Source organism: Plutella xylostella, chromosome 8 (genome assembly GCF_932276165.1).
Source record: "Plutella xylostella chromosome 8, ilPluXylo3.1, whole genome shotgun sequence".
NCBI classification, from domain to species: domain Eukaryota; kingdom Metazoa; phylum Arthropoda; class Insecta; order Lepidoptera; family Plutellidae; genus Plutella; species Plutella xylostella.
Window position 1 is genome coordinate 8,579,995 of NC_063988.1, and position 72,089 is coordinate 8,652,083.

Genomic DNA, 72,089 nt, shown 5'->3' on the forward strand with positions numbered 1-72,089 from the left:
AATTCGTGCCTCTCCGTTGCTTCTTTAAATTCCGCCATCTTGGATCGCTTTGTGCAAAGGACAGTGGCTACTTTAGGAATAAATTTGCTAGTATTTCTTAAAAAAAATGGTTAAATTTGTTATTTGGTCTGAAAAGGGAACAAAATTCCTTTTCCATTTCTTACCTCAAAAACCACTTATTTTCGGTTTTAACTTCGAATTTAGGTGGTGTCAATTATAGGTAGCACTTTTGGTATATTTTCCTAATATTGACATATTGGGTCAACAATTGGAAGGAATGTTTTTTGTTTTCATTCTAATATTTTAGCTTTTTCCGGTAGTATATCCTATAATGATCACGTTGACACTATTTAATCATTTATCCCACACGAATTTCCAATTCATGACACAGTGTCAATTCAGTGAAATCCAATTATCGACATAGTGTCAGTAATCTATTTCCCTATTATTGACATGTCTATATATAGGCAAAGTGTCAATAATTACGCTCATAAACGATAAATATTTTTATGGGAGCTTACCATAAAAGTGGCAGTGAGAAGTGAAGCAGAAAAAAACTTTTTCTGCTTCACTTCTCACTGCCTTTCTGCAACCTATATGAAGTCGTCTGACTATCAGGTGGCCTGCCAACTGCTCTACGTCCACCTGTCATCATTTTGCCTGGCCAAAAGTGTCCTGCACACTTCCCACTCAGCTGAATCCACCTCGTAATCTGTTTAAACTGGGATTCTGACCCGGCGGGTAAACAATTATCAAGATAGGTGTTAAGATTCACAAAATTTAATGATATCCAGCTGTATCGTTCGTTTCGATTGGGACACTGGACATTACCTTAGTCTTGAACATGTTTATCTACAGGCCAACCCTCAAGGATGCTACGTGTAGTTCTGCGAGCATAAACTGGAGATATCAGAGGCATATTCATGATTCTTCATCAAAATAAAGATGCGACAAAGCTACACCACACTTTTTCTTTGGCCTTTCTCTTCCAGCAAGTACTTACCAGGTCTAAGATCAGCCTCGGTCCTGACGGCCAAAAAGCATGCTATGTCACGCTTGCCTGTTCGTTACCTCCACTCGAGAACTCGATTACTCCAACTGTTTTTCATCTTGGGTGGCTGGCCTATTGGCATCTCACATTGGATCTCTGATGGATTGATTACACCAGTTCAGTCCACATTACGACTTTATATCGGTGGACCTGTTAGCCCAGCTGTGACCACGTTTCTGAACCATATGGCATCAGCAGCAGGACGCACTAGCTGGAACCTTTGAAAAATGCCCAGGAGATCATGAGACGAAGCAGCCTAACTCAGTGGGACTAGTCTGCTAGCATTAGCATTAGATGCAGTATATATGGTATGTCAGACAACTAGCTGATGACTTATGGTATGTGACACTTATGGTGTTTCTATATATCACCGTGATATACCAAATAGAGAACCGGACCCATGGTACCCTCCCAAAGGTTTAATTCCTGTTTAGAACGGTTTTTATTACCTAATATCAAGCATGTCAATAATTGGTACAGGAGGTGTCATAAATTGGAAAACCCGTGTCAATAATTGGGAAATAGGGGTTCTTTCAAATTTATAGCTGATAATAAAAAACTAAGACTATAGGGTCATTGTTTTGTCAAAAATATTATAAATGAATATACACCTGAGACCGCTACGGAAAAAAATACCACAATACTAATATTTTATGCGTATTTATGGCCAGTTTTGCAGACGACTCGTCTTAAAGTGTCGATAATTGGGTAGTTTACCCTATTACTTTTACCAATTCAAAATAACATTTATGTATTACTTCGTGCGTTTGAATGTTCATTTGGGGTCGTAAGTTGTAACAGCTATTTAGTCAATTCGAAAACTTTAGATAGACAAAGAAACTATGAAGGTCAGTTCAATTAAAAGAAAACATAATTAAAAGTAATATTGACATTGAGTGCGATTCAGAAGGCAGCATTCTAAATTTAGTTTATGTCATTTTAAAATTAAGACGTGCTGCCTTCACAATCGATTACACGATTAATTTCTTACCAATTCGTCGAGTACTTCATTCTACGAGGTTGAAATATGCGTCAGCACTGAGAAGATAAATCTGAAGTGGACAAAATGGACTCTGTTATTATTAGTCTACTCCACTGTGTCTAGACGGAGATTGGACGGGACAATCGAGCGAAACTATCAGTTTTGGACCGATATAATAAATCTTCCTGAAATATACACATCACTGCCACTTATCGAGGAGGTAGATACATACATTTTAGTTTTTAGGAATGAGTTTGCTTGTCCTACAAAAAGTGTGATAATTTTGCGTTTTTTCATCTAGCAAAAGCTTGAAACTGATCCGTAGAGCAGGATATTGACTTACTAAGGCCCAGTTTCTCACCATTCGGTTAGGTCATAAGACCTCGGTTTGGTTACATGATGGACTGTTAAGGTTAGTGAGTGTCCCACCATGCTAAATCACAGGGTTAACTCCCCCAGTCAGAATATCGTTAGTCGCTGACTGCCCGGGCGCGCCGGCCATATAGGTACTGTGATGGCTCCTTTGGTTCGTAGATTACCAATTAATAACTTCAATCTTCATGTTAACTAGTCTTTTTCGTACCTACTGAGCTACAAGCCAGCCATTTAATTAACTTTTAATCTTTATTAGCGAACATTTTAAAACATGGCACCGAATTTGAATAACAACTCGCATGAATGATGTGTCTCAGCCAACACCTTATAGGTACTTTCCTATCTTCACTAATTAATCTTGGAAGTACAGGAAAAAATTCACGTAGGTACCAAACTGCCAGGCTTGAGTAAGTGTATGTAGTATGTACAGTAGAGAAACTTAGAGAGACATTATGACCAATAATATAGATACAAGTACATAAGTATAGCCACTTATATTCCTATAAGAATTAAAAAAAAACTATTGTAACAAGACTGCTAACCGTTTTCCCGCGAAAACAAATCGCGCGCCGAAAACGGTTAGCGTCCCACGCCGCCGCGCCGTTTTACTGCGCAGCTCTACTGCGCAGACCGCGTCCCGCGTCCTCCCCTTCACCCGCGCGCACCCCGCGCTCGCGCCACCGGCCGGCCAGCGAAGCCCGCGCAGTCAGTCGGCGCCAAACCGTTTCCCGGCTGGATCACGCTCGCTCTTGTGCCGCTTCGGAAATTTGATTTTACGCAAGACTACCACGCTTACCTAATTTACCTACTAGTTGTGCATAGTGACCTCATAGTGGCGCCCAACTCGCGGAGACGCGTGAATGTAAGTGTGTGCGAAGAAAAAATATGCTGCCGAAAAGGGAAGAGCGAAGCGTCGTGACCTCGAGGAAGACGAAAGCAGCGGCACCGCCGGCGAGACCACGGTAATGCCCCCAGGCGGCGGCGCGCCCGCCGAGCATGCGGCGCGTGGCCCTCCCGCGGCGAGCGGCCTCCATGCCGCGCCCGGCGCGCCCTACGCGCACGAGGAGCACGCGGCGTGCGGGCCCCCTGCGGTGCCCGGCCGCCCCGCCACGCCCGGCGCGTCCTACGAGGACGCCGCGCGCGGTCGCCCCGCCTCGCCTGGCCCGGCTGGCCCGCCCTACGCGTCCTATGAGCACGCGGAGCGCAGCCGCCCCGCCTCGCCCGGCGCGCCCTACGCGCACGAGCACCACGCGGCGCGCGGGCCCCCTGCGGTGCGGCCCCCCCGCAAAGCCCGGCGCGTCTTCCGAGGACCGAGGACACTCGGCGCGCGGCCTTGACGACGATGACGACCGCAGCTGCACCGGCGAGAGGAAGGTGACGACCCGCCCCGGCGCGCCCAGCGTGCCCGCGGCGCGCGCTCCCGCCGCCTCCCCCGCCGCGCCTGATGCGCCCGCCACGCACGACGCGCTATACGAGTACGCGGCGCGCAGCCCCCCCGCTACACTCGACGCGTTCGCCTGCGTGCTGCTGGACACCGTCGCCAAGGCCGCCAAGACCAACCGCGTCTTTATGGAGAGGACGGTGATGACCCGCCCCGGCGCGCCCAGTGTGCCCGCGGCGCGCGCTCCCGCCGCCTCCCCTGCCACGCACGACGCGCCCGCCACGCACGACACGCCCTACGAGTAAGCGGCGTGCAGCCCCCGCGGCGCGCATATTCCGCCGCTTCCGCCGCTATACTCGACGCGTTCGCCTGCGTAACGGCGGCGCAGCTCTCTGTCTTCATGGAGAGGACGGTGATGACCCGCCCCGGCGCGCCCAGCGTGCCCGCGGCGCGCGCTCCCGCCGCCTCCCCTACCAGCACACGGAGCCCGGCCGCCCGCCTCGTCAGGCAGAGCTGGCCCGCCCGGTGCCTTCTGGGAGCACACGGAGCCCGGCCGCCCGCCTCGTCAGGCAGAGCTGGCGCGCCCGGTGCCTTCTACCAGCACATGGAGCCCGGCCGCCCGCCTCGTCAGGCAGAGCTGGCCCGCCCGGTGCCTTCTACCAGCACACGGAGCCCGGCCGCCCGCCTCGTCAGGCAGAGCTGGCCCGCCCGGTGCCTTCTACCAGCACACGGAGCCCGGCCGCCCGCCTCGTCAGGCAGAGCTGGCCCGCCCGGTGCCTTCTGGGAGCACACGGAGCCCGGCCGCCCGCCTCGTCAGGCAGAGCTGGCCCGCCCGGTGCCTTCTACCGGCACACGGAGCCCGGCCGCCCGCCTCGTCAGGCTCGGCTGGCCCGCCCGGTGCCCTTCTACCAGCGCGCGGCGCGCAGTACCCCCGCGCGCGCAGAACCCCTGCGCAGACCACCCCACCGTCAGTGTTCACGAGGACGACGAACAGTTTAGGGGGAGGACCAGGGCTGTCACCATGCTACTCCGAACGCGAGGGCGCTTAGTTCGGACTAGAGGGGGAGGATGTAACAAGACTGCTAACCGTTTTCCCGCGAAAACAAATCGCGCGCCGAAAACGGTTAGCGTCCCACGCCGCCGCGCCGTTTTACTGCGCAGCTCTACTGCGCAGACCGCGTCCCGCGTCCTCCCCTTCACCCGCGCGCACCCCGCGCTCGCGCCACCGGCCAGCGAAGCCCGCGCAGTCAGTCGGCGCCAACCCGTTTCCCGGCTACACGCTCGCTCGCGCTCCTTGCGGACATTAAGTTTATTGCTTTAAGATTACCTCACTTACCTAACCGTGTCTGTAGAACCTGACAATATAGTTTACATTGTGTTTTACCCTGAGATTGTGTTATTCCCTACTACTCCCACGATAGGACCCTTCTCATACTATTGATTTTAATAATTTTAGTTTAAGTAGCGAGAATGGGCATAGTATGTTTTGCAAGTGCCAGACTAGGCCATGACCGTTTAAACATTTAAATACATATTCCCTTTTATCCTAGAATTCCTACAATATCCTCTATAATATTCGGATATTGGATACAATACCATAACAAGTAACAACACAATAAGAAAACAGCACAAAAAATGACTGATAATAATATTTGAAAGAGTAGGTAATTACTAAACCATCTCTTCTATCCGTTGTTCAACTGTAACATGATCGCGAAACTCTCCATTATTATGCAAATTGCAGCCATTAGCCAGAATTCGATATATGAAAATTATAACTCGACAGGTCCGTTTATTGGCCAGTAATTATACTCCACGAGCCCGTCACGTGATCGCAAGTTTAAATTAAATAACAACCGCTGGCAACACTGTAGAAACTGGAGGGCCACTCTCTAAATCGACGAGAATAGACAACATTTAATATTTTTACCCTATATTTTATTAGCTACTAGCTGTTCCCGCGCGCTTCGCTTCGCCTTAAAAAGTTTTCCCGTGGGAATTCCGGGATAAAAAGCCTATGTTCTTTCCCATGGTCTAGACCGTATATGTATACCAAATTTTCTTCAAATCTGTTCAATAGTTTTGGCGTGAAAGAGTAACAGACAGACAGATAGACACAGTTACTTTCGCATTTATAATATTAGTAAGGATTCGGAAAAAATATTTAAAACTAGAGGACCCGTATTTTTTACGTTTTTATATACATTTATTTCTGCATATTATTTTTAACTTTAGGTTAATTATTTTAAATCCGGAAGTGACGTCACATTTTAGGCTCAATTTTGATTTTAGTCAAGTTTTAGTTTTTTGTGGCTTTTAGAGCTAAATCTCGTTATTTTATAGTTATTTATGTCCATTGTCACGCCATTGGCACTCTCGAGTACAACGAGATAGATTCGTGTTTAGCGCTGCCGTTTTGTTGTCGATTTGTCGAGAGTGACCCCTTTAACTTTTAACACAGCATTTTCAATTGTAACAAATTAATAGTTGCCTTTTACCTTTCGTGTTGGTAACACCAAGTTTTGAGAGCTGAAAGTAAGGCAAATTGATTCTTGGTCTGATAAAGTGGCACTTAATTTTACGACACTTTATGGCTGTGTAATTGCTTGCGGTTATAGTCGTAAGAAAGTTACAGGCTATTTAGTTACAAAGCTGTTCGGTTTTATTGTAGTACTGAATTTCCGGGTTTGCGCTGATTTTCAAAGGGTTTTAGGAACTTAGGGATTTATAAATACCTATGTAGGCATAATGTAGCATTATTACGGAAATAATAAGAAAGGAAATATTTGTGTGTTAAAATAAACTTCAATAAAATACTGCATATTTGTAATTAATTATTAAATTAATTACAAATATACAGTATTTTATTGAAGTTTATTTTAACACACAAATATTTCCTTTCTATAGCATATCCTCAAGCATAGTGCACAAAATGCCGATACCAAACAACCCCAATTTTTTTAAACATTTAATTTAAAATTTGATCAAAATATTAACGTTTTTAGTTGGTAATATCCTGATGCTCTATTATATGTACGCCAATGTTGCAGAAGGCGTCATTAACCTAGCCTTTTCCGCTTAGAAACAAATTTGTATTTTTCTCAGTGGAACCTTTTCAGACACTTTGGCAGGTATCGGCACCGCCAACACTTCAGCTAAATATAGATATATCGTAAATCTTACTACATGCTTCATAATATCATATCAAACTAAGTACACTCACGGGCAATGACCGTTTAGGAGGAAAAAATTAAATATAACGAATTGGTTTTCATGCCTTGTAGGTATTCAGTGGCGTCCCTCATCTTCTAATAGATATATCATAGAGTTTACTGATCTTTCAGTAACTTTATTTATGAAGTAGTTGCTAAGGTGCCTTGATGTTCTTAATTGTACCTTTTGCACTGCAAATATGCTGAACTATATGGAATAAAAAGGTACATCAACACATGGAACGACAACGGCAAGTGAAACTTTTACATTGCTCGCGAGTGTAAAATCAAATTTATAATTAAAATATGTAAAGCAGTTGGTGACCAATTAAGATGAAGAAGGATGTTACAGTGTCCGTCCCCCCCCGCCCCTCGCCTTGTCCGAGGTAGCACTATGCTTGAGGACTCTCCAAATGTTCCGGCGCCAAAGATATTAATTATATCAGAGGTAGATTGAACATTTTATAAATAATAAAGTGAAAACCTCGTTTTCTTTGTACTTAAGATAGATACGATTGCGTTCTGTATAAGTTGAATTCATGTTACATGATACTGTATAAAAGTTTCATTTCCGTGAGACAGAAAAAAATTGTGATCAGATTCGTTAGAGACCTAATTATAAACAAAAGCGGACATACAGCCAATAATAAATATACCGGTGCCCTAATCTCCACGCATGGCAGGCGAATTGCATAAAGGACTAACATTTTACAACAAAATGCCTATATTCATTATTCATTACCCAGTCATCAACCCAACAACTCAGCAGACAATACAACACCCTTGCTCTAAAGTGTTACAACTGAGATTTCACTCTCGGACAGCCGGCGGCGATGAAACAAAACATCTACGGAACTCTCGAGCGATTGTAATGGACTTCGCCAACCACAAATGAGGAAGTTTTCGGGCCACTGAAATCTTGCTGAACCCTACTTTTGTATTTCAGGTTGCCAAGGGCTTAAACTGGTTCAAGTGGCCAGTTGGTGAATTAAGTTATTTATTTTGCAGCGAAGCACGATTTAGTTTAAGTGAGACTTTAGAACGAGGGTTAGGCGGGGATCATTCGTAGTTTAAATCTTGCGGTGAAATTCAAAGGTGTTTTCAGAAAATCTGTAGCAAATTTTGGTACTCTATGGTTTTACCTAAACGTTTGACAGTCGATTCCACGTTTCTATAATATGGTATAAAGTTTATAGGTATTGTTTGCATCTGCTCTATCTGCAGTCCCACCTCCTTATGTGACGATGACAGCATAAATGCATAAAATTAAATGGTCGAATCCATAAATACTTGATTAAAAATTTACGTAGGTATTCAAACTCGCCCTTGTCGATGAAATGACACAATGGTACAGCTCAAGTAATGAATCCGACTTTTTCATAGTAACTGCCCAAAAACTTACTCTACTTACTTACTCGCAGTAACTTTTGTATGAGCCTGAAAGGAAACGTCAGCCTGCCATGAAGTTACACAATGCCGCGATGTCTTTCACGAACTTTGGAAACTTTTGTTGGTGTGTTGCGTAGGATGCACCACCACCTATTTTATCCATAAGGAGAGTTATATGTTTGCGTTTTTTGTTGTTGTTTGTCTAATAATAATAACAACGGTACAACGAATATAGTAATAACTAGGCAACTTTAAGACAGTTGCTGCTGAATGATTGTAAAATTCATAATATAGACGCGTTACAGAATTACATATTATCTAGCCGAACTGAAAAAGCGAAACATAGCTAATAAGAGTTATAAAATATTCCCGAAACAACAAAAGGCAACAATAAAGAGGAGCACAGCCAAAATGCAAATGGCGTCTGAAGTATTACACAGCTCATGAATAAGAAGTGGCTGAGATTTCTCAAGACACATCTTATCAGTGCACTGTTGTAGGATAAATAATCATAAACGGAAAATTTTACTTAACAAGTTTATGATTCGTACTTCTGTTGTATTTTTACAGTCTTTTTTTTCAGTTTAAGGGTGACTTGCACCAAATATTTAATCAAACTTAAAATATCGCTGTCTCGCTTTGACAGTATAGTGTCAGTGCAAGCTAGCAATAGATTTAATGTTGGTATGGTATAGTTGAGGACGTATGGCCAAAATATGTTTGTAATCTGACAATGGACCAAGGCAGTGTCGGAGTGGTGGCCAAGGGAGGGACGGCGACCAGTCGGTAGACCGCCGACCCGTTGGTCCGATGACATTAGGAGAGTGACTGGACCAAACTGGATGAGTGTAGCACAGGACCGTGGGACTTGGCATAACATGGAGGAGGCCTATACCCTGCAGTGGGTTGACATAGGCTGATGATGATGATGATGATGAATCTGACAATATCAAATGAAGTTTTTAATTTCTTGTCTTTCTAAACTTAATATTATATACTCTGTGTAAATTTATAAATTGTTAGTACATATATATATATATATATGTACTAACAATATATAATATATATGTCGCAGGCAACTGGTTTAATCTCCTGTTTGATTGAACCACTAGCCCGTTCATTGGATGGCGCTATTCAGTTGTATGACTAAAGGACAACTCGTCAAGTCGTTGATTGTAACGTTCGACGTCTTGACTGAACGTCATTCAGCGAAGTCGTTGAATGGGATATAGTATAGCAACTTTGTAATGTCTGGTTAGGGTGAACATCACCAGACAAGAGTCAACAAAAAGACTATGTTACAAAGCTCTTATCTCACAAATTAACTAAACAATAACAATAAACGTACCTTCATATTGTTGTTCATAATTATCCAGTTTCGCCACTTTTTTTCTTTGAAATTATCCGCCCGCGGCGTAATAATAGGTAAATCCATGTTTTCACACTATTTTAACACAAATAACGCACTTTAAAGCTAATTTATTTGCAAAAAACTAACAATATAGGTGCTTTTTGTGTCAGCTGTTAGCTGTTAGACGCCATATTTGTTTTATTCACCACCTGACTGATTTTAAGTCAGCTAACTAGTTGGACGTTTTGTGACGCTTGTACAATCAACGTTCGGCCTAGTCATACAACTGAACAGCGCCATCCAATGAACGGGCTAGTGGTTCAATCAAACAGGAGATTAAACCAGTTGCCTGCGACATATATATATAATGTATCAGTGTAGTTAGTACATATATATTACACAGTACAATGTGTGTAGTGTAAACTCAAAACACATTAAATTACTTACATTTGTTTGCGGTAACATCTTGGTATTGTTGGAAATTGTACTCTATTCCAACCAAAGTAAATTAAATCATTTATTTATACAGACAGATTCAACACTCGACGTAGTGTATGTGATTAAAGACTAGTTTCTCATTTGAGAAGCCTACCTAAGCATGAACTTAAGTCCTGCTTAATGAAAATTCATCCGACCGCGGCATGTCATCTTGTAGTTTTCAGCAGTAGCTACACGCGCATTCCACCAACCACACGAGTTCGTTATTAATATATCTACGTCGATAACGAACCCGTGTGGCGGCCGCAGTTGTGAAACCGGCGGTAAGTTTTCTATAATCCATAGTTTATTTTAAACAAAGTTTGATTTATCAACCAATACCAGACTCTTGCTCGAATTTAAAATTAAGTATGCATGACACCTAAGTCCTAGTCTAACCTTCCTAAATTATTCTTGAAAATAAATACATATATTATTAATTTGTTTAACATAAAATAATACTCATCCTAAATAAAAAACGCCAATCAAAATAACCATTCCATATTCTTTGTGAAAAATGTATTATGTAAAACAATTGATAATACTTTTGATGTTCCGTCGAAACAACTCCATTGAATTGAGTTTCCTTGTTGCGCTCAAAAGATAATATTAGCCGAGACAGTTTAATGGAAATATCTAATATTCTATTTACATAATTGAAACATTTGGGAGGTCAAATAATGTATGAGAAAGATTTAAGAAACATTGTCATAGTAATATAATTAATGATTAGTTTGGTTGAATAGAAACATGTTTCAATAATTATACCTGTACGTTAGGTACAAGGTTAGGCACCTATATTTTTATATTGCGGAAACATTAAAATATTATTACGGATTTTTATGGTGTTTAAACTTAAAAACCTTAGGATCTAAACCTAAAGATAGGTGCGCCGACGAGCAAAGCGAGGAGGAGCGTGTTAGGTGCACATAGATATCGAAAAACAAAGCGGAGCGTTTCAAATATACAGTAAAAATATTGTTAAATATTGAGATTAAGCAACAACTGGCACGGTCAGCAATTGGATGGGTGACCGATTTCAAGTGGTTCTTTTCTGGACGCTTCCGTGCTTCGGACGGCACGTAAAGCCGTAGGTCCCAGTTGCTGCTTCGGCAGCAGTCGTTAAGCCTAGTCAGAGGCCTTCGGGCGGCTTGAAAACATCTGACAGTCGGGTTGCCCACTTATCCGACAACTTCAGTGCATTGTACTCATAAAAAACGGCGATACGGCTCGCGACCTATCATGTGAGTACAAATGTACAGTGAAAAGCGATATTGTTTGTATACGGATTATGCTGTTAAAAAACACACTATTCCTAATAGATAACTATTTCTTGTTAACTAAGAAACATTCGGGAATTTGTATTTTCGGAATATTAAAACTTCGGGATTCATAATTTTAACAATTCGATATAATAAAAAATCGTACTTTTGAAACATCGAAATAACAATATTCGGAAAATTGACTTTCGTCGTTTTAATAAATGTGTTGTTTGAAATTTCGTTTATAACCTATTCGTGATTTTTGTAATTCGGAAACTTAAAATTTGGAATTTTGAATTATTCGGAACCATGAAATTCGAAATTTTAATAACGTTATTTTCATAATTGTAAAAAAATAATTCGGAATTATGAAGTGTACCGCATTTTTAGACAAAATAATATTTACGATATACCTACGTTGCTAGGTTGCTACTAAATGAGATCATGCCAATGCCATACCATTTTTGGCGCAACGATACTTTGGCCAAACGTTACTATGCAATACGAGATTACGGAAATAAATCTTAGGCCATCAAAGGTAGAGCCGATAATCTACAGTTACAGGACACAAACAATATGCGGAGTAATAGCTAGCTTCGGCTCCGCAGCCCATTGTGCGTGGGGCAAGGGCTGGAAAATTAGGGTTCTATTGAATTTGCCCCCAAACGGTTCCGTACTTGCTCCGGGACAATCTAGTTTGCTAATACGATATTAGGATCAGGCGTGTAACAGGAGTGTATATTTATACTTTATGTAGAACGTGCTATGTACGATTAGTACGCAGTGTGTACATAAAGCGAACAAGTTAATAATAAATAGGTATGTGCCGAACCACCCATATATATATGATATATATAAAGAAGTTCAATATTTCTTGGCTCCTTTACAAAATAACAAATCGTTTTAATACATAGAGTTTTTCTACGTCTTAGTAAACCTATACAGGGTGTTGCAAAAAGGGTATACTAAGCCAAAACTCACATGTGCAGCATGTTATATCTAAGCCCGAAACTGAAATAGAATTTGAAAATTCGCGAAAAAAAAAACATTTTCCATAGAAACTTTGTTGGTCACGTGACTTTTTACTATGGAAAAAAATCTTTTTTTCGCGAATTTCCAAATTCTGATTTTAGTTTCGGGCTTAGATATAACATTCTGCACATGTAGGTTTCGGCTTAGTATACCAATTTTGCAATACTCTGTATAATAAGATTCCGCTTATAAAAACTTTCCCAAAGTTCGCGTCTTAACTTTTAGAACTGTTAAACAATGGTGACAAATGTTGAAAAGTCCCGCACTTAACACTGTCACGTAACGTGTTAAATATTTGATGCCGGTACTTTACTTATGCCGCCAGATGTGTCCAACAACGACCATCATCATTACAATAATACCAAATCTATGTAATAACACCATATAAAGCTACAATCTTATATGGAATTATGTTATCCCATACACACTTTGGAAAATCGTTTCATAACAGGTCCCTACGTCATTAAAAAAACCCTGTACGTTTCAGGAAGATACGTTTAGTAGTTTCGGCTGAGCGTTGATTCTCAGTCAGTCAATCAGACCGAAAGATTTTACGAATTGAAGACAAAATTACGAAGACAAATCAAAAAGTCATAACCACAACGATATCGATACGCAATCTCGAAGGAAAAATAACTCCTGAATTCCACAGCATAGCCCAGGCTGAAATGCACCGCAAATGTCAACACTACGTGCCTCGCATCCCAATCACAGGCAGTGTAGGCCACTGTAGGCCGCTGTAGGCCGCTGTAGGCCGCTGTAGGCCGCTGTAGGCCGCTGTAGGCCTCTCGTCTATTGTGCGCGCGTTGACGCGTATAACACATAGCTCCCTCAGTGCACTCAACGCTATTTTAATCCTTATCAAATTGTTGAAGCGTGCCCGGAAATGTCGATTCGGGGTATTTTTCACGTTTTGAGTGTGTTTTGATTTGAATACGTAGGATTTGTTATTCTGATTTTGACAATGTTTTTTTTGAGATGCACCTATATTTTGATGTTATGATAAAATATATGAGGTATTTTTGATATTATTATAAAAAACCTTCATAAAAACTCGTTTGCTGAAAATAAATATTTAAGCAGGTATGTCGGATATTGTCTGAAAAATGAAGAAGTTCATAACTAATAAGTAATAGCAATTTAATGAAATTGCTTGTTACGTAGCAGTATGTTGGAAGATGATTAAATTATATTTTATGAAAATCTTCAAGAAAGGGTGTAGACTGATGAGTAAAATATTAAACTTCTAAAATTAAACGTAATGAAATAGAAATACTTTCACCTACAGTATAATACCGGATAATAATAAGTATAATAATTATTAAAATAATAATTACAATAAACAAACATGTTATAAAAATTGAACTGCGTAAAAACTGGAGTATTTTTAAAAGTATTTTAAGTATTATAATATAATGTATAAGTTATGATAAGCCGATAGCCTATGTACCAAACAGGTTTACATAGGTAAATAACATTACATTACATACAGGCTACGTTGGCTATTTGATTACTTACCATTCAGCTGGCATGAAAATTTAATAAGTAGAGTTCGATTGAAACCCAATTGGGAAAACAATGGTTACAGGTACAGTCACTGGCATAAATCAAATATTATGTTTTTGTACCAGATGATACAAGGCAAACATTAGATGGATTTATTATTTACTAGCTGTTCCCGCGAGCTTCGGACAGACAGACAGACAGACAGACAGACACAGTTACTTTCGCATTTATAATATTAACGTAAAGCGTCCATATTCCGAGGTAAATCACAACATTTGAAAGTAAGTAAGAAAAATAAGCATTTGTAACCATCAATATTGATGTGAAACATTGTCTTCTGTAAGAGTATACGTTAAATTTTATATTTCTTAACACAGATTCATTGATAACACATTTATTATACTTAAAAAAATATAATTTATTACACATGTCGATTTACCCTAATACCGAGGTAGGATTATGGTTTCTTCCATATACCGAGGTAGCCTGTTCCATATTCCGAGTTAGTCCTGTCAGTGGCTCCATGAGTGTGGCCATGAGCGTAAGGAAATTACAATCGAAAATATTGATACACTTTTTAACCTTAAAGTACTCCAAATAAATTTAATTATTCTAAATAGTAGTTGAAAATAATGAAAAGAATTAAATACTCTCCATTTATATTGGTTTTCGTGATCATTTCTATTATTTTTGTAACATTTTCATAATTCATTATTGCAACTGGTAACATTGGCTAGAAAAAATATTCATAATGCTTCTATGATGTTCTATGGACTTTTCCAAGCGATTAAAAAAAATAGAGTAGAGATGGGGTAAATTGATGAAATAGTGACAGTAATTGAATATAATCGATTATTGAAATCGAATGATTTAAACATTTTTTACTATAGTTTTTACCTAAGTAGGTAAGGTCTAAATTTTTTCCACGATATTTTATGTTCTTACTTAAATGTTTAATAGTTGATGATACGTAATAAAAGTAGGTGTGTCAGGGATGAGGAAAAGTATCGAAAACTTACAAAAGCACAAATACCTTATCAGTACTAATCCGATAAGTACCTAATGTATTTACCATAAACGAATATGATATTAATAAAAGTATCTACCCAGGAATCGATCCAGCATCGATTATTTTTTCATTCAAGCATAGGTCGGAAGCAAGGAACATTGCACTAGGTACATCTCTATGGCGCATGCGCGCTGGACTGGAGGCGCGCCGGCGGCGCGGCGCCATGTTCAATTTTCCGCCGAAAAGTTTGCCGCTATTCTTTGAAAGTATTTTTGTTAAGTCTTTACATTAGAAAACAAACATGTTTTATTAAATTATTATGTTTGTATTTGCAATATGCAATTGGAAAATCGATAAGGTAAGCTTGTGTGCGAATTATTTTAGGAAATTACGTAAAATGTAAATATTTTTATGTTTTTATCAGTAATTTGGCATCAGTTTAGTTACTAACCTAGGTTTTTGTTCTAGCGTTTTCGTTTCTAAACTCTAAAGTTTTGTGAAAATGGGTACCTACTTATAAGGATAAGCTTAATTCTGTCAACTATCCATATAATTTACCTACTTACTTTATTTTTCAGTGACAACAACAAGAAAATGAAATAAATCAACCAGACCCATAAACCAAACATGAAATGCAGTATACCAGGACATTCATTTATCTGGGAATTCTGGAATATTAATATTACAACAGGCCATCAGACCACGAAGTAGAAGGATAATGGAAATAAAATACAGAAATGAAATTAGGCAATTGTGTATATAAGTGTTATAAAAACTCAACCGTCGTGTGTGTTATTTTATTCACCCAAATAAAGTTTTACGTCTACAAATTTCTTTCTTTCTTCTTTTATAAAGAGTAATAAGTAGTACCTAGTAGTAGTTTCGTAAAGTCAGGCATATCTATCCAGACCCCTTTTAAATTTAGAAAGAAAGTCGCTGATTCATCTTGATTTTATGGTTTGATGACGGCATCGGATGACACTGCGAAGGTGTGATGTAGAGGCATGTTCCGATTTCCGAGGTACCTACCTATGTAAAATGTCATACTCCATATTAGGGGTTCAGCAAGTATTTTAATAATCCATATTTCGAGTTATCAAATTATCGATTTAGAAACAACATAGATATGTTACTCAAATCATACATAAAATATTGGTAAAAATATGTATCACTTACGTTAATACCGATAAAATAACACTGTTTTTTATCATTTAAAATATACATACTAAGTTAAGGTTTTCTAGGTAACCATGATTTTTGCGTCAACAATTATCGTGTCATATTAAGATTCCTAGAGGATATTTTGTACCGCCGAATTAGGTTATAAGCTTGTCACGTTCATCATTATTATTATGTAATCAAGCATATACTTCAAATGTTATTATTTGTAAACTTATAAGCTAAAAATCATGACATAGTATTTTTCCTTATACCGAGGGTACCTCGGAGTAAGGAACAACGTATAAAAATCAGGCCCCTATACCGAGGTATTTTGTTTTTGAGTTTAAAGGGGTTAAATTAGTTTAAAAAGAGTTAAAATTTAAATTTGATGTAAGTATAAGAATATAATAAACTAAATATAAACTATTTACAAAGTTGAACGTCGTATAAATATTAAAAAACACAATTATTAAATATGGCTGGCCTTACGTAAGCCGGGTCGCGTTTGTATGAAAAACATGGCGGCGTCGCCCTCACGGCACATTACATGAGTTTTTAGTAATTTTAGGCAATTTTAAACATATTTACTACATCAAGTAGTTTCAGTTAAAGATAATGAACGATTAAATGTAATTTTAGAGTATCCAAAACCTATTAAAATGAGTAATAATCATGAAAATAAATAAAACTCGAAATAAGGACGCCATTTTGAATACCGCGAAATATGGACTCTCTACCTTAGTTAGGATTACACGTATAGTACTTTATTTATTTGTGAGAACAAAACGACTTTTCAACTACATATACCTAATCGATTATCGGTATCCGAAAACAGTTTCGTAGAGTAATTTAATAAGTTATTGGTAACATATTTTTACTTTTAGTGCCCTGACTACTGAGCCGAAGGTCCCGGGTTCGATTTCCGGCTGGGGCATAACATTTGTTTAAAGACAGATATTTGTACTCGGGTCTTGGGTGTTGATATTTATAATTAATATGTATCTATCTATGTATTTGTGAAGATATATCAGCTGTTCGATACCCATAAAACACAGGCTCTGCCTAGCTTGGGGTCGGATGGCCATGTGTGAGATGTCCCCACATATAAAAAAACATATAATATATAAAAAATGTGGACCCAGCCAATGAAAATCCACTACAGAGTCGTTCAGGATTTAAACGTTCTGCATCCCGTCCCGTGATGCCCGTGAATAAGTCATGACTTGTTTCCAATTTAGTGTAAAAGCGTTCTGTCATAAAGCTGGGCCATTCACATAATTAACATTTATACATGTGAGTGACAAGTGTTTGTCCGAACTGCCGCGATGGTAGTTGAATGACCCCTGTTTTGTTGGAGCATTGGTGTTGTGACGTTCGATGTATGAGCTTTATGTTTTTATTTGTTCAATTGAGGACGTAAGTAATAATAAGTATACCATCAATTTAGTATAAATACGTACAGCTTCATAAGTAGCTATACACTTTTGTACCTTTTCGAACTCACATACCGCCTATATTGATTCATTAAAAAAATTATGGTTTTCCACAACATTAGATATTATTGACAAATTACTCTATGCATCAATTTGACGTATCATAGGTTTTACCGCTTTTTGGCGAAAAAGTGGGCAGCAGCATAGACTAGAATATTATATGGGCAGCAGATATTTTTTGCAATAATCGGACGTCTCAATTATTTAAAATTTAGAACTATGATTGACCACATTTTACTTTAATAATAAAGTAATTGGTCTCGCCCACGCAACACCAACTTCTCCAAATTCACAAATTGCTCATTCTTTAACTACACTCACAGGCAATGAAAAGGTTCCCCTGAGAAAAGCAGAAATTACTTCTAAACGGAAAAAGCTAGCTTAATCACGCCTCCTGCAACTTTGAAGTACATTTAACAGAGCTGAGCAGAGCAGGATATTATCAACTAAAAACATAAATATTTTGTCCCAATTATTAATTAAATCTTTGAAAAAATTGGGGTCGTTTGGTGTCGGTATTTTTTTTGAGTGGAACTTTTTCATTGCCCGGCAGTGTATTTTTGGTTATGCTAGTTTAGCTGAGACAAACCATTTACCTGCCAGCCACTGAAGTTTAGCCGAACTTCTAACAGCCAAACAAAAAAGTTAGTCGGCTACTTTGCTAAACAATGTGTCAGCTTCCAGATAAAGAAAGATGTATGTTACTATTTTAGTAACTTTTGTGACATAAACACTTTTTCAGAGTTTGGTAACAAAAGCAACAAATTTTGTTTTGTTTACGAAATATTAACGCAGTTGCTAAGAAGGTATTTTGCTGAAAATGTAGAAGATTGTAATTGGAGAATTAACCCAGCTGATTTGCGAATGCTAGTGAAGTAGGGCTATTTCATGATTATGCTAATTAATGGCGGCTAAGTTAGGAGCTCTATGGTCTAAGTAAATTTTTGTAGACCAAAATTATGATATTCAAAGATTGTTTAGTTAGAATCACAATTACCTGATAGGTAGCTTAACTTTTATTAAGTCTTTTATTAACGTTTATACAGAAAACAGACCATAAAACAAAAGGGGGAATTATAAAACGAGCGAACAAAAAAAATCTTTGCGTCTGATGATGACATACAGTTTTAATAACTTGAGCGGTATGAATTTGAGTAAGCGAAAAATTAACTAAACTGACGACGAATATTGTTTTATAATAAAATCCAGTACGAGCTTACAAAAAGTGGACTGTGACAAATCCATTTCAGATATTAAAAAAATATCCGAGCGACTTAATTACTAAGTGAGCGACTGGAAATACAGAGAGGGCAACTTCAATATTAAGATATATTCGATTTTTCTAAGTGAGGTTATACTTAGCGAACTACTAAAAAGTTCACTTTGAGCAAAGTTTTGTATGCTGCTTTATTAATGATTATTGGTTACTGATATTCTATTTGAGGGCTTATGTTTTTTATTTTGATACGCTTTTTAATGAAAACTACAGATTTTAAATGCACTGGCAAAAAGGATCGTGCGACTGTCCCGAATTTTTCAATAGATATGTATGCAATCACGTTTTGGGGCTAGCAATTCGGCTCAAACTAACAACACCACCACTGGAAGCAAAAATGATACCCATTGGACAAAAAAGAAAACGAGGCCGGCCCAATAAGTCCAAGCCCGCACTTATTTACCAGTGTCGATGAGTAGTAGGGCTCCTCATACCTATCAATGTTTCTTAGTATTTATAAGAAGTTTTTTTTTAGTTGACTGAAGCGTCTTATTTTAATTTTTGTTCATTTTATTGAAATAAATGCATGCATATTACTTTATTTTTATGGAGTACATTGTTTTATTTAATTACCCTTATATTTCAATAATAAAATTTCTCAACTAATAGAATAGTGTTTCTTCAAATAGTTATTTCATATTATTTTTATTTTTTAAATGTGAGCTCATTATACTCTGCTCATTAGTGTATTTTTCAAAGTGGTTATTGTATTCGAGACACTTCATTTAAGATAAAATGCCGCTCAGTATAAAAAATACATTTGCCAAATATTGAAAAAAATGCAGGACGTAACGTTGACACTCAAACAAATATTAGGTCGCTCAAATATTATGAAGCTGCTCATTTTGTATTTTAAGTAACTCAAATTAATGTTTGTAAGTTGCTGTCCTGTTGATTTCTCGTCACTCGCAGTCAGTCGCTCACTTAGTAATTCTATAACCCAAATTAATTAATTTTGACACTTAGAACTGTAATTTACAGTCACTCGTTTTATTGCTACCCAAACAAAAGTAGTATAATTTATAAAATTATGCTTGTTTGTGTCTGATGCAATAAACGGCAGATGCTTCGTTTGCAGACCCGCGCTCGGGTCATTCCGTGCTGTTCCGGCCAGTGACGTCACGTCATGCATTTTATGCAGATCACTCCAGACTGGACGACGTTTGCATAATCATGCCATAGGGCCGTCCCATTGTGAAGGTTCTGCCTGCAATATTTAATCGAAAATAAGTTATGCCAACTTACATAGTCGAGAAAGACACCGTATGAATAAATATAGTTCCTTGGTTTTAACCATTTTGGATGTTTCCAGGAGTTTTTTTTACAGCGTGAATAGAATCATGGAAATACTACGGGCTACGCGCTACGGTTGCTACGACGGCGTAGCGGATGCTACGAGATCATGTGGTGTATTGCTTTGTCCGTATACCTTTATTTATTTTTATGTGTCTTTGACTTAATATTATTTCATTTCAGTTATTCAGTTCATTCATTAAATTAATTAACAAACATAAAGACGAGTATTTATTATAATACCTAATATGTATCATGCGAATCAAGGGCTAGTGGTTCGTTAAATAAATTATACTTTTAGTTGTGACCGTAAAGCCAACCAGTTTGCACATTTCCTGCAACGAGACCTTCCGAAAATATCAGTATCTTTAAATAACCGCACAACCTCTTTTCCCGAAATTCTTTTTAAACTTCGCCAGTCATCGTTTCCGGACACTGGCTGGAAAGATCAGAAACTTATTCTGAGAATTCACCACTGTGGTGCGGTGCCTTTATCTATTCACAATAGATTCAATATGCCTTGCCTCCGCGGTTTAAATACAACGTATTGAGATACTCTTATAACTGTGACTATAAAGGCTATTGTTGGTGTTTGTTTTTCTTGTGATTGCAAGTTTAGGGACGCGTTATAGTTCCCGGGCTGTACATCGGATATGCGGGTAGCATCACAGTTTTCAACTTTTCCGTCACGCTAAATTTATTTTTTAAATTATGCACTAAGTTGAACCGCGAACTGTGACCTTTTTGAACTTATGAATATACTGTATGGTAATATGATGGCGTTCGCTATTAGAGAGTAATACATTTACTTAGATATTGCTAAATAAAACTCAGTGGCAGCAACTTAAATGATATTAACATAGTGAAGTTCTAATATTTTGCTTTGCTAGCTTTATAGAGAGTTTATTTATAACTTTTATATTTTTGGATTGCACCTACTGACACGATGATTTCTGAAAAACCATTCAATTACTTTAGCACAAAGTAGTTAGGTTTGTCTATAAATATAAAAAGTTACAAACCTCTAGAGTCCAAATGCATTCTTCAGGTAACAGTGCCCAAGTTTGGAAACCCTAAATATAAATATCATGAATAGAATCTAGATTCTAGACTAAGTTTTGGGACGTCGTCGATGTCCGGCTAGATACAGGGTGAGTCAGAAACTCAGAACTTAGATCTAACACTTCCGTGTTTGGTTTGCTCTAGAAATGGCCACCGTTTTAACTTGGAGATTTAGTATAATGGTGCTAACATTGTGTAAAGAGGAGCGGTGGAAGCCACCACATAACTTAATTAACCTATAGAATTATAGATGTTTCCATGTTAGTTATAACAAGATATCATCGATGATGCCACACTCTAGATATTGGTATGCAATCACACATTTCCCACTAAACATAGTATGTATACTTAAAACGAAGAACTCCAATTCCTTAGTTTTAGGACCCATTTCAGCATCTTTCAGGAATAGTAGTCGCTAAAGTCGCCATATCACCGGCCGAGCTAAGAGTTGTAAACCGGTTTATGCTGGATCATTCTAGAACTTAACAGTTTACTTATTTACAGTCGACCGCAGTCTTGTAGACTTCATACCGGTTATAAAAGGAACATTGGCCCATGACATAAACTGCAGCTGGTTATTCTTGAAAACATTTTTTAGATCAATAAAGGAGTATTTTGTTTGTATAAATAACACTAATATTATAAAACTAATGAACAGATTTACCGAAATGATGTTGGGCAGTTCTTCTTTTTAACCTACATAACTGTGTCTCCACCAGTTGTGAGGAAAATATCATGAGTTTTACAAATATTTATTTATTTATTTATATTTCAACGTGCATTGTACTAAAAACACAACGGCTGTGAACGTTTAAAAAAATATAAATTTATATTTTTGTATTTAAAATTACGTTACAGAGTGGTAAATCCGCGTGACAGAGGTGTATTACATACGAATCTTGGCTGTCTCCTGCCACTTCATCCTGCGTATATTTCATAATGTTAGAAAAAAAATATATGACGAGATAAAATATAAAATTTTATTTAAACTCCAGAAGATATTACTTATTTAGTAAACCAAAATATATATTTTTAAAATATTTCTGAAATATTAAAAAAAAATTTTGAAAAATTGTCTCTCACTACCCAATGTTTTAGTAGTTACACTCTGTCACGTAGGTTGCCATTTAAAATATTTGTTTGAGCCACTCGTCCTTATTGCCATCGATCAGAATTTAAGATCTCCTTTTCCCCCTTGGTAAGATTTCCCCTTAGAGATCCAGACACCGCGTATCGGCCATCCGCAAAGTGTGACAAGAGGTGCGTGTGTTTATTCGGCGACAGCTTCGTCACGTAGGTAATTGTTAAAATAAAATATATTTAAATTATTATTTTGTTATTTACTCATTGGTAATAACGATTACTTTGCAATCAACATGTGAATAATACATTTTATGTTACTGTTTAAATACTATTCGACTTTGCAATACATTTTACCCCTCTGTCACACGACAAATCTGTCACATTCTTACCAAACACTCCAACCTGAGGATATTCATCAACGAAAAATTGAAGAGAAACTACACGTTTTGGTTAAAGTACGAAGCGAAAGGAACGTCCAATACACTTGCGCTGCAGTAATAAAAAGTTTCGTTAGTGAAAAAGGTGATTTCGTGCTATTGTTCTCAAGAACAGACGATGAATGTGGTAGACTGTTTAATATGGTGGAGATTGATTTATCGGATGTTTGATGATTACATTAAAGTCCTTCCAGCTTCTAAGGTAATTAAAAAAGGAAAAAAATAGTTTTTCAAGTTCTAAGAGCCACTTCTGTACTTTCGAAATATGGCTGATTAAAACTTTAAGAAATTACGTAATTTTTCGTTATATTACTTAAATTTTAGTTTGTCGAAAATATTATTTGTGCAGATAAACATTAATTTATGTAGTTGGAACAAATTTGTCCTTTAAGTTCCTGAAATACGGATATTTCAGTCTCCAGAGAATCTCAAGTGTGATTTTAATTAGTTATACTAATTATAAAGATGTCTCCAGTTAATTCTTTGACTAAATTGAAACCATAATGATTTATATGTAAGTTACTAAATTATTCTTATTAAATAAAACTGTTTAATTCCAAAACCCTGCCTAATATTTAATAGAATAACAACTCTGTCACATCGTTTACCACTTTGTAACGATTGGTGTCTCCTGGTAGTCAACTTATTTTTGGTCGTTTATATGTTATTTTATAAATAGTACAACTTTGGAAAAATCATATTAAATTTAGTCATTGATTTTAACGTCTATGCTGTTAATTTTTTACTGTAATTAGCAGCGAAAAAATATTTATAACAAAAACAAGCTTCATTTTAGCTGAAATTGTGACAGAGTGGTAATAACTACTTAATAAATATTTTGTTATTACTAAAAATCCATTCCTTCATATGTTTTCTAAAATGGTATTTTGTTTATTAGCGTATCAAAAAAGTTTCATTTCAAAAGACGAAGACTATCTCATTAAAAAAAATAAAAGATAATGTGACGAAGGTGTAATTTTTTGTGCCTTATCCACGTATTATGTCCTTAAAATATTGAAAAAATTGGTAAACTACGCGGCCAACCACCTTTTTCGATAGAATAGACATGAAGCTATCATAAAAATGATAAGAGTTCACCAAAAAGCTATAGTTTTTTTTTTCGAATTTGGGATAATTTTTTACTCATTATGTAGGTTAAAAAGAAGAACTGCCCTGTTACAGAAATTCGACTTTAATAATTATTTTAAACGCGAAATTTTGTAAGTATGGAGGGATGTTTATTTAATTAAACATTTAAACTATATTTTTTTTTAATGTTTGTTACTCTTTCACGGCAAAACGGCTGGATAAATTTTGATGAAATTTGCTATGCAGAAAGGGGATACACTGGATAAATATATGCTGCTTTTTATCCCGGTATTCCCACTGGAAAAGCGTTAGGCGAAACGCAGCTCGCAGAAAAAGCTGGACTATCATACGTGTATTTGGACTATTAAATCGAGTCTACTATATTGAAATAAAAAATACCATACTGTATTTACTTAGTAGTAGGTATATTGTTTAGAGAAAACTGACCGCTATCAGTAGCATCGGTACTCAGTGAGAGAGTTAGATTTCTCTACTCTATAATATGGAGTATATATTATGTACTATACGTATATACCTACGTACCGTACCTACATAAAACGGGCGACATAATAAAGCTGCTTTTAACGAACCTGTTTTAGTTTTCAAGAGTCATACTGCCATTAAAAAGAGCATTTAACTTGTCCAAGCATGTCTCTTGTCACCGCTATAAAGTCCATTAAATATAATAGTTTACTAGAAACTAGTACTTCAATGTTTTATTGAAACTGAAATATGACTTAGGTACTACGGATATCACATTAACATCATGGAATATAATAAACAGGTATAGACAGGTATTTTTCATATTTATCATTATATATCATTATATATATATTTTCGTGTCGTTAAGCCAATTCAGTAGAAAAGAAACATGATTAAAAATAAAGTTATTAAAACCATTCCACGAAAAATTGTATTAAAAAAATGCTCACCTCTGTTTATCATGTAAAACATTTCCTTTTTTTAAACGAAAATACATATTTCACACGACACGTCATGCACTCATGAATAAAATAAAAATAGTTTTGAATATTTTAACAGGAAACATTTGTATGAGAAATATTCGTTGGCAGTTTTCGGTATAATGTAAAGTACTCTTTAAAATATTCTTGCTTTGTCTTCGCATAAGATTTCTTGTTTTTTTTTGTATGCCAGTGTTGGTCTTGTTCCAAAAAGCTTCTTTCTGGCATGATTAACACCGCACCCCGTTTGCTTTACTCATATTATTATAAGCTTATCGCATGCGGGGTGCTTAAAAGCAAACATAAAACACATTATAAAATTATATAGAACTAGCAGTTCCCCCGCGCTTCGCTTCGCCTTAAAAAGTTTTCCCGTGGGAATTCCGGGATAAAAAGTAGCCTATGTTCTTTCTCAGGGTCTAGACCATATGTATGCCAAATTTCATTCAAATCCGTTCAGTAGTTTTGGCGTGCAAGAGTAACAGACAGACAGAAAAGGTTACTTTCGCATTTATAATATTAATATAGGTATATAATATATATAGTTAGGATCACTCAGGCCCTGGATTTCATTGCTGTTTAAAATAAGTTATATTGCCTTCTGAAACTACCTACTGCTTTTTTATCTATGAATGCAGTTTTTTGTCACTAAAATCGACAAACAAATCTTTGTTATCACTCAGATTTTCCATACTGGTGTTATACAAGGTGTTCTTTATTTAAAAGTATAACGTGAACTACGGAAACAATTTCCAAAACCAGAACACGAATTGCAAAATGTCCGCCCACTTCCACAAACAATTTCGCGACATTTTCATTGTTTTATAAAAAAAAGTTTACGAACTATGAGAGTGAGCGGCTTTTTTGAGTTCCGGCTAAACGTAAAATCCTGTTCCCGTAAAATGGCAGGTACATGAAATATAAAAACGCTCTAAATTAATTAATGAAGAGTACATAGATAAGAGTTGGGAATGTTATTTTACCTCTACTCACTACTAGTCGGAAGTGGACACGATAACTAAATTCAATTAAATTCAAAACCACCAAACCAGACCAATTCATAAAAAAGTTATAAATAAAGTGATTGTAAATAAAAGGAATGCTTTACTGTATTGTTCATTTGTTGAAAGGTATTTTATCAACAAAATGAAAACAGTTTTGCATCCCGTTACACGCCCTACATACACTGCCTTTAGGGTGAATGTCCACTGTGCCTACCAGAGTGGGCTAGTGGAGCGGTGTGCGAGGCAATACAACATAGAATAGAATATTTCTTTATTGAACAAAAATCAGACATACAAAAAATATACTTATACGGTCTTATTCATAAAAAGTTACGGGAGACCTATAGGCCTGCTATAAGCAAATGTCAAAAAAACTTTATTCATAAACGATCAAAAGCGCTAAAGAACTCTCCAACTGATTCGTAAAACCTTGATATGCTAAAGTTGGCTGGACCCTACTATACACCTCCCGTAAACCTCCTATTGTACAAAAACATGGCGGCCGGTCAACAGTGTAACGTTATTTATTTCTTCCAAATAAATAACTTACATATTAGTAAATAACGTCATAATTTAATTGTAAATTCCCTTTTTAAAAGTATCGACTTTATCGATAACTTAATTCCCATCCCTAGCCAGCGAAGCGGTCTTTTGTTCATGTCCCCACTATCGCGGCAGCCCCACTCAGTGACCACTGGCTCTCGATCATTCGTCCACGGGCTACGGCATCGACTGCGCGTGACCCTACCTCACGGCAGTCCTCTAGGTGCCTAGCCCGCTCTAAAGTGTCGAATGATCTAGACCTTACCAGTGGTACCTTGTGCGTGTCTTCCCCAATATCGGGTAAGTGTGATCAGACTTGCTTAGCTCATTTTAGGAACCTATTTGTAATTTAAACTTGTACTAATCGTATTTAAAAGTGTTAATTTAAATTTGTTTAACGTAGCTTCCTTTCTTGTTTTATTCGCTTGCTTACGCGCTAGCTAACTTAACTTACTGCGCACTTATAACAGCCAAGATGGCGGATATGCAATTACGCATTATCATTTAGATGTTTCATCAACTTTCCTGTTTCTTTTATTTTATATTTCTTTTATTTTAAATACGCTAGCTTGCTTAAATGCATTAAAGTACTTTTTATCCAAATTATGCTGCAGCTAGTCTACCGCTTTCGGCCTTTGTTAATAATTTCTATATTATCTTTAAGTAATTTATGTTAGGTATTCCGTTCTGGTTTCCACTGCCGCCTCAATCAAGCTAGATTAGGTACTCTGCTGTAGGTCTTGATGACGGTATGTGGAACCTAGACGATAACGGTGTACTGATGCGTTGGATTTCCATCTTTTCCAGGGTCCAAGGTCCACGCTACTACTCCAAGGTCCACGCTACTACTCCAAGGTCCACGCTTACGTCCACGGTACGGTTTACCCTTCGACCATTTACAACCCTAGACGGACTCATCTCATACATCGCCTACATAGTAAACAGGCCAATATTTTATTACTTTTTTACGTGACTGTACTGTCATTCCCTTCTGTCATGTCATTGAGTGCATGAAAAAGTGTGGCAACGTAAGTAAAATTCTACTAAGTTGGTAGAAAATTCATAATAATGTGGTGATATTTTTAGGGAAATTTAAATTAGTTAAAATACGTTAATAGTATGATTTATCCGACTCACCCGAGTTACCACCTGAGTTACGCTTTTTACAGCGTATTTATTACAATTATTTGTCGACTGTCAAAATATCATTTCACAAATGCTCGGTCACTGAGGGGAAGAAATGGCAAAATAAACACTCTAGATGGTTTTTCAAATTTCAGCTAAAATCTAATATATTATATTATTTTATTACTATAAAATTAATTATGGTTACCTTACCTTCTTCATGTTATTAATTTCCTTCTCTTTGAATTTGCTTTTTAAATAATTTTCTTTTTGAATTTACATTACTGGTTAAGTTGTCTAATTTACACATGTGATAACATCGTATCATCAAATATTTTTCTGCCACCAATCTTATTATATTTATTTGGTGCAGTGAACCACAAATATGCTCAGTTGTGACAGCAAAGAAGCCTACATTTTTTTTCAATACTGTGTACATTATCTTTGCATGTATTATACTGGTCATTTTGAAATCCTGTACACACATATATTTTCTCAAAACTTCTTCAGTAATTTTGCAAATATCGTACGTATCTTGTGAGGCGTACACCAAACCCTCTTCATCTCTCACACTTACAAATTTGTGAAATACTTTTTTTTCTTTTGCCAGCAGGGATTCAATACACGCAGTACATTTGATTTTTTTTAATAAGCTCCTTGCGACATAACCAGCGATGTATCCTACCACCTGTTCTTTGTACTCCCAAAACTGTGTGTTGTGTAACAATTGTGACGCACGTTCCAGGTTTTCACCTAAAGATTCCTGTTCACTGGTTTCGGCCTCATCATCATCTGGCCGCGTTGAAGCAGCGGTTTCATTTATCGATTTTAGCGCGGAAGAACACATCAAAATAGATATGTGCTCTAAGGGGACACAATTACCCGATTCCGCTGATTTTAGTTCCATGTGACACAGAAGTTTTCTGTAAATGCCTTTGAACTGACGAGCATTTGGGTTGTCGTTGTGTCCGCCATGCATTCGAATTGATCCGAAAAACAGTTCAATATGGTCTTGACTTAATCTATACGTGGTCAAGTACCGCAGCCTGTTGGATTCAATTAGAGTCTCATATAACGATTCCAAACTTTTAATACACACAAGAACTCCAAGAAACCCGGTGAAGCAAGGGGATTTTAGTATAGGTGTACAAGTTTTTAGTGTGATTTTCTTAGAGGTTTGGTGCTCTTTATAAGTTCTTTTTCTAGAAACTTTTATGTTGAGACTCAATATCATATCTTTGGCTTCTTGTAACTCCGCAAAAACTTCATCTTTCATTATTGGAATAATTGGACGTTTAAAGCCATGGGAACTGAAGTTTCGGGAATTGAAAATATCAAAAATGTTGTTCATTATCATAATAAATTTTTCGGTTGCTTCACTATTTTCAAAACCAGGAAGTTTAAGTTCTTGTCGGCAAAACTCAATTGCTTTTGAGACACTTCTACTCAGCAGTTGGGTAGCAAGTTTCACATTCATTATGGAGTTTCTGAAATGTACATGCTTTTTGGTCAATCGGTTTGCCAAATTCAAACCAATTTGCTCTTGCATTTCTTCAAGTTTCTTAATATAGTCCCACTTTATTTCCTTATCTTCATGCATAAAGGTTTCTTTCAATTCGAAATGATTTCGTATAAGCTTTAACATATGACAGAAATCCAAAAAGACAGCCACCTCATAATTAGCGCATGGGTGTTTAAATGAAGTTTTGAGATTTTTAGGGTCATGAAGATTACAACCTAGTACCTTCATTGCTGATACGTTAGTACTGTGTCCATCAAATGTCAAAGACACGACATCAACTCCAACTTCATAGCATCGGCTCAGTATTGTATTAATTATGTTTGCCTTTTGTTCTCCTGTCAATCCGTGAATTAAAAAATAGGCTACTGGTAATTTCCATGACTCATTTAATGATACCAGCATAAACGCATAAGCTTCGGAAGCTTTTACATTAAGGTTCTCATTAGGACCAGTTCCCATATCAACAAGGCCTTCATCTTGCTTAGTTTGTCGGTTAAAGCACCTTTGCTGTCTGATAGCCATTTCATCAGCAATTAATGCACAGGTCATATTAGCATTAGACTGTTTTCTTTTAGCTTCTAATATCTTAAATGCATCATCTGTTAAGCCAGGGGAGCCATCAATATTTGCATACCATTTTGATATTGTCTTTGGATGAGGGAGACAAGTTTCAAATTTATTTCTAATGTATCTATAAGCGTTAGGCGACAAAAAATGGAGGGTCAAGCAAAATTTTCTAAATTCTGGTTTGTATTTTGACGCAGGCTTTTTAGATTTTCCTTGTATTTTTTTCTTCATTTTAGCATACAAGTCTGCAGCAAATACGTTACTACTCAAAACGTCATGAGTGTCATCGTTAATATATCTTTCTGTTTTTAAAGTCTCAAGAATTTGTTTGAACGAGGCTAGTTTTTTTTTGAGTCGCAAATTTTTGCGCCTGAGCGACTGAATTTTAAGTATGTATCTTTTCTTAAGTGCTATTTTTTTTCTTAACTGTTTTCTCAACTTGGCTTTTTTTGGGGTATCAAAAACAGAATCTAAGTCTGAAAAGTCTTCAATTTCCGTCTGTTCTACTTTTGATGTTTTAGGAGTTGAAGGAAAAATTGGTTGGTCATCTGTTTCTGTGGTTTTTTTTTCATATTGATTTGATGTGGAAGGCGTCTAAAAATTTAGATAAAAAAAATCTTGTAGACAAAAAATTATCATGCTACCTATATAATTTAGTAGCTGTTCCCGCGAGCTTTGCTTCGCATTAAAAAGTTTTCTAGTGGGAATTCCGCAATAAAAAGTAGCCTATGTGTCCTGGGTATCAGCTAACTCCATACCAAATTTCATTAAAATTGGTTCAGCCGTTTTGACGTAAATAAGTAACAAACATACACACATACGCTAAAACTTTCGCATTTATAATATTAGTAGGATGTATTAATATTAATGACAGAACTTTATCAATGTAATTAATTGTAGGCCTAACTAACCGGCTGTTTGCTAAATCCTTCACTTATTGCTTCTGCTTCTTCGCCAGAGCTAGCGCTTTCTTCAGACTTAGCTGGTAATACAAATAATGCCTGGAATGTGGAATTTAAATATTGTAGGTAGCTGGTAATAAAAGGTGTTGCAAAAAGGGTATACATTGTTGCATTATTATTTATTTTGAATTCATTGACCAGTTTGACACGACCTCTCGAATGTCTAGGATAAGAATAATGCCTGGGAATCTTACTTTGCTCGGTAACACTCCCTTTTTCAGTCTTCGGAGTCCTGTCTGATTTTTTGTGTAATATAGATCTTTGTGGTGGAAATGATCAGAGCAGATCACTGTGGATTTTGCTGGTTTCCAGTAGTCCTCTCCACGGCTTTTTCTAATTATTTCTACCCATTTGCTTCTTATAATGGGATCATTCGGTATCCTGATAATACATGTATATTAGAATTTAAACTGTAAGTGATAAAATTACCTTTTGTACCTATAATAAAAATTATAATAGCTTTAGTTGTGTAAAAGTTTACGTTTTGTCGAATACCATTTCGCCTCAGCGGAAACTATCACGAATATTTAGACATTATGATCTAGGTATACAGTTGACAAAAGAATAGCGAAACTTTTTCGTTTTCGTAAATCGCAAAACCAACAACCATAGAAACGCAGAAAAAAAATGATTTTAATATATGCGTAGGTTTTGCAAATTCCATCCATTATTAATGAATTCAAGGTAGGTATGTGCCTAATTTCAATTTTGAGAATCCAATCACGAAACTATTTATGGTACACTTGTCATGTCGACCGGGTGTCGATAGGACATTCAAGCGGTTAATATAAATTATACTCACTTTTTGGTATATTTATTTTCAAGAAAAAACTGGCAACACCGAAGAAAATTATATCAATATTTACTTTCTTAAATTATTTATATTAATACATTACTTACAGATGGTAGGTGACCTTGTGTGTCGTTTTTAGTCGACCTTTGTAATTTCTGCACACGTTTAAAGCACATACACGCATTTTAAAAGGACAAAATCGAAATTAATGCCAACTGTCAAATATGTGTAGCACCGGCGATGACACAATAGACACTGTAGAGCGAAATTTGTAACGGGGGCAGTTTGCCCCAGTTTATGTATGGCAGCAATGGCTTCTTCTAAGGGGAATCTAGGGTTGTATATAATCAAAGGGTTTACCTACTGCACGGAATTTCTACCTACTTCTACGGCTCGCCCTCTACGTGCTGGTTCGGCAACCCCCTGCCTTCGTGTTGCTGACCACGCCGCGCAGCCGAGCTACACGCCACGCGCACGCAACGGCCACGTGACCTGCCTGCCTACCTACCTGGGCACTGGAGAAGAGGACTTCCACGCCGGTCGCGTTATCGGGATTCCACGCCGATACTCTTCGACTCAGGGGAGTCCCTATCCGTACCAACTGAAAACTGACTAATCGTGTAGTGTAGGCCTAACCCACACTTGACCTCTTAAATAAATTTGTGTCGAGCTAAACCCTGGCTTTCTCATTTCACCTCTCCCGTTAGCTAGCCATTTTCATAAGCGCGACAACAGCTGTTCTGCTATGGTTCTGCTTTATTGACGATTTGACATTTGTTGTGAGTTAATATTTGCTGAAAATAAGTTGCCATGGTAGCGTAAATTTTTTTTTTTTTGTGGGTTTTGGCTTGGCCACTTCGTCTTTAAGCCAACGTAAACTTTTTTAAGTGCCGCGCCGTGGCTAACATAGATAATAGAGATTGATAAATGAATGAAAGTTTTCGCTGTTTTTGTTTATGGTTTCGTCAGACCCATAGACTTAGTATATACTAGCGTATAGACGAACTGACAGCTCGATAAAACGTGACCAATTTTGATTTTTCAGTGTGTGCATTAGCTAGTGATGTACCTTTCTTTACTTTGGAGGACCATCGATAAGTTATTTAAGTTCGATGTTCGACCCTTGGATAGTTGTTCCATAGACTGTTGTTGTCCAAATTATAATTTTGACATAGTGTAAAAAAATGCATAAATAAAAATAAAAACACTTTTTTCATCGCTCTTTATTTTATTGACTTTTAAACAGAACAATCTTAGATATATCAGCTGTCTGACCCATATTACAGGCTCTGCCTCGGATGGCCGTGTCTGAGATGTTCCCACATATTTGTTTATTTAACTGGTTCATTACAGTTTCGTTTCCTAAATTATGAAGTTTACATTCATTCTTAAGTCGAATTGCTGCAAATGGTAGAGTTCTTCTTTGGATTCCAACCAACGCGTCCAACTTATTTCAACCACTTTCGGCTTATTATAATATCTATAGAGGGAATCTGTTGGACAAATTATAGAAAATAATTAGTTTATGTATTTGTTAAAAGATGTGCCTTGCCCTGACTTATTTTTATAGCTAACATTCAAGATAAAATATCGATAATGATATCGATTAATTTGAATCAATCCCTAGCGTACATGTAAAATAAATTGATGAAAAATATATCCACTAAAATCTTGTAAATTATTAACAAATGGACTTCCACATACACAAAATATGAAAGTAAACAACAGCATTGGCATTATTTTATATTTAATACAGGATAAAAGACAAGTTTTAACCAAAAATATACGCGTCATAGCAGTGATGACGATTTTGGTATTTACCTGTGAAATGTGCAATTTTCAGGATTATTTCTATGATTAACGCCACAATCACTCGCAGAAGATGTTACCATTGTTGAATACAATTAGATTTACTGAAAATAAACCACGATGTACGCAAAAAATCCAAAATACTAAGGTGTTGATTTTCCGCGTGCTGAATTGTGACGCTCTGTCATTCTAAACCAGTCACAGTTTCATTGGATTCGCTATCCTTTTCTATCTTGCCAAATTTCCGTAAGGGATTTTCTTCTCCCTCGCTCGCTTTGTTCGTCTATACGCTAGTATATACTAAGTCTATGGTCAGACCGGCAACTTAATAGGGTAAATGTCAAAATGTTTGGTCTGTGAAATCTATAGAGCCGTTTTCCTTGACAGCTGTCAGTTGAGCTTTTGGGTAAGCCGATAGATGGCGTGAAAACGCAGTGTACCAACTGTCAAAAATTACATAGAAAGCAAAGAGTACTAAACTCAGAATAAGAACTCACTAGTTGTGATTAAATGTCGGGTGGTAGCGCGAGCCATCCTTCCGAGGCTCAGACTGCATGTGGCTTGGGATAGTGCTAAGTATTCTGTGAATAGTTCTACCCGCGCCGTCACGTAGTGTTCTTTTCTCTATGCGCGCCGTTTGAACGGGTGCTGCGTGCGAGAAGCGATTTTCTATTTTTATTTATTGTATGATCCTAAATAAGATCCCAAAGAAATACTAACAAGACAAGATGAGAATGTGTGCCGTCGCAACTTGTAAAAATAAAGGACATCATAAATTTCCAAATGATAGAAAATAATACTACAATTCTACCTACCTACGTCACTTTCACATATCGTTAGCCTCACAGAATAACATATTGTGATCTGAGTGTGTTCTGAGGGTTTGAAAGTTGGTACAACCCCAGACAACGCCATCTATTTCTCCAAAAAGGAACTTTTTTTTTTTTAACAAACGCCTCATTGAAGGTTTACGGAACGATTATGAATAGAGATTTTTATGAAACCTCAAATAGGCTTAAAGTGTTCCGTAGCTATTGAGCTCAGTAAACCTACTTTAAGGTTTTTTTTATGAATAAGACCGATAGACTAGAACTAATGTACAATAGGCGGCCTTATCGCTGAGAGCGATCTCTTACAGGCAACCTTATAATATTGCGGAAACAATGTGACAAATTAGAGGGCGGTGTACAGATACTCTTTCTTACCACCTAAAGTAAAAACTACTTAAAAAACAGTGCAATAAGACGGCTTTAATGCTTGAAGCCATCTTCACCAGACAACCTTTGAATGCAACAGATAATGTCATTGTGATGGATTTGCGGAGTTTTCATCAAATTTCATTTAAATTTCACCTCGCTCTGGTGGACAGGCAGCCTAAGAGTGCGTTCGAAAACAACAAACACTTGACTTTTTTCCCATCCACGGTTCGCGGTGGCTACGGCTGTTCGGAACAATCAAAACTTGCTTTTCATTTAACTTATCGACGGAGCCGTGCGAGTGGCTGCCTGAAAAAAAAGTACGAAGCAAAAATCGGCTTAGCACTTGCACTAGGTAATCTGCAGGGTGTTGCAAAAAGAGTATACTAAGCCGAAACCTACATGTGCAGCATGGTATATATAAGCCCGAAACTAAACTAGTATACCCTTTTTGCAACACCCTGTAGATATGGTTTACGTTACGTTTTGTTCGATTTGAATGTTACTATTTGTTACCACTATCTGAAAGTTTTCTTTTATGTTCTATTTTTACTAACTAGGTCACAAAAGTAACATACGTAGTAAGTAACCTTTACAAAGTTACGATAACAAGGAAATGATCAATAATTGATATTTAATTCAGGCATCAAAGAACCCCATGAATCAACGAAGCCACAAGCGTAAAGTGCTCCTATCTATTCACTTTCCACTCGGCCCCTCAATAGTTTCCGCCAAAAGTATATCTGACTCTTATTGTACTATAATAATGGTTATTTTGAACGGTGATACATTGATGTCAGGGGACTATCTAAAGAGAATAGACCATGTACCGTCCATTTGAGTTCGTCAAAGCGCACAGGTGAATTAAATCAGGCTAGTGTGGTCAGAGGTCGTAGAACCGATATATGGACCTGCTAGGTCCTGCTAGGTATGAAGGAAAAATACTTAGCTTATGATAATTTATTTTATATTAACACATTCGATGTTGATTTGGCTGCACTTTGTAACGTATAATAAGTACTTTCTGTTAAGTACTTTTGATTTCAAAACTGATGATTTATAATTATAGTGATGAATATTAATAATCCTTCATTGGAAGGAGACTTGTGCCCCAGTAGTGGGGACGTGATGGGTCGTGATGATGGTGATGATGACGAATGATAATTCAAGTTAAGTACATAGGCATACAGTGCTGAGATTGGCTGATTTTTATGAAGAAAGACCAGGCTTAAATTTACTCAAATTTACTCAATTCATAACCTGGCATCGATCCTGTCTAAAATAAATAAATAACTATTTGTATACTTTTCAGCAAACAATACGTTGAAGGGTTCGTGTGTAGTTATAAGTTATTCCTTTTGTAAATAAAACAAGTTTGATTGGAACGTACAGGATTTCGCAAATAAAGGGTGCCCTTCGGAGAACTATTTTGGTCAAAGGGTAAATAATAAATTCTATAGAAGGGTTTCCGTACATTCCCAGTAACCGTATTTAACCTATTGAACATAGTTATTGCTAGTTTGGTGGATAGCATTTGTTATAAATAAAACACAATGACACAAGAGAACAATCATTTTCACGTTATGAAAGTATTTATAACTCGATGCTCAAACATGCCATTTTAATAATAATTATGTTTAATTTAAGATCATTTTGTATTTTATAGATCAATTTAGTGTACGAGGTAGCGTGTTTTGAAACTATACAAGGCCAGAACGCACCCATAGTGTACTAGCACTGTATAGTTTCAAGTGAAAAAAAATAATATTTTACTTGAAAATATACACGATTTGTGCGTACTAATCGCGTATACTTTCAAGTTGGGATTTACTGAATCGTACTTGAAAATATACATTGCTATTACGCATATTGCTTGATTGGCGTACTTGTCGAATATAATTTATACCTACATGCTGATTCTAATTTACTTAACTATTTCGGTAAATATAAATGACTACAATTGACTTGTTCTGCCTGTCATACCTATAAAATGATAATAAATGAAGATGAACAAGCTCTAATTTGATTGATAAATTGATATTTATAGCAATCATACTTGCAAGTAAGCATACCTACTAATATCTAATATCTTATTATTTAAATGAATTAAGAGTAATGCCTACTACACTCCTGAACGGATAAGACTAGCTTAATGACGCCGTCGGCAATATTAAACAGCGCATCAAAATATTATTATAACCAACTAAAATAGTAAATTCTGATCAAATTTTAGGGTCATTTGGTGTTGACTTTTTGCTAGGTACTTGGACTTATTCATTGCTCGTGAGTGTAGTAGGTATTACCCTATAGACCTATTATAGACATATTTTTCATCAAGTTTTGAATTCACCGTAATTGTCTTTTATGAATTTTTCTACACCCTCTTATGAGATAATTTTTACTGTTAACAACAGTTCTACAGTTTAATATCAATTTACTTTTTAACTTACGGTGTAAACAAAAAACACGTTACAAAATTAATGCCAAGTGCGGAATGATGATGCAATGTTTAGAAAGCAATAGACTTATTACTATTTCGCATGAAAGAAAGAGAGAGCAACAATTCAAAAGGGCTACCTGGTAACTAATCACGTATAGTTTCAAGTGCTCGCATTGCCGCTTGGCGCTTGAAAATATACACGATTAGTACGCAGTGGTAACTGCTGCAGTATATTTTCAAGCCATAATTTTGGCCCAACTTACTTGAAAATATACGCGATTAGTGCGTAATGGCCTTGTATACTTTCAAGTAAATCATGGCACCATTTTAATTTGAAAATATACGCGAGCAGTCCCAACCTCTGCGTTCTGGCCTTGTATAGTTTCAAAACACGCTACGAGGTAACCTTTGAAAAAACTCCATAAATATTCTTATCATAGTTATGCTTGGAAATGTGCAATCAAAACCCAGCGATTTGGTCGCCGATTTAGTGCCAATTTCTCCATAGTCAGTTAGAGCATAACCAGGTATTAGTAGTTGACTTTTGACACATCTGTCAATAATTTTATATGAAGATGACGTATTGATGAACCACTCCCTGGTCGGTTAGATAACCGACTACGGAGAAATTGGGGCTTAGAGAGTGACCCCCCAGATCTCGAACTTATAGTTCGTTGGAGCTCTCATAATACAGTTAACTGCTGCTAGACATAGCTCCTTCATCATAGACCAGAGGAACCAGGAACCTGCTTCGTGACTTGGGCCCTACTCTTGTAGGCCAGAAGACATCACGCAACATAAACATCTAAGACAAGAGAACAAATATTTAATCCAATTATATACAAAAAATAAATAAATACATCTTTAGAGAATAAACGTGTGTGTCGAAGTGTTTTCCCTGATAGTACAAAGGTACACACTTCCCATGTCATTCTTTACTTAATTGTAGCTTCACGCGATGCTTTTGTTATAAATTTTACAAACAATAATTAAAATGTATTAGGTAGTTTTTATGACTCCCTTTACTACTTCGTATTAATAATAATAATTTATTTATTTAAATAGACAACTTAGGCCCAATGTGTTAGTAACAATGTTCTTATTCTATGTTAGTATCCTAATTCTACACACATTTACAGGTACAACTTATTAATAATTATTACAACTATAACCAGGGTACTGGTAAATGGCTATATGTATTTGACCAATACCCCAGCCAGATGGCACATGATGGGCGAGTCGTACCTCCCGCCTATTGTCCTCAGAATGGAGTTGGGGCTGGCCCGCACCCTGCAGAGCAATGAGGCCGCCCTCTTTCGCATAATGGCATAAAAGTCATCAGTGCGCGCCTCCGCGAACATGCCCGACGCACTGCAGAAGCGGGGCAGCCCCATCAGCATCCTGAAGCCATTATTATATTGGACTCGCAGGGCGCTCATCATCTTCTGCGTGATGCTGATCCAAAGGCTGCTCGTGTAGAATACTTGGCAGTATGCTTTAAAAAGCGAAATTTTGACTTCCCTGCTACAACGAGCAAACCTGCGAGCCAGCATGTTGCATCTGATGGCCAGCGCCCTGCGTTCCCTTTCAACGTCAACATGGTCCTTGAGGTCGTCAGTCACAAGGTGTCCGAGGTACTTGAACTCATGTACCCGCTTTAACTGTGCACCATTGAGGGTAATAGCGGACACACTATCAAGGCAGGTGCTGACGGCTCCAAACACCATGCACTCGCTCTTCTTGGCATTGTATACCAGGCCGTGAGACAGAGCATATGCTTCACACGCACGGAGAAGTTCCCTCAGCGCTCTGACTGTAGGGCTCAGCAGCACCATATCGTCAGCATAGCTGATATTGTTAATTCATTCATTTATTTATTGAATAAGAAATTACACAAAAAAAATACAATATGCCTAATACAAGCAGCAGAAATCCATTAAGGGTTTAAGAGCTACTTAATAGTAAAATATTTTTATATCACATGCATTATTTAACAAGTAGGTATATTAGTAATTAGCTAGTAGTTATCACTTATGGTAGGTATTTAGTTATTAAATATTATAAGTTAAGTTAACATAATTCAATGAGATAGTTAAGAATACAGTACAGATTACAATAATTTTTTTATGAAACATCTCTTCAGTTGTTTTTTATAACCACAATTTAAGTATACACTTTGCATATCTAGGGGCAATTCATTAATGGTTTTGGGCAGTAAGTATCTCCAATGTCTCATCCCAAAGCAATTCCGATATTTAGGCAAGATACATTTTTTTGTTGATGTTAAAATTCGAAGTGCTTTGGGGCGGGATTTATAAACTATTTGGGAAATATGATGATTTTCTTCTTTTAAAATTGACAACTTAATTTTTTCTTCTATTGGTAGGACTTTACAAAACTTAAACAGTTGTGTATAGTTATCTTTAAATTTATTCTTGATGTTTATTGGGACAATGGTTTTTAACATTCTTATCTGTAATTTATATATTTTTTCTATGTAAGTTTTATATGTACGGCCATAACTACCTAGTCCGTAGCTAATGATGGAATCTGCAAGTGCAAGATATAACATACGTAGTGTCCTGTAAGGTATCTTATATTTTAGTAGGTATAGTTTACTTAGGATAGAACGTAATTTATTACAAATATAATTGATGTGTGGTTCCCAGTTAAATTTATGGTCAATAATGAGACCTATATACATATGGTTTTTCACAAATTCAAGTTTAGGGCAGTTGCACACAGGGTTGTTATTAGAGTGGAGACAGTCGTGGAGGTGGGCAGTGATAGTCGGCTCGTAGTCACTTCCTGTTCTTAGGTGAGCAGAATGTATATGCATAGCTTTGGTTTTTTGCGCGTTTATAGTGAGACCTACATCATGTGCCCACCTGCACAGCTGGTCGAAACTTCGTTGTAGTGCGCACTCGGCCTTACGTAAACATGTATTTGAAACAAGTAAACACGTATCATCTGCAAATTGGTATACCGAACCCTCCTCCAGCACATTACTCATATCATTTACATACAGCAGGTACTCAGTCGGGCCCAGTATGGATCCCTGTGCCGTTCCTTGATGTGTAAAAATATGGTTGCTATATGTATCGGATATCTTCACAGTTGTTTTTCTATTTTTATGATAATCTTTAAACCAGTCTAGGAGAGGGCCCTGTACACCATTCTGCGATAACTTTTTATATAAGGTATTATATTGTAGGGTACCAAACGCCTTACTGAAGTCAATGAACACCGCAAGTACATGTTGTCTATTGTGCAGGTGATCATTGACCTCATTAGTGAATTGACACAGTAGTTGGGAGGTACTCCGGCCTCTCTGAAACCCAAATTGTGTGTTATTTATAATATGCTGATTACGTAGGTATTTATTGAGCTCGTCGCCGAAGTATCTCTCAACTATCTTATCTATACATGACAATATAGTTATGGGTCTATAGTTATTATAGTCAGTATGATTACCTTTCTTAAATATAGGCCGTATAATGCCAATCTTTAATTTGTCCGGGTACTGCGATGTAGTAATACAACTATTTATTAAGTGAGTGATGACTGGAGTTATTTCTTTATTTATATACTTTAAATCGGATGCTCTGATCCCATCGTACCCGGGGCTTTTTTTCTCATTTATATGACTTATTATTTTAGTTACAATTTCTTCACTTGCTTTTTTTAGGCGCATAGTAGTACTAGGTGTTATTTCATAGTTTATCGAATTCAAAATAGGCATGTTACAAGAGTTACTGATGTTTGACGCATTGTTTTCGAACTCGTTTGCGAACCTGTTAGCCAAGTCGCATTTATTTTGGTCAAAATATTTTAATAAGATAGTATCAATCGAGTTGCTTAAGTTCCCGCATAAGTTATTTATTATTGTCCAGACCTTTTTCGAATTTTTAAAGTTACTGCATATTTCATTATAGTAGAAGTTGTTTTTAGTCTTGTTAATATATTTATTAGTTTTATTACGGTATTTGTTGTATAGTATTCTATCATTTATATCATTAGTTTTCAACCATATTTTAAGGAGCCTGTCTCTGGTCTGAATCATTTTTTTTATTTGTTTATTAGCCCATTTACAGTTTTGTCTTTTGTTTTGTTCATTTATTTAATAAATAATAATAATACTAACATCGTCAATGCGACAACCGATCCTCTTGCTGCTGAGCCCCACAATCAGATCATTTATGTACAGATTGAAGAGCTTGGGAGAGGTGATCCCCCCCTGCCTCACCCCGCACTCCAACCTGTACGATGAAGAACACTTACCGGCCCATCTCACACTGTTTACCTGATTCAGGTACCAAAATTGAAAGATGCGCAACAGCTCTGCCGGCACCTGCCTCTCCCGGAGTTTAGCCCAAAGCACATCGTAAGACACAAGATCGAAGGCTTTCGAAAGATCTAGAAACGCAGCATATACTGGTGTTTGTCTTTTTGTGTAGTACTGGACCGTGTGCTTCAGGCTAAGGATAGCACTTTCTGTGGAGAGACCAGGTCTAAACCCAAATTGTGCGTCGTGTAGATTTAGATATCCCCCCAGCACAGAGTCCAGCAGGCTGTCGAGCACCTTCGCTACAATAGTCGCCAGTGAGATGGGCCGATAGTTGCCCTTGTCCGCCACGTCCCCTGTTTTATTTTTAACTATGGGAACAACCACCGTTCTCATCAGATCAAGTGGGAGGTGCGAGTGGCCCATACACAGCGACAGAAACATTCCCAAAACACGTGGCAGGTGGACACCCGCGCATTGAAGGTGCTCGATGCTGAGGCCATCATGACCTGGTGACTTCCCTCTGGTCATTTTCCTTAATACAAATGCCACCTGTGAGGTAGAGAAACGAACCAGGTCAGCATCACAACAGGCCCCAGCATCAACCATCCGTTGCTGCGGTGAACCTAGGGGAGACTGCACATTAAAGTGATCTACAAACAGTTTGCAATCTCCTCCGGCTTATTGACACCCGAGACGCTCACAGGCAGTCCAGGCTTAACCTCAAGTTTCTTTGTGGACTTCCAAAACTTTTTGAAATCTTTGGAGGCACGATGTGACGCTATAATGTCGAGCCTAACTTGTTCTTGATGTTTCTTACACCATTTGAGTTTGCTCTTAAAGATTTTACGAGTAAGGCACATATTGTCATAAATGCCTCCTGACGTAGGCATATTGTACCATAGCCACAACTGATATGCGACCCTAGCCTGCCTGTGAGCCTCCCCCACATGTTTGTTCCAGCCTACAATACGGCCTTTTTTGAAAGACTGCTGGTGATTAAGGTGACTGCTTACAGCGGACTCGGATAAAATGCTAATAATATTCTTATACATATTATCTAAAATTACTTTATGGTCACTGTTATTACAATGACCATCACTACACAATGATAATTCTTGTGGAAAGTCGATCAACTTTAGCTTATCATGACATAAGTTACGATATTTATTTATTTGATCGCTGTCTCTTTCTCCCCATACTACCTTATTACATAATGTCACACTCTGTGTTATCTTAGGCAAAACAATGTTTAATTGACAAGTAATAGTAAGAGGCAGATGATCGGAGCTAAACACATCATACAATATGGTGACATCAGTGACAGTGTCCCACGCAGCCTGCGTGACTAGGCAGTGGTCGAGCCAGCGCCGGCAGCCGTGCGCCGCGCTCACGTAGGTATAACTCCCAGAGTCTATGCCTAACTTCTCAATGTCCGCACATCGCCACTTTTGCTCAGTAGAAAAGTCTAACAGTTCGGTTAATGAAACCAAGTGTAATATAATAAAATAGTCATAGGGGACTTTATTAGTGTGCAGTGGAAAATAATAGCATCGTTTATTGGAGTTCAGCTACCACATTCTAGGGTAGATTATGTACAAATATAGTAGCAAGAGTTCGATAAACCAGAATAGGCTAAGAATAATTGTCATTCTTACCACATTTCAATAATTGCGGTATCGCTGAATTTTTGATAAGTTGTTTGGGATCCATGACATGGTACAATTTAAATTTTTGCAGCACTTTTAAATGCAGAACTTTGAAAAACTGGTCTCGTGAAGTCCAAGCATAAGTGCGAGTTGCTGTTCAGTTTTGAAAAAAAACACCATACTCAGCATGTGCAACAGTCCAAGCACTCTGGTTTACAGTCAAAACCCTTGGCCTTAGAGAATTTAAAAATGTAATGTAATCCCACTGTTTACCACTACTCTACACGAGTAAATCCACAGCATAGACTTAGCGAATATGAGCATATTTGTCCATATTACATGTCCGCTCGCGTCGGACACACTCCATCTATCTCGGCTCTTGTCGATCGAAGTTATTACCGAATGTGTGCTGATGTTTCGACGATGTGTTTACTTCAATTTGCCAGCGAGGTCACTCTAGCTCATGTAAATTTCTGATCGCTGTGCTAACCACGGCTCCTATTCATTGTACCTATAATAAAGGTAAGTGTCAATTTCCCCATTGTCGGTTATCTAACCGACAGGGATTGATTTATAAATTAAACGTCATCTCCATATAAAATTCATGACAGATGTGTCAAAAGTCAACCACTACTCCCTGGTTATGCTCTAACCGACTATGGAGAAATCGGCTCTAAGTATTGCAGGACAGCGCTCGTTTGTTAGTTTTTTGTCATTCTAGAGTAACCCTAGTTCCATCGATCAACCATCGACGCGAGCAATGCCTTTGATATTAGCTCGGTTTACATTTCAAACGTCAACATCATCAATGGTTTTGGCATCACACTACCTACGAGTACAAACTGATTTTACATAGTTAAGTTACATACATTATTTGTTCTCGATTGTTGTTAGATGTGCACGAAAAAATTTAATCACCTTTATCACATACTAGCTGTTCCCGTGAGCTTCACTTCGCCTTAAAAAGTTATCCCGTGGGAATTCCGCGACAAAAAGCCTATGTTCTTTCTAAGGATCTAGACCATATATTTACCAAATTTCATTGAAATCCGTTCAGTAGTTTTGGCGTGAAAGAGTAATACACAGACAGACACAGTTACTTTCGCATTTATAATATTAGTTACGATTAGGATTTATTTTATTTTCTATACATATGTATATTCAATTCTATTCTATTCGATAATATTCTAATTCATACAGCATCAAACTATAACCCGTCTATCACCGTTACCCAGCAGCCCGCAAGTTAACCAATCGCAGACCGTTATAATCCCAACGGGGTCGGTTAAGCAAAGCTGTCTGAGGCACAACAAAACCCCATTAGCAATAGGGGATTAATTATTGCACACACTTCCACCACATGCAAGATACCTACTACCTTTCCACCGCAAACCCACGCTGGGAGCCTACTTTGAGTGTTTAAGTGGATATAGGTAGGTTGTAGGAAGAGAATTTGTGAATATACTCATAAAATCAGAAAAGTTTTCCAAGAAAATATAAAAGTTTGGTTCATTAGTTACTGCCCCCCTATCGCCAGCTTGTTTTTGACAACGATTATTGGATTCAAGTTGTATACTTCGTAAACATTACTTCGCGATACCCCCTCTGTATTACCTGCGTGAAGTTAGCAGCCTAAAGTTAGCAGCCTATGAATATGCGACCAAATTAAGTCACTCATCCTGTTCTTATTCAATTAAAACGTATGCAAAGGCTTACGTTGTGTATAGTAGTAGTACTATATGCTAATAAAAATTTAATACAAACCAATATTGTCAAAATTACCATAATTCTAACTTATTTAAATTAAAGTCAGCAGCCTAAATGGTCCATTTGTATGGAGACACCTGGAAGTTGTCCAGATGCCAGCATCTCACCTAGTTTATTTTGTGTGTTGTTTCATAAGAAAAGGCTGACAGAAGTTTCATCAACATTGAAAGAGGATAACAGGAGTAACGGGACGAAAGAATGAAATAAAAAGTTAGCAGCCTAAATGGTGAATTTGTATGGGGGCACCTGGAAGTCGTCCAGATGCCAGCATCTCATCTAGTTTATTTTGTGTATATTCCCATAAACAAAGGCTGACAGAAGTTTCATCAACATTGAAAGAGGACAACTGGGGTAACGGGACGAAAGAATGAAATATAAAGTTAGCAGCCTAAATGGTGACTTTGTATGGGGGCACCTGGAAGTCGTCCAGATGCCAGCATCTCACCTAGTTCATTTTGTGTATATTCCCATAAACAAAGGCTGACAGAAGTTTCATCAACATTGAAAGAGGATAGCAGGGGTAGCCGGGCCATTTTATAACTGATTTTGGTGGAAAATCGTCATTTTGTATGGAGACACCTGGAAGTTGTCCAGATGCCAGCATCTCACCTAGTTTATTTTGTGTGTTGTTTCATAAGAAAAGGCTGACAGAAGTTTCATCAACATTGAAAGAGGATAACAGGGGTAACGGGACGAAAGAATGAAATTTAAAGTTAGCAGCCTAAATGGTGACTTTGTATGGGGGCACCTGGACGTCGTCCAGATGCCAGCATCTCACCTAGTTTATTTCGTGTATATTCCCATAAAAAAGGCTGACAGAAGTTTCATCAACATTGAAAGAGGATAGCAGGGGTAGCTGGGCCACTTTATAACTGATTTTGGTGGAAAAACGACATTTTGTATGGAGACACCTGGAAGTTGACCAGATGCCAGCATCTCACCTAGTTTATTTTGTGTGTTGTTTCATAAGAAAAGGCTGACAGAAGTTTCATCAACATTGAAAGAGGATAAAAGGGGTAACGGGACGAAAGAATGAAATAAAAAGTTAGCAGCCTAAATGGTGAATTTGTATGGGGGCACCTGGAAGTCGTCCAGATGCCAGCATCTCACCTAGTTTATTTTGTGTATATTCCCATAAACAAAGGCTGACAGAAGTTTCATCAACATTGAAAGAGGATAACAGGGGTAACGGGACGAAAGAATGAAATATAAAGTTAGCAGCCTAAATGGTGAATTTGTATGGGGGCACCTGGAAGTCGTCCAGATGCCAGCATCTCACCTAGTTTATTTTGTGTATATTCTCATAAACAAAGGCTGACAGAAGTTTCATCAACATTGAAAGAGGATAGCAGGGGTAGCCGGGCCACTTTATAACTGATTTTGGTGGAAAATCGTCATTTTGTATGGAGACACCTGGAAGTTGTCCAGATGCCAGCATCTCACCTAGTTTATTTTGTGTGTTGTTTAATAAGAAAAGGCTGACAGAAGTTTCACCAACATTGAAAGAGGATAACAGGGGTAACGGGACGAAAGAATGAAATATAAAGTTAGCAGCCTAAATGGTGACTTTGTATGGGGGCACCTGGAAGTCGTCCAGATGCCAGCATCTCACCTAGTTTATTTTGTGTATATTCCCATAAACAAAGGCTGACAGAAGTTTCATCAACATTGAAAGAGGATAGCAGGGGTAGCCGGGCCACTTTATAACTGATTTTGGTGGAAAATCGTCATTTTGTATGGAGACACCTGGAAGTTGTCCAGATGCCAGCATCTCACCGAGATTATTTTGTGTGTTGTTTCATAAGAAAAGGCTGACAGAAGTTTCATCAACATTGAAAGAGGCTAACAGGGGTAACGGGACGAAAGAATGAAATAAAAAGTTAGCAGCCTAAATGGTGAATTTGTATGAAGGCACCTGGAAGTCGTCCAGATGCCAGCATCTCACCTAGTTTATTTTGTGTATATTCACATAAACAATTCTGACAGAAGTTTCATCAACATTGAAAGAGGATAGCAGGGGTAGCCGGGCCATTTTATAACTGATTTTGGTGGAAAATCGTCATTTTGTATGGAGACACCTGGAAGTTGTCCAGATGCCAGCATCTCACCTAGATCATTTTTTGTGTTGTTTCATAAGAAAAGGCTGACAGAAGTTTCATCAACATTGAAAGAGGATAGCAGGGGTAGCCGGGCCATTTTATAACTGAATTTGGTGGAAAATCGTCATTTTGTATGGAGACACCTGGAAGTTGTCCAGATGCCAGCATCTCACCTGGATTATTTTGTGTGTTGTTTTATAAGAAAAGGCTGACAGAAGTTTCATCAACATTGAAAGAGGATAACAGGGGTAACGGGACGAAAGAATGAAATAAAAAGTTAGCAGCCTAAATGGTGAATTTGTATGGGGGCACCTGGAAGTCGTCCAGATGCCAGCATCTCACCTAGTTTATTTTGTGTATATTCCTATAAACAAAGGCTGACAGAAGTTTCATCGACATTGAAAGAGGATAACAGGGGTAACGGGACGAAAGAATGAAATATAAAGTTAGCAGCCTAAATGGTGACTTTGTATGGGAGCACCTGGAAGTCGTCCAGATGCCAGCATCTCACCTTGTTTATTTTGTGTATATTCCCATAAACAAAGGCTGACAGAAGTTTCATCAACATTGAAAGAGGATAGCAGGGGTAGCCGGGCCACGTTATAACTGATTTTGGTGGAAAATCGTCATTTTGTATGGAGACACCTGGAAGTTGTCCAGATGCCAGCATCTCACCGAGATTATTTTGTGTGTTGTTTCATAAGAAAAGGCTGACAGAAGTTTCATCAACATTGAAAGAGGCTAACAGGGGTAACGGGACGAAAGAATGAAATAAAAAGTTAGCAGCCTAAATGGTGAATTTGTATGAAGGCACCTGGAAGTCGTCCAGATGCCAGCATCTCACCTAGTTTATTTTGTGTATATTCCCATAAACAAAGGCTGACAGAAGTTTCATCGACATTGAAAGAGGATAACAGGGGTAACGGGACGAAAGAATGAAATATAAAGTTAGCAGCCTAAATGGTGACTTTGTATGGGGGCACCTGGAAGTCGTCCAGATGCCAGCATCTCAACTAGTTTATTTTGTGTATATTCCCATAAACAAAGGCTGACAGAAGTTTCATCAACATTGAAAGAGGATAGCAGGGGTAGCCGGGCCACTTTATAACTGATTTTGGTGGAAAATCGTTATTTTGTATGGAGACACCTGGAAGTTGTCCAGATGCCAGCATCTCACCTAGTTTATTTTGTGTGTGGTTTCATAAGAAAAGGCTAACAGAAGTTTCATCAACATTGAAACAGGATAACAGGGGTAACGGGACGAAAGAATGAAATATAAAGTTCAGTTATATTTCATTCTTTCGTCCCGTTACCCCTGTTATCATCTTTCAATGTTCATGAAACTTCTGTCAGCCTTTTTTTATGAAACAACACACAAAATAAACTAGGTGAGATGCTGGCATCTGGACGACTTCCAGGTGCCCCCATACAAAGTCACCATTTAGGCTGCTAATTTTATATTTCATTCTTTCGTCCCGTTACCCCTGTTATCCTCTTTCAATGTTGATGAAACTTCTGTCAGCCTTTTCTTATGCAACAACACACAAAATAAACTAGATGAGATGCTGGCATCTGGACAACTTCCAGGTGTCTCCATACAAAATGACGATTTTCCACCAAAATCAGTTATAAAGTGGCCCGGCTACCCCTGCTATCCTCTTTCAATGTTGATGAAACTTCTGTCAGCCTTTGTTTATGGGAATATACACAAAATAAACTAGGTGAGATGCTGGCATCTGGACAACTTCCAGGTGTCTCCATACAAAATGACGATTTTCCACCAAAATCAGTTATAAAGTGGCCCGGCTACCCCTGCTATCCTCTTTCAATGTTGATGAAACTTCTGTCAGCCTTTGTTTATGAGAATATACACAAAATAAACTAGGTGAGATGCTGGCATCTGGACGACTTCCAGGTGCCCCCATACAAATTCACCATTTAGGCAGCTAACTTTATATTTCATTCTTACGTCCCGTTACCCCTGTTATCCTCTTTCAATGTTCATGAAACTTCTGTCAGCCTTTTTTTATGAAACAACACACAAAATAAACTAGGTGAGATGCTGGCATCTGGACGACTTCCAGGTGCCCCCATACAAAGTCACCATTTAGGCTGCTAACTTTATATTTCATTCTTTCGTCCCGTTACCCCTGTTATCCTCTTTCAATGTTGATGAAACTTCTGTCAGCCTTTTCTTATGCAACAACACACAAAATAAACTAGATGAGATGCTGGCATCTGGACAACTTCCAGGTGTCTCCATACAAAATGACGATTTTCCACCAAAATCAGTTATAAAATGGCCCGGCTACCCCTGCTATCCTCTTTCAATGTTGATGAATCTTCTGTCAGCCTTTGTTTATGGGACTATACACAAAATAAACTAGGTGAGATGCTGGCATCTGGACGACTTCCAGGTGCCCCCATACAAAGTCACCATTTAGGCTGCTAACTTTATATTTCATTCTTTCGTCCCGTTACCCCTGTTGTCCTCTTTCAATGTTGATGAAACTTCTGTCAGCCTTTTCTTATTAAACAACACACAAAATAAACTAGGTGAGATGCTGGCATCTGGACAACTTCCAGGTGTCTCCATACAAAATGACGATTTTCCACCAAAATCAGTTATAAAGTGGCCCGGCTACCCCTGCTATCCTCTTTCAATGTTGATGAAACTTCTGTCAGCCTTTGTTTATGGGAATATACACAAAATAAACTAGGTAAGATGCTGGCATCTGGACGACTTCCAGGTGCCCCCATACAAATTCACCATTTAGGCTGCTAACTTTTTATTTCATTCTTTCGTCCCGTTACCCCTGTTATCCTCTTTCAATGTGGATGAAACTTCTGTCAGCCTTTTCTTATGAAACCACACACAAAATAAACTAGGTGAGATGCTGGCATCTGGACAACTTCCAGGTGTCTCCATACAAAATGACGATTTTCCACCAAAATCAGTTATAAAATGGCCCGGCTACCCCTGCTATCCTCTTTCAATGTTGATGAATCTTCTGTCAGCCTTTGTTTATGGGAATATACACAAAATAAACTAGGTGAGATGCTGGCATCTGGACTACTTCCAGGTGCCCCCATACAAAGTCACCATTTAGGCTGCTAACTTTATATTTCATTCTTTCGTCCCGTTACCCCTGTTGTCCTCTTTCAATGTTGATGAAACTTCTGTCAGCCTTTTTTAATGAAACAACACAAAATAAACTAGGTGAGATGCTGGCATCTGGACAACTTCCAGGTGTCTCCATACAAAATGACGATTTTCCACCAAAATCAGTTATAAAATGGCCCGGCTACCCCTGCTATCCTCTTTCAATGTTGATGAAACTTCTGTCAGCCTTTGTTTATGGGAATATACACAAAATTAACTAGGTGAGATGCTGGCATCTGGACGACTTCCAGGTGCCCCCATACAAAGTCACCATTTAGGCTGCTAACTTTATATTTCATTCTTTCGTCCCGTTACCCCTGTTGTCCTCTTTCAATGTTGATGAAACTTCTGTCAGCCTTTTCTTATTAAACAATACACAAAATAAACTAGGTGAGATGCTGGCATCTGGACAACTTCCAGGTGTCTCCATACAAAATGACGATTTTCCACCAAAATCAGTTATAAAGTGGCCCGGCTACCCCTGCTATCCTCTTTCAATGTTGATGAAACTTCTGTCAGCCTTTGTTTATGGGAATATACACAAAATGAACTAGGTGAGATGCTGGCATCTGGACGACTTCCAGGTGCCCCCATACAAAGTCACCATTTAGGCTGCTAACTTTATATTTCATTCTTTCGTCCCGTTACCCCAGTTGTCCTCTTTCAATGTTGATGAAACTTCTGTCAGCCTTTTCTTATTAAACAACACACAAAATAAACTAGGTGAGATGCTGGCATCTGGACAACTTCCAGGTGTCTCCATACAAAATGACGATTTTCCACCAAAATCAGTTATAAAGTGGCCCGGCTACCCCTGCTATCCTCGTTCAATGTTGATAAAACTTCTGTCAGCCTTTGTTTATGGGAATATACACAAAATAAACTAGGTGAGATGCTGGCATCTGGACGACTTCCAGGTGCCCCCATACAAAGTCACCATTTAGGCTGCTAACTTTTTATTTCATTCTTTCGTCCCGTTACCCCTGTTATCCTCTTTCAATGTTGATGAAACTTCTGTCAGCTTTTTCTTATGAAACCACACACAAAATAAACTAGGTGAGATGCTGGCATCTGGACAACTTCCAGGTGTCTCCATACAAAATGACGATTTTTCACCAAAATCAGTTATAAAGTGGCCCGGCTACCCCTGCTATCCTCTTTCAATGTTGATGAAACTTCTGTCAGCCTTTGTTTATGGGAATATACACAAAATAAACTAGGTGAGATGCTGGCATCTGGACGACTTCCAGGTGCCCCCATACAAAGTCACCATTTAGGCTGCTAACTTTTTATTTCATTCTTTCGTCCCGTTACCCCTGTTATCCTCTTTCAATGTTGATGAAACTTCTGTCAGCTTTTTCTTATGAAACCACACACAAAATAAACTAGGTGAGATGCTGGCATCTGGACAACTTCCAGGTGTCTCCATACAAAATGTCGTTTTTCCACCAAAATCAGTTATAAAGTGGCCCGGCTACCCCTGCTATCCTCTTTCAATGTTGATGAAACTTCTGTCAGCCTTTTCTTATGAAACAACACACAAAATAAACTAGGTGAGATGCTGGCATCTGGACGACTTCCAGGTGCCTTCATACAAATTCACCATTTAGGCTGCTAACTTTTTATTTCATTCTTTCGTCCCGTTACCCCTGTTAGCCTCTTTCAATGTTGATGAAACTTCTGTCAGCCTTTTCTTATGAAACAAGACACAAAATAATCTAGGTGAAATGCTGGCATCTGGACAACTTCCAGGTGTCTCCATACAAAATGACGATTTTTCACCAAAATCAGTTACAAAGTGGCCCGGCTACCCCTGCTATCCTCTTTCAATGTTGATGAAACTTCTGTCAGCCTTTTCTTATGAAACAACACACAAAATAAACTAGGTGAGATGCTGGCATCTGGACAACTTCCAGGTGTCTCCATACAAATGGACCATTTAGGCTGCTGACTTTAATTTAAATAAGTTAGAATTATGGTAATTTTGACAATATTGGTTTGTATTAAATTTTTATTAGCATATAGTACTACTACTATACACAACGTAAGCCTTTGCATACGTTTTAATTGAATAAGAACAGGATGAGTGAAGTGACCATCTTAATTTGGTCGCATATTCATAGGCTGCTAACTTTAGGCTGCTAACTTCACGCAGGTCTCTGACCTAGGTCTCTGTATTCAGTTTAGTCACAGTGCCTTTGTAAAATTGTGATACAGTAATTTTTACAATCTACAAATCAATTTACTTCAGTGTTTTTTTTTTTTTGGCTCACTAAACTGAGCTTAGTTCCTACAGCTTTCAAAATCTGTTGCCTAACTACCTTACAATGAATAAGCCCTACTAGAAGTGAGCACAACATGCATAAAAAATAAGAATTACTTACATTTTTACAAAAATGAAGTTAGTGCTATTCCAATAACTTAATATCTAAACAACTTATGCTACTTACTTAAACAAATTCTTTACAAATTTACATACTACAGTATAAATAAGAATATCAGTACCACAACAATATTTGTGTGCTGTTATTGCTATACCTACTTAATTAACTAAAACTAAAACAACCCGTAGACGCGAAAACAAATACACATTACACAATAACACTTTTCAACTGGTACTTAATTGATGAGACAGTGGATCCAAAAATATCAATTTTATCATCAATGTGATAGTGCATTCATAGTTTCAACGTAATCATGTATATTTTATTCCACTCATACTCATTAAGACACTAACCTTTACGTCTTTATGACTGTTGCGAGCAGGTTGCAGCTATAACTCAGGCTGCAGTCTTGTCCTCGTTAGGCCTTATTGACTAGGCCCATTATCATTAAGCGATGATTTATTTCAGTCGTTGTTCTGTCAATGCTCAGTGCCGCCCCCTGGAGGCCTTCTCTGACACTACGATGACGTCCAGACGAGGACTGCGCTAAAAAAGAGACGACCGGATGGCGCAGCGGTTAGCAACGCTGACTCTTGTGCCGAAGGTCCCGGGTTCGATTACCGGCCGGGGCCGATATTTGTTTAAACACAGATATTATTTTGTTCTCGGGTCTTGGATGGGACGGGTGCCCGTAAAATGGAAATAGGCCCGCTCCCTATTACATTGGGACTAACATAAACACTGGCGAAAAGTGGGTGCAGCAATGCACCTCTGCCTACCCCGCAAGGGAGTACATTAGGACAAGGTGTGAGTGTTTATTATTTATTTATAAGGTACCGATGATATGGCATGTTTCGAATGTTCCTGTTTTAAATGCTAAAGTAGGCTCTCAGTTGGTTTATTTCTTCATCAGTATGCGCGCGTGGGCGACGAAAGTTCAGCATAATCAGTTTGTATAGAAAATCCGTCGTGCGTATAATTTTGCTTAATGTATTCGTGAGTCATAAATAATATTCGGGATTATGATTGTTCGGAGAAATGTATCTTGAATATCTTGATATATCTACAGGGTGATTCAAATTAAGTAGGACTAATTACCCTACAAATAATATTAAGTACAGTAAATAACTATTAGTGGATCCATGACCAATCATTTATATTATATTATTATGTGTGTTAACACTGACACTATAGGGTGACTAGAATCCATAATAATAAGCCAGGCATGCAGAATAGTTCTCAGTTACTGAGTGCTTAGAGTACGCCGCACGTATACAGAATGTTGCACTCCCTTTCGGCTAACACTGTTATTCATAAAAAGTTATTAAACAGATTAGTTATAAGATTAGAACTGTTTTGTCACTATCTGACAAAGAAGAACAAGTTGTTTGTTTGTAAACAAAACCACTTTTGCAACACCTTATATACCTAAGGTACAATTGAATACGTCAGGGAGGCTCCTTTTGTAGACGACCGAATGACGTAGTGGTTAGTGGCCCTGACCGCTATGCCGAAGGTCCCGGGTTCGATTCCCGGCTGGGGCAGATATTTGTTTAAAGACAGATATTTGTACTCGGGTCTTGGGTGTTGATATTTATATTTAGTATCTATCAATCTATGTATTTGTGTAGATATATCAGCTGTCCGACACCCATAACACAGGTTCTGCCTAGCTTGGGGTCGGATGGCCGTGTGTGAGATGTTCCCACATATTTATTTATTTATTTATTTTGTGGTCCCTGTAAATGTAAAGCTTTACTATATGTCACGCATTAATTATACAGTAGGAACGTTATAGTAACCAGTAGTGCCTCATTTAAGGCGCACTATTGCCCTATTTGTCATTTCAGAAGATAAAAAACTCGTTAAGGAATTTAATTACTATATTATTTGCCAAAAAACCGAGCCCTTACCGCACCCCGGCATTTCAGTGTGAAACTAATTAGACAGTAACAGTAAGCCCTGTCTTTATATAATATTATTTTTTAAATAACACTCTTACAAATGTGTATGGTGGTAAGTATTTGTTAGGTAATAACAAGTTGATTGTACATCATCCTAACTAATATTATAAATGCGAAAGTAACTGTGTCTGTCTGTCTGTTACTCTTTCACGCCAAAACTACTGAACGGATTTGAATGAAATTTTGTATAGGTACATACGGTCTAGACCCAGGAAAAGAACATAGGCTACTTTTTATCCCGGCATTCCCACTTTTTAAGGCGAAGCGAAGCGTGCAGGAGCTACTAGTATTAGAATAAAAGTGAAATACTAAATAGAATATAATATAAATATTTACAGGAGCTTAAATGTTGTGGCAGAAGAATTGATCATAAACATAGAATACGAAATATAGTCGCGCCATCTGTTAACAAGAATATTGATCGTCTGTTGTTTATATTTTTTTTTTTGTTTAAAAATAAACGTTTGTCTTTGAACCCCCTCACCGTATGTATTTACAATCACGGGCAAAGAAAACGTTCCAGTAAGAAAAACACCAAATTACTGTTATACGGAAAAAAAAACTAAAAATAATCGCTTTCTGAAATATTTTAGTATACTAATTAACGGTGCATCAGAATATTACCAACTAAAAACATAAAAAGTGATTAAAATTAAAAGTGTAATAAGTACTCCCTCGACAGTCAAACGGGCTCTCACCCGGCCTTATTCTATCGCGTCATGGTGTTTTCATTAACCGTGTAAACAATTTTAATCGTCGACGCCGACACGATCACGCCCTGAGCTTAGATTAACAATATACTTACGGACAAGGTGGTGTGTCAGTACAAAAGAAACGTCTTGACAAGTAACACTCCACTTCTACCACTTAGCTCTTATTTTACACTAGCTGTTCTTTCTCAGGGTCTAGACCATATGTATACCAAATTTCATCCAAATCCGTTTAGTAGTTTTGGCGTGAAAGAGTAACAGACAGACAGACACAGTTACTTTCACATTTATAATAATAGTTAGGACCGAACCACGGTTAGGCGATTTGTGACTATATTAATTGGAAAAATGGTTGTCATTAGGTTAAAACGGTTTGAGAGTAAACCAATGCGGATAATTTTTTTTTTTTTTTGTATGTGGCAACCATCTTATTCGTATATCGTTAGTCTAAGTCTACGAGGGAAACGTCTGACGGGTACACCCGTAGCGACTATGAAAACACCATTACGAAACATTCTCACTAATTAATATGCTAGCGTAAGTGTAAAAAATATCATTTGTTCGTTCGTTGTCTAGCAGCAGTAGGGTGACAATTTGTTATTGTATTTTTTACTAAGAGTGCATTTATAATATATATTTTTTAAGAATATATATTATGAACATCAAGAACTCATTTATATTTTCAGAATCATACTATAAACTCTGCAAATCAGCAGGTCTAGTATACAGGTTTGATAGTTTGTCGAAAACTATAAAAGTTACGTTTTCTCGCATACTAAGTGGCGCCTCTAATGGAAACTATCATGAAACTTTTGACAGAAAATGTATGCAGATGACAGAAGGAAACGTAAACTTTTTTCGTTTTCATAAATAGGTAAACAAGAAACAGACATCACGGTCGGGTATCGAACCTGGGACCTTCGGCATTAGAGCCAGCACGTTGACCACTACACCACCGGTCCGGGTCACCCGATAACTCCCGAAGTCAAGGACCTAAAGTGAAAGTTACTGTTTGAACAAGATGTTTACAGCTACAGCTTACAGTCATGAAACTTCAGCCCTCAATGTATACGTAATTAATGCGGTTGATCCGAAGCAAACTTAGTGCTAATAACGGCTTAGGTATACTGAATTTATACTATAGTTGAGGAATTATAAAAATTTATAACAACGGATGAAAATGTTATGTTTTTATTTTTTGGTGTTTTAATATATTTTGAGTAAATGAAATAACACCGCTATAATCTATAGTTATTAAAATCTATTGTGAAATTACGGTATTTTTAGTACTTATTTAATAAAATGTAAAAATGTGACGGTAAGTATGAATAAATTTCTGTTTTGTTACCATTCTTGGGGCCTAAATAATTAATTAAACTTTAGGTATTCTTTCAATTTAAAGTATTTAAAGGAAAGCCACAGTCTTCTTAAATGACATTATCAAGGGAAAAAAGTCCTATATTCTTTAGAAATCAGTTAAAAATCCAATAATGTCTCAGTTTTGTTACCACAGTCAACAAATCAAGAATATTTTTTAATGTCTGAGGCGTAATTTAGACAACAACACATTTATAACTTTTACATAGGTTGGGGAATAACTAATATTAACTAATTAGAACCAAAAATATTATAAAAGTAAAGAGTTTCAGACAAAATAGTACAAAATCTTCGAACAGAATGCAGGGACAGCTACTAAACGGACGGTAACAAAATTGTTGGGCTTGGTTTACATGGCACCAGCACAAAATTTGAACATGATAAATTTAGAACATGGGCCCAATTTTACATGAAATTCACTTTAAACATCTTAATAACGAGTTAAACTCTAAATTGGGTTATATCGCTCGAAAAACCACATTTATAACAAAAAAAAACAATAAATATACAGTCATAGCAATCCAACTTCCGTTATTAAAGTCGCCATGTAAACCTGTCGATTTTGTTACTTCTTCGTTCCATCTATATGTTACCGTACCCTCAGTAACAAAATCGAAGTAACAAAACACGCCCACCTAACCTTTGAAAAAATATATGAGCCGTTCAGTTACTAGCAGTGATAAACCAAATACCACAGTTTGTTTAGCATTAACCATGCCTTTTTATATTAATTTATCGTAAGAAATGTGTCAATAAATAATTGATTACGGTAGTAACAAACTTGACGACAAATTTGGCCACAGTTCGACCGGTACTAAAGACAGTCTCACTGAGCTACCCACGGAGGCCTTTTTATTTTTTTTAAGCCGGCAATGTCTAAGATCTTAGTATTGCCATATTTTAAAAACTAAAAATAAGCATTTGGTAAATTTTCTATAGGAAAAAATGCGGTAACAAAACCGACATTTCCGGAAGTATCAAAATCAGGGCCGAAATTGTTTTCGATTTAAAAATATAAAACGGCTATTATTCGCACTTTTAATGATATCAAACGATAATTATTTAGTAGATATTCCGTAAAAACCACTCCAAAAGTTCGGCTACTTAAGAAATTTTTGAATAAATTGAGCTACAAGTTTCATTTTATGCCGGGGACAGGGCAAAATGGTGGGTGGTGACTTATTAAAATATTTTTGAAAAATTCAGTTTAAGCAGGACTTAAATATATTTTAGTTTAAAATAAAGTCAATAAGTTATATTTGCAGTTAAAAGGCATTTTTTACCAATATAAGGAAAGAAATGGCTACAAATAAATAAAGAAGTTGAGGGACATGCCAAAATAGCCGTTGTTATAAATTTTTATAATTCCTCAGTTGCTGTTCACGCGAGCTTCGCTTCGCCTTAAAAAAAATCCCGTGGGAATTCTGGGATATAAAGTGGCCTATGTTCTTTCTTAGGGTCTAGCTAGACCGTATACCAAATTTCATTCAAATCCGTTCAGTAGTTTTGGCGTGAAAGAGTAACAGACAGACATACAGACACAGTTACTTTTGCATTTATAATATTAGTTAGGATATACCGGGTGTATTTATATGACACAAAAATTCACTTTGAATCAATTAACCTTGAAAACTAAACAGCATTCCTGAAAAATACCTTTGCTTTATAATACTATATGACTTAATTGAAAAAAAAAACACACACACACACCATAATAACATTACAAAGTAGCAAGCTTAATAGGCGGTCTTATCGCTTAAAGCGATCTCACCCAAGCAACGTTTGGGTGAATGAAAGACTTTTGACTTTAAATTTTCGTTTTATTCTAGTTCTTAGTAGGGTGGCGTTCGGTATTATAGAAACAATATACCTATGGGCCGTAAAGGTAAAAAATAAGGTTATAATAACTATGAGAACATAACTATACATGTTGGCAGTATAGGAAATGGGAATCAATGAAAAAGCCAGAGGTCAGTGTATAAATAGCGTGCCATAAAATGATATTAGAAACATTAGTATTAACAAAAGCCAAAGGTCAACCAATCGTAGCGAAGCCAGACCTTTTCAATATAGAATAGAAATTCGGTGTAATTTTCGTAATGAGAATTTCGGGTTTCGATAAAGGTTTTCGGACACGGAACAGAGGTGGTAGGAACATTCCCAAATGAAGATAACTCTTATCGGAATGTTAATAAATTTCGTTTTTCTTTGCCAGACGCGCGATAAGAGTGGGTAAAAGAAATGGTTAATTACGACTTGAATGAGTGCAATGGCTTTTCTCTGTTCTGACTTTCCTAATGTACGGGGCAGTGTAGCTTGTGTGTGTGTTACCTACTCGAAGTTAAAACCATAATATTAGGTCCTTACATATGAAATTGGCGTTTTGTCCTACTGGCCACTTTGATCTCAAATATTACCTTTATGGTTAGGAATTCCAAATTAAAATTCATACAGCTATTTACTCATGCATTTGTGTTTCAAACCCCCTAATTCATTTGTTTTTTCTTCTTTTGTTTTTTTCTTTGTGTCACTCTGTTTACAAAATGGAAAACTTGAAATATCGCGTTATTTACGAGTATGAGTTCCACCGTGGCACCAGTGCTGCAGAAACGGCTCGAAGGATTAATTATGTGTATGGTGACGGTGTCGCAAAAGAAAACACAGTGCGTTTTTGGTTCCAACGTTTTCGTTCTGGAAACTTTGACCTGCAGAACAAACCTCGTGGACGGCCGGGACCAAAGTTGATAATGAAGAATTGAAGGCTATTGTGGAAGCGGATCCATCGCAAACCACGTCCGAGTTAGCTGCAGGCTCCGGTGTTAGTGATAAAACTATTCTAACCCACTTGAAGCAAATTGGGAAGGTGAAAAAGCTTGAAAGGTGGGTACCTCATGAATTGAGTGAAGCAAACCGACAAACGCGCGTCGACTGCTGCGTTACGTTACTCAACCGGCACAATAATGAAGGAATTTTAAATCGAATCATTACCTGTGATGAAAAGTGAATCCTCTACGATAATCGGAAGCGCTCATCGCAATGGCTGAACCCTGGCGAACCAGCCAAATCCTGCCCTAAGCGAAAATTGACTAAAAAAAAGTTGCTTGTAAGTGTTTGGTGGACTAGTGCCGGTGTCGTTCACTACAGCTTTCTTAAATCTGGCCAGACGATTACGGCAGATATCTATTGTCAGCAACTTCAAACCATGATGGAAAAGCTAGCTGCTAAACAACCGAGGCTGGTCAATCGCTCTAGGCCACTGCTGCTTCAGGACAACGCTAGACCACACACTGCACAACAGACGGCTACCAAATTAGAGGAGCTTCAATTAGAATGTCTTAGAAATCCACCGTACTCTCCGGACCTTGCTCCAACAGATTACCATTTTTTTCGCAATTTGGATAACTACTTGCAAGGAAAAAAATTCAACTCCGATGGGGCAGTCCAAACCGCCTTCAAAGATTTTATTGATTCCCGCCCGAATGGTTTTTTTAGTAAGGGGATCAATGAACTACCTATGAGATGGCAAAAGTGCATACATAGCAATGGTACATACTTTGATTTATTTAATATATTTCATTTAAAAAAAAAACGACTTTATGTTCCTCCAATAGAAAACGCCAATTTCATATGTAAGGACCTAATATTATTGGTGAATAGAAAGTACACTTAAGGGCAATGAAATAGTTCCACTCATAAAATGCCGACACCAACGACCTCAATTTTTTCACATTTTTAATTCTAATATTGGACAAAATATTACCGTTTTTAGTTAATAATATCCTGATGCTCCGTTAAGTGTACTTCAATGATGCAGAATTCGTAATTAAGCTAGCATTTCCGTTTAGGAGTAATTTGGTGCTTTTCTCAGTGGAACCTTTTCATTGCCCGTGAGTGTATATATAAGGTAAAGCCTTCAGACTGACTAAACTCTAAAGGCTATTTCGTAAATATTTTCAATTCGATGAAATATACAATTCTTTTGCTTAAAATAACTACATGTCTCTGAAATAAAACCCGGAAATGCCCCGTCATCGACATTTTCATTTCCTTTCAGATCACTTAAGTACCTTCGCTTTATTTGACCGGAAATAGACAAACAAAATTCAAGTGCTTTTAATATGAAATGGACGAATCCTGTCGCAGACACACTTGCTTTGGGCAAACTAAATTCATTGCTATCGAGTCACTATAGATTGTCCTTTAGAATTCACTTAGTGACGTTGTGTTGTGAATCGTAACCGCAAGTGATAGGAGCTATTTTCGTTTGACAGTAAAGGATGGGGATGACCGGGAGCAAAGGTTATGGGTGAATTTACAAGTTCCATCGAGAGGGTAAATCGAGCATGAACAAACAAACATATTTATATTGCTTATTTTTAGATATATAGAGGGGATACCGGACCGGACAGTGATGTATGGAATTTCGTTGCAGATATTGACTTTTGAAAACAAGTTTGTGAGAAGATACGTACGGTCAGCTAGTAAAAGAATGTTCCGGTTATGAAGAATTTAGATAAAAGGTGGTTTATAAACAGAAATCACACCATGACTTACTATGTGCCTTAAAGCTATCTATGAAATTTATTCACTGCGATCTATTAGTTCTTTAGCACTCACCATTATAAAGGGTTTATGTTGTGAAAAAGAAACAATACCCAAGAATAAAAAATACAAAACAAAAACACACACAGTACAAAGAGGATTGTTAATTGTCAATAGAAATTAAAACAAGTGATTTTAAAAACTTGTTTATATTACATTATCATTTCTGTAGTTTTTTTTACGATACGAGCCATGAAGATCCAATAGTATTTAGACGTACTATATCATAGTATTTTATAAAGTACCTAGACCTCAGTATCAGCTCAATATCTCTATCAAATGCGACTGATATCGAGTGTCGAGAAATATAAAACCCACTTCATTTATGGTGAGGAAGAAAAATATAAAGGAGCATGTGACAAGCTCTTAGAGCTAGGAAATTTATAATGGTACTTTCCATTATCCAAAGTGCTTCGGTCTTAAGATCTGATGCATGAGGCACTAGCCCGCAGCCAACTACTGAGGGACTTTACATGTTATTGGGTATGAACTTCTATCTCTTTTATGCATATAATAATAATATACTTAATTACCTTTTTATACAAAATAACTTTTTTATGCCTAGCATTCTAAAGTAAAAAGAGAGGCCAGCATATAAAATAGGCTGTTACTATATTATTGCCAAAAATTATTTATCCTAGTATACCCTTGAATAAATTTATGTTACAACATTAAATATGTACATATATACCGAACAAAATCTACTTAAATAAAACACCTCACTCCATGAATATTTCAGAATAATGAACCGTCCAAGTCAAAATAAGAATGTACACATACGGAAGAGCGAGCTATGACCGTTTTTTATACATTGTTTCTAGCCTGTAAGTATATTTTTCTCGTAATTTATGTTGTGTATTATACGAGTAAAGTTATCCTAACTAATATTATAAATGCGAAAGTAACTGTGTCTGTCTGTCTGTCTGTCTGTCTGTTACTCTTTCACGCCAAAACTACTGAACGGATTTGGATGAAATTTGGTATACATATGGTCTAGACCCTGAGAAAGAACATAGGCTACTTTTTATCCCGGAATTCAAACGGGAAAACTTTTTAAGGCGAAGCGAAGCTCGCGGGAACAGCTAGTATTATATATTTTATTTTACGTAACTATACTGTGCAGCGATCACAGGATTCGATACTATTTTCGAAACGACACAAACATATGGAAAAAGAACAGTATCGTCAACTGTCACTGTCAAAATGTAAGGCAAATTTGTCAGTTCCAAAAGTGACCTTAGTTTTTTCCGTAATGTTTGTGTAGATTTGAAAATAGTATCGAGTCCTGTGATCGCTGCTCTGTTAAACGTATACAATACCACGTTATATGGAAATCAAAGTAATAATAATTGTTCATGAATTTTAATGTTATTTTTACGACATCCCCTTCACTGCCGTACTGCCCCGGAGTACCCCGAAGCTGTAAAAATGGTAATATCATGATCGGATGTCATAAACAACTGCCTCAAATGTTTCACAATCTTTTCAGATAATGTTCTAGCCTAAGGCTGAAAATCGGCAAAAATAATTATTTATAGTTACTGTCTTGAAAGTAAAATTAGGTACGGTCAGGTGCAGAAAAACCTGACCCCCCTCTCATAGTAACAATGCTTCTTAGGGGGGTCAGGTTTCTCTGCCCCTTACTGTACCTAAATATGGAAATACATGTTACTTAATATGTAGATAATAAAAGCTCTAATTTCTTCTATAAGCTTTGAAAGCTTCTTACTCGTCACATAATATGTATATTATATAATTATTAGCTTTAAAGAAATATAATATCTGAAATACATTTCCACGACTTTTTCCGATCCCATTAATAAATCATCGCAAAACACGCGCCGAGCACAAAGCAATTTCATCCCGACCCGAACAAAGTATAATCTTAAACGCAATGTGGTTCCTATTAAATGCTTACTCATATATTATTCAAATATACATTCACGGGCTCACCTGTGCAGTTGAATAAATAAACTGACCCGATCTTTGGACCAGGGGGGTCACTATAGAATTCGAACGAACGAACGAACAAGAGTTGTCATTAAGGCAACGAGCTTAAAACGAACGCTCCAAAACTTAGGAAAAACGAAACTACTGCGCTATATGACTGCATGTAACTGTCGTCTAAATTTTAAAGTTCAGTAATTTATATAAGAATTACCTCTTTTATCAATTCAAAACTACGAATAATTCATACCTAGATCCAAAATAATTAATTTGTATGATACTTTACAATTGCATAGACCGTATCGATTGCGTCAAAGAACTCTCGTTCATTCGTTCTTCAATTTATACAGATGTGTATAGTGACCCCTCTGATCCGGACAAAATAATCTTCCCGGAACAGTAGTCCAATAGAAAACTAGAATTGATTCCGGTGACCCGGACTATTTCGTAATTCCTAAAAGTCCCTAAACTATACCCGTTGTAAGGGGACTCCGGGACCCCAAGCCTTGTTCTCAAATACTTTCACTTACGCAGGGCCCAGGGTCACGACTTCCCAAGTTATGGAGCCATCTGGTTATCTTATATTGAATAGTTTGATGTAATGCACACCCCTTCTGCTAGTGAAACTAGTGCTGGTTGGCTGGTAGAAAATGCTTTTAGTAAGTCGTGCTGGTTGCAAATTATACACTCACGGGCAAAGAAACAGTTTCACTTACAAATTTAAGACACCAAATGGGCGTTTTTTTTTTAATTATTTCATAGGAAATTTAAACATAATATGTACGTTTTTAGATGGTTATATTCTGATGCATCGTGAAATGTAGTTAAATATTGCAAAAGGCGTAATTAAGTTAGTTTTTTCCGTTTAGAAATAATTTGGTGATTTTCTCAATGGAACTTTTTCATTGCCCGTGAGTGTAATTACTTTTGTAAATTGTGCAATCACAGTGGCCGTAAATAAATAACACCGTTACATTACCAAAAAGGTCGAATTAATGCATCGATGTTGATGAATGAGCGATGATAAAAAGTATTGATAGGTTCTACATTTCGAATGACGACCAATTAAATCGAGTCTACACGAATGCAAGAGAGTCACAATAACTGATTATCGTACATCATAAGTTAGGTTGGTACAGTAAGGGGCAGATAAACCTGACCCCCCTCAGAAGCATTGTTAGTATGAGATATAATTAATTAATGAATAGTATGAGAGGGGGGTCAGGTTTCTCTGCACCTGACCGTACTATCACACCTCAGTTTGACTTTGTTAAATTGAAATAAGCTAATGCCAACTTATGCACTCCATCTTTTACTAGGGTGAATCAACATTCTTAACCATCGGTTAGGTTGGTACTATCAGACCTCAGTTTGACTTTGTTAAATTGAAATAAGCTAATGTGAACTTATGACCTCTATCTTCTACCAGACTCAACCTTCTTAACCTAACGTAAATAAGAAGGAAGTCAGCTTAATAAGTTTGCGTAATAAAACGTCAATGGTCCCGGAGGGTTACTCTATACTGACAAATCACGAACTAGCAAGAGCTGTCGTGCAACCAGCACATTTAATACAACGAGATAGAGTCGTGGTTCGTGCAGCAGCGCTCCGAAAAATCGCTTTTCGTTATATAGAGTGACCCCATCTGAGAGCGGTGAGCACCGTCAAAGGGCCCCTTATCAGGGCAGTAATGGTGTCGATAAGATCGTAAGAGGGGGGTAGGGAGGGGGGAGGGGAGGTATAAGGAGCTGCAATGCTGATGCTCCCTCTTAATGATACCTACGTACTTACCGCCAGTTCCAAAACTGATAAAGTCAAGTTAACCATTAAACAGGACTTGAGTATGACATGACGAGCTGTGATTGGCTGAATTTTCATTAAAGGACTGCATTTGTATTTAGGTATGTAGATTAAAATTTGTTTTGTAAAACTGGGGTTTAGTGTTTTCACAGCATTATGAGCTCGTTTTACAGATATGGGAGGTAATTGAAGATTATAGAGGTAAGTTGCAAGTCTGATGACGGTTAATTGATTATGAGTAAAGTTTTCGAAACCATTAACCGTATAATAAACCATATGTTAGTAATGCACCTCTGTTTGTACTGATTTTCACAGCACACAAACGTGAAGTATATCATGTGCATTGTATACTATTTCAAGCGACGAAAGCGTACGCTAAAACAATTACTTAGTTTAGTTATTTAGTACCTAAAAATGTTCAGTAGGAATTTTGCTAAATAAACCAAAAATTTATCACAATATTTAAACATTTACATTCTTTCTCATTTTCGTAATGAAAATAAATGTAGGTTGTTGTTGTAGGTAGGTATCAGTTTAATTTTATTAGTCAACAAAATAGTTTCCTTTCCTTGCAAAACTTTTTTCTCGACTCAATCTTCCCTCTACACCGGAAGTTAGATTAAATCTCAGCGCTGCCCACAACATTAACTAATGGCGTCCAGGGGATGCCCCCGCCACCCTAATCAGCCATCAGCCACAGAGTATCTGATAGTCAGGAGCCATTGATGGAGAGACCAACTGAATAGAAATTGGCAATTTGACCGCACCGACTCAAAGTAGTCATTATAGGGATTACTTCATCGTTTTGCCAAAAGCTATAAAAGTCCTATTGTACTTCCGAAATTACTGAATTGAGTGAACGAGGTCAATCTATTCAACCCCTGTAAGTTCGCAACTTTTGGACTGTCGTTTAAATTAATGTTATTAGAGAAATTAGTTTAAAAGTATCTCGCTTGGAAAGGTTATTCAGTTGATTAAGGGATGAGCTGAGTTTTCAGGATAAGGGTCACTCTAGCCTACAAAAAAGTAAGTTTCATAGCGCTACCGCTGCTGTGCAAGATATGACTCTATCTGGTTGGATTAAAGATACCGACTACATAACAGCTCTCGATCGTTAGTTGGTTGTCAAGCTTCTGATTTGAGGGCTTGAAGGTATGTACAGTGCCACAAACTTATCTGTTCCGATGAGAGCGAACTAAATTGATCCATATCTCATAACTTACCTATGAAATATATATTGATATAGATTAGATGGATTTATTAAAACCGAAAGGGTGAATTACCACTACAGGCTAACTTAAAATCTTATAGAATCAAGAAATATTAGACATTTACGTGCTTCTTAATTTTTACGTCAAAAGGGCCACTTTTTGATAACAAGTGAAGATTTTAAAGCTACATGAAAACTAGAAATTTATAAGTAAGTACATAATATGACCCGTAGGTAATACCATAAGGAATATTAGGATAACAAAACTCCTACATAAATATTAATTTATAAGACTTCGTCATCCATTTCACAATAACGATAAACAGCGAAGTCTAAATAACGTGCCAAAGAATCCGCTTTTAATTTTACGGTGTCCGCAATGAGTAATATCTTTCATAATAAAACTGAGCTTCGCTTCATAACACCGTAACTTTCCTTCACCATAACAACGGCAATATAAGCGGCTGTATACAGGATGTTCTAAAAAGGTATACTGAGCAGAAAGAGGGTGACTCAGGTGGTCATTCTGATAAGACTATTGAAAATTTGCGACTAGCTTTTATCACAAAAACGTTATTTGTCATGTGACTTTTTACCATGGTGAAAAAACAAAAACGTGAATTTAACAACCTGGTAGAACAAAAGTTGTTTAAAGAGTTTAAAGTTACGTCCTTAAGGCGTAGTATAAAACTAATGCAACACCCTGTATATTAGCCGGTGTCAACTGTCAACCAACCGCCCCAGTAATCTTCATCCATCCATGCAGAGATAGGGTAAAAGTTGTAAAACACGGCAACATCTTTACGATTCTTTTGCTAGTAATATTTCGCTCAGGGGGGCGAGCGTGGAGGATATTGTCATATTTTTATTACGTTAGACATAAAAATCAAGATCGGCGGAACCCCTTTCCTGAATGTTTTAGGGTCCCCCGGTGGTGATTCGCCTAGTTTCCCTGGGCACATGTGAACCCTCCAACACTGAACTTTTATGATAAAGAGAATAATAGTATCCATTTCTTTTTGTCACAAAAGAGAATGTTTTTAGAAAGGTATTGTATTAATTCCTCTATACGCATAATATTTACATCAAACCTGAAACTGAGGATGATTTGACGAACGGATCGGATGGTTACTAATCTAGACTTTTATAGACACAGCCCATATAGAATTTGGTATTGAACACAACACTGGCTAAAAGTGAGTACGGCGGACTTCCATGGAGTTGAACCCCAGCATTCCCAACAAGGAGCTCGTTGGAAATATCATATAAGTACTTACTAGTAATACTGAATAGAAGTTAAACCTTCTCTCTAGCTTGAACTATAGTTTGATTTCTTTAGATCGGCAAGTGGCTCTAGCCAGCGGAAGTGTATACGTGACCGGATATTAATTTTCCGGACCCATATCTCGGCATTTTCTAAACATTGGGCAAGAAATCCGATAATATACCTACAACAAAAAGTTGTTATATGTAGTATATTAGGTATAAAGCTGCCGCTTCACGAGTTATTTATTTATTTATTATTTACTAGCAGATCCCGCGAGCTTCGCTTCGCCTTAAAAAGTTTTCCCGTGGGAATTCCGGGATAAAAAGTAGCCTATGTTCTTTCCCAGGGTCTATACCATATGTATACAAAATTTCATTCAAATCCGTTCAGTAGTTCTGGCGTGAAAGAGTAACAGACAGACAGACAGACAGACAGACACAGTTACTTTCGCATTTATAATATTAGTTAGGATTAGGATGTAGATAAACATCATAAATACGGCGCTGTGATTGGTGGAACGCGCTTTAAACGAGTTTATCGAGGTCGATAACGAACCCGTGCAGCAGCCGCAGGATTTTTTAAAAGTGGTGTAGTAAGCCGAAAGTCGATGGTCATTCTGAAAAACTTTTGTTCTACGACTTTTGGAATTCGTATACCCTACTATTAATTGTTTTTTTTTATGTGATAAAATCATAATATTATTATGACTATCTAAGGGTCAATTTATACTAGTGCAGAGTCGAAGCGCATCGAAGCGTCTATTCAATACTGAACATTACAAATACAACATTAACTCCACAGCATAACGCACACATTGCTACTGAGATTTCAAAAAATCGCGCGCATTCGCGATTCGCGCGTCTACGCGTGACCAACGCAACCAACCATTCGTGCGGCTTTGCTTTAGTTGTGAAGAATTTGACGCTTCGCTGCGCTTCGACTCTGCCCCAGTATAAATTGACCCTAAATGATTCACGTAGAATTTAACTATACCGTCTGGTCACCAGGTGCGGTTTCTAAGCTAAGCATTCATTGGGTTTACGAGAATTGAGCTCACCACACTAGTCTCTACCTGAAGGATTAAGGTGTCTTGTCACTTTCAATGAACCCCATAATTTTACCAGATTTCTGTACGGCACCTATGGACCTAGGGATTACTATATACCTAAATATACCTAAGCATGTTGTACATATATGCAAGATTCGTTTGCATTTTACTAATAGAACTTCTTCTTTGCAACCTAACTAAGCAGTAGCTAAGTATATTTGTCGAAATTTAAATACATACCTACATAGTGCTAAAAACGATATACATTTATAGTTAAACGGCACCCCAATCCATGCTGGCATGGCATCGAACTTTACATCGAGAAGAAAACAAAATACTTATACATAATCTACCTACTTTACGCGAACTTTGAAAAGTTGTTGAACAAAAGTTGTGTCACCCCATGTCGTAGCGTGCGACAATTTTTTATGAAAAAAGACCCTCACTTTCTATATTTTTTTCTTTTATTTTACCCTTCGACGAAAAAAGGGGAGTGTTATAAGTCTTCCGAAGATCGCCTAATGAATAAAGTACATTATATAAACGCAATTCTAACGGACCCTCGAAAACGTTGCGTATGTTTGAGGTCTCAATCTAAAATGACAGTTTGCGATTTGTTTAAGGAGTGTGTGTGCTGTCTTTTAAGGAGGAGAATAGACTCTCTGCATGGGCACCCAGTGACTCATCATCATTATCATCATCGGCCTATAGCAGTCCACTGCAGGACGTAGGCCTCTCCCAAAGCACGCCACTGGATGCGATCTTTAGCTTTCCGCATCCAATCATATCCAGACAGGGCGTCCCACACTACGTTTGCCTAGTCTCGACCTCCAGCGACCCAGCGACTGACGCAGACTATTCTAACTAGATAATTCTTAAACCACGATGACAACCCCATGACCAGCTAATCCACAGAGTAACCACTGTGCTTTTGGTTTAAAGACAGATAGGTATTTGTACTCGGGTCTTAGGTGTTGATATTTATATTTAATATGTATAAGTCTATCTATGTATAAGTGTAGATAATTATATCAGCTGTCCGATACCCATATCGCAGGCTCTGCCTAGTTTTGACTAAAATTAATTACATATGTATTACATATTACGAGTATGTGTGTGCACAATAGTTCACACGTGCTCAGGCGTACGTAACACCACAGTGTCTGGGCTAAGCAATGCAAGCTAAGGAAATTGGATTTTTCTTCACCCCATGTCGATGTCAGGGCGGTCTTACACTCACGCATTTTTGTTCTTGGCAAAGGATTCATTGGTAGCGATTTTGAGGTACCAATTTTTATTTAGCAATCACAAACGTAAATACATTAAGTATCTATTGTATACTTAGCTCTAAATACAACTTAAGGATTTGCTGCGTTAATTCTCGTTTACCATATATTACGCAAAATTTAAGTTTTTACAGTACATTAATTAAATTTTGTGCTTTCTAAATCGACACCACTGTCAGACTTTTATTTATTTATTAACTTACTGTATCTTGTTTTATCGGAACTACACTTTAACACCCCTTTATACGCACAAATGTAACCACACCCGTGTTTGATACGGAGTGAAATATGAAAATTGTTCCCAAATTGTTGATTTATTATCCGATCAGGGTGATTGGGTGTGGCTTCGTTGTCTAATATTATTGGGATAGATTATCGTTGTTGGCAAGTTTGACTGTGATATAGTATTATTACTTATGTGTATTATTTGGATAAAAATATAATAGGTACCTATATAGTAGTTTCGAACTTTAATAGGGAAAGCGAGCGAGTTATCAGTCGCTGACTGCCCAGCGTGCGCCAAACGTATTAAGATTGAAGAGTAAGTTGATATAACAGCTTACCGTTAGTTAGTTACTACCCTGTATGTATTACAAAATACAAATACAAAAAATACAAAAATATTTATTTCTTTAGCCATAGGTAGGTAATCAATTACAAGGTTGGAATCTCCTTTTAAGTGCACTAAGCACCTGTGCCAGAAGAAACCGCTCTTTATTAACATAAAGGTGTATTATTATATAATATAGGTATATATTTAATAATAACTATGTTGGTTTTAATTATTATTATGTTATGTAGGTAGTATCTATATATATAGTAGTTGACGACCGAATGGCGTAGTGGTTAGTGACCCCGACTACTGAGCCGATGGTCCCGGGTTCGATCCCCGGCTGGGGCAGATATTTGTTTAAACACAGATATTTGTTCTCGGGTCTTGGGTGTTGATATTTATATTTAGTATCTATCTATCTATGTATTTGTGTAGATATATCAGCTGCCCGACACCCATAACACAGGTTCTGCCTAGCTTGGGGTCGGATGGCCGTGTGTGAGATGTCCCCACATATATTATTATTATTATATTATTATTATATTATTATCTCTTGTTTTCACGCGTTACCCATTTTCATACTGTCTATTTCCTATCTATGTGGTTGTCTGGAAGAGATTACTTTTAGTAATAAGGCCGCCGATTGTACTATTTCTTTTCTTTTCTATATTTGTGAAACTGTTTCTATATTTGTGTGCAATAAAGAGTATTTTATCTTTATCTTTACCCCAGACTAAGACAAGAACCTAGGACCTTTCCGCTCCCCGCACCAACGAACAAGTTACAAGATTAACATCGAGGTAAAAGCTTGCTTATACGCCGGAAGGTGTTTAGGATAAGACTGATTATTCTACTTGCGATAACAATACAAAATTATGATTGATGAATGAGCCACCCCGTTGGAGGAACAATGAGTATATTTCACGGGGGAGGGTAAATAACGCAATTTACGAAGAAGCTTCCTCCTTAACTGGCTGATGGGAATTTCTTTGCTGATTAGGTTAGATGAAATGGCTAAGTAATATGAATTTGTGCGAATGTAGGCATGTGGGCATTATGAATGATTTTACGTATGCTGACAATAATTATCTTAGAGATATTGTCAGCATACGTAATCATGCTTGTTTTGATAGTATTCTTGTTGTAAGTAGGTACCACTTTTGCCAAGTTTTTTTAAGGAATGAAAGGGTAAAAGATTCATGATGTTCTAAAATAAAATCGTAATATTGTCATGGCCACATAGCCCTCCGGAAGTTAAAGCGTTTATGAATTTTCAGAGTTTTCCTACTTATAGTGAAACTTAAAAGTGCCTTAGTGTGTCGGGTTCATTGACCTGCTTTCGGGAGTTTAGTAATAGAGCGTGGCAGATTTTTAAAGGTAAGCGTCAACCTATCGGTATCAAACGTACCTATCAGACCAAACGGATTTCTAAAATGTATGTAGAAACGGCGTCGTCGGCTCTGCCGATGAAGTGAACGCACTTGTGTAACTTCCTTTCCAAGGAATACCTTCTGAATGCGATGCGTCCGTTGCATATAATGCCGAAAGGTGGACGTTTAACTTAAATCGGTAGAGTAAAAACACTACCTATACACTTTTACCTACCACAATAACAATAAATAACGCAACACAAAGGAGGCTAGCCCAGTTTGTAGCTACTGAGTTTACTTTAAGATGCCGCCTTCAAGTGGACAGCTTCCTTTGAAATACGTTGAAGAGTTAAACTTATGAAATGCTTTCAGTTACAAAACGTCGGACCCCCTATTCTGGGTAACTTGGAGTTTTGAAAGCGAAAATGAAATTTACCTAGTACATTCAGAAAGTCCCGCTTATGGTGACAGTCGAGAGACGTGAAATCGGGACTAGGGTTTGATAGTTTGAACAAGTTCAGATTTAGTGTCCAGTTAGATGCAATTACTTGTTTCTCTCGTATCGTAATGAAAGTAGCCAGTATTCCTAGTACACTATCTTGGCAACGGGAAGGTCACTCATAAATTTGCACCCTGTATAAGGCACGGCCACGACTAGGCTGCAAACGTAGTGTGGGGCGCTCTCCGGCTAGATGGGATGACCACTTGATTGATGATGATTGGATGCGGAAAGCTAAAGATCGCATCCAGTGGCATGCTTTGGG

At 37.5% G+C, this 72,089-nt stretch overlaps 3 protein-coding genes and 1 long non-coding RNA gene across 4 annotated transcripts; 1 reads left to right on the top strand and 3 right to left on the bottom strand.

Annotated features, from left to right (window-relative positions):
* The first annotated feature begins 3,373 nt into the window (after window positions 1-3,373).
* Window positions 3,374-3,745, top strand: LOC119691502 (collagen alpha-1(I) chain-like). The gene has a single exon (XM_038109116.2). The coding sequence runs from the start codon at window positions 3,374-3,376 to the stop codon at window positions 3,743-3,745; it is 372 nt and encodes a 123-aa protein (XP_037965044.2).
* A 25,252-nt stretch (window positions 3,746-28,997) lies between these two features.
* On the bottom strand, window positions 28,998-31,757 carry LOC125488875 (THAP domain-containing protein 5-like). Its single transcript, XM_048622575.1, has 6 exons — window positions 31,507-31,757; window positions 30,801-30,987; window positions 30,556-30,645; window positions 30,013-30,238; window positions 29,474-29,676; window positions 28,998-29,042 (listed from the first exon to the last, which is right to left on the bottom strand). The coding sequence occupies exons 1-6, from the start codon at window positions 31,581-31,583 to the stop codon at window positions 28,998-29,000; spliced, it is 828 nt and encodes a 275-aa protein (XP_048478532.1). The 5' UTR covers window positions 31,584-31,757.
* A 614-nt stretch (window positions 31,758-32,371) lies between these two features.
* LOC125488845 lies at window positions 32,372-33,520 on the bottom strand. The gene is made up of 2 exons (XR_007266533.1): window positions 33,221-33,520; window positions 32,372-32,892 (listed from the first exon to the last, which is right to left on the bottom strand). It is a non-coding gene; the product is annotated as an uncharacterized LOC125488845 (long non-coding RNA).
* Window positions 33,521-39,370: 5,850 nt separating this feature from the next.
* On the bottom strand, window positions 39,371-41,573 carry LOC125488876. The gene is made up of 2 exons (XM_048622576.1): window positions 41,148-41,573; window positions 39,371-39,394 (listed from the first exon to the last, which is right to left on the bottom strand). Exons 1-2 carry the CDS (start codon window positions 41,571-41,573, stop codon window positions 39,371-39,373), a joined length of 450 nt encoding a protein of 149 aa, XP_048478533.1.
* Between the last annotated feature and the right edge of the window lie 30,516 nt (window positions 41,574-72,089).

Coding starts and splice junctions, on each gene's coding strand:
- LOC125488876 (XM_048622576.1), bottom strand. CDS start 41,573: ATGTTTCTGTCGCTGTGTATGGGCCACTCGCACCTCCCACTTGATCTG. Junction 39,395..41,147: donor AATTTTGGTACCTGAATCAG/GTAAACAGTGTG, acceptor TTGCACTTGCAG/ATTCCATCATTAGCTACGGA.
- LOC125488875 (XM_048622575.1), bottom strand. CDS start 31,583: ATGCGTGTATGTGCTTTAAACGTGTGCAGAAATTACAAAGGTCGACTA. Junction 30,988..31,506: donor CACAAGGTCACCTACCATCT/GTAAGTAATGTA, acceptor ATGTATTATCAG/GATACCGAATGATCCCATTA. Junction 30,646..30,800: donor AGGGAGTGTTACCGAGCAAA/GTAAGATTCCCA, acceptor TCCACATTCCAG/GCATTATTTGTATTACCAGC.
- LOC119691502 (XM_038109116.2), top strand. CDS start 3,374: ATGCCCCCAGGCGGCGGCGCGCCCGCCGAGCATGCGGCGCGTGGCCCT.